Source organism: Lontra canadensis, unplaced genomic scaffold (genome assembly GCF_010015895.1).
Source record: "Lontra canadensis isolate GAN:19392208 unplaced genomic scaffold, GSC_riverotter_1.0 scaffold15, whole genome shotgun sequence".
In the NCBI taxonomy this organism is placed as follows: Eukaryota; Metazoa; Chordata; class Mammalia; order Carnivora; family Mustelidae; genus Lontra; species Lontra canadensis.
In genome coordinates this window covers 18,082,716-18,154,804 of record NW_022631009.1, presented here as the reverse complement: position 1 = coordinate 18,154,804, position 72,089 = coordinate 18,082,716, and the positions used below count along the sequence as shown (strand labels likewise).

At 39.6% G+C, this 72,089-nt stretch overlaps 1 protein-coding gene across 2 annotated transcripts; it reads right to left on the bottom strand.

The window, feature by feature from the left end:
- Nucleotides 1-31,746: 31,746 nt before the first annotated feature.
- On the bottom strand, nucleotides 31,747-67,518 carry RRM2B (ribonucleotide reductase regulatory TP53 inducible subunit M2B). Of its 2 annotated transcripts, none has more exons than XM_032858565.1 (9): nucleotides 67,295-67,518; nucleotides 59,393-59,548; nucleotides 55,504-55,620; nucleotides 54,630-54,763; nucleotides 54,111-54,205; nucleotides 47,195-47,328; nucleotides 42,859-42,963; nucleotides 40,974-41,087; nucleotides 31,747-34,510 (listed from the first exon to the last, which is right to left on the bottom strand). In XM_032858565.1, the coding sequence occupies exons 1-9, from the start codon at nucleotides 67,340-67,342 to the stop codon at nucleotides 34,358-34,360; spliced, it is 1,056 nt and encodes a 351-aa protein (XP_032714456.1). In that variant the 5' UTR covers nucleotides 67,343-67,518; the 3' UTR covers nucleotides 31,747-34,357. The 2 variants fall into 2 exon arrangements, with proteins under 2 accessions (XP_032714456.1, XP_032714457.1); XM_032858566.1 differs by lacking the exon at nucleotides 67,295-67,518 and adding an exon at nucleotides 66,754-66,935.
- Nucleotides 67,519-72,089: the final 4,571 nt, after the last annotated feature.

Sequence of the window (72,089 nt, the reverse complement as noted above, 5' to 3'; positions counted from 1 at the left end):
AGAGGAGAGATCACAACTAACACCAAAGAAATACAGACAATTATAAGAACATACTATGAGCAACTCTACACCAACAAATTTGACAATCTGGAAGAAATGGATGCATTTCTAGAGACATATAAACTACCACAACTGAACCAGGAAGAAATAGAAAACCTGAACAGACCCATAACCAGTAAGGAGATTGAAACAGTCATCAAAAATCTCCAAACAAACAAAAGCCCAGGGCCAGACGGCTTCCCGGGGGAATTCTACCAAACATTTAAAGAAGAACTAATTCCTATTCTCCTGAAACTGTTCCAAAAAATAGAAATGGAAGGAAAACTTCCAAACTCATTTTATGAGGCCAGCATCACCTTGATCCCCAAACCAGACAAGGATCCCATCAAAAAAGAGAACTACAGACCAATATCCTTGATGAACATAGATGCGAAAATTCTCACCAAAATACTAGCCAGTAGGATTCAACAGTACACTAAAAGGATTATTCACCACGACCAAGTGGGATTTATTCCAGGGCTGCAAGTTTGGTTCAACATCCTCAAATCAATCAATGTGATACAATACATTACTAAAAAAAAAAGAACAAGAACCATATGATACTCTCCATAGATGCTGAAAAAGTATTTGACAAAGTACAGCATCCCTTCCTGATCAAAACTCTTCAAAGTGTAGGGATAGAGGGCACATACCTCAATATTATCAAGGCCATCTATGAAAAACCCACCGCAAATATCATTCTCAATGGAGAAAAACTGAAAGCTTTTCCACTAAGGTCAGGAACATGGCAGGGATGTCCATTATCACCACTGCTATTCAACATAGTACTAGAAGTCCTAGCCTCAGCAATCAGACAACAAAAGGAAATTAAAGGCATCCAAATCGGCAAAGAAGAAGTCAAACTATCACTCTTCGCAGATGATATGATACTATATGTGGAAAACCCAAAAGACTCCACTCCAAAACTGCTAGAACTTGTACAGGAATTCAGTAAAGTGTCAGGATATAAAATCAATGCACAGAAATCAGTTGCATTTCTCTACACCAACAAGACAGAAGAAAGAGAAATTAAGGAGTCAATCCATTTACAATTGCACCCAAAACCATAAGATACCTAGGAATAAACCTAACCAAAGAGGCTAAGAATCTATACTCAGAAAACTATAAAGTACTCGTGAAAGAAGTAGACACAAAGAGGAAGACACAAAGAAATGGAAAAATGTTCCATGCTCCTGGATTCGAAGAATAAATATTGTGAAAATGTCTACGCTACCTAAAGCAATCTACACATTTAATGTAATTCCTATCAAAATACCATCCATTTTTTTTCAAAGAAATGGAACAAATAATCCTAAAATTTATATGGAATCAGAAAAGACCTCGAATAGCCAAAGGAATATTGAAAAAGAAAGCCAAAGTTGATGGCATCACAACTCCGGACTTCAAGCTCTATTACAAAGCTGTCATCATCAAGACAGCATGGTACTGGCACAAAAACAGACACATAGATCAATGGAACAGAATAGAGAGCCCAGAAATAGACCCTCAACTCTATGGTCAACTAATCTTCGACAAAGCTGGAAAGAATGTCCACTGGAAAAAAAGACAGCCTCTTCAACAAATGGTTTTGGGAAAATCGGACAGCCACATGCAGAAAGATGAAATCAGACCATTTCCTTACACCACACACGAAAATAGACTCAAAATGGATGAAGGACCTCAATGTCAGAAAGGAATCCATCAAAATCCTTGAGGAGAACACAGGCAGCAACCTCTTCAACCTCAGCCACAGCAACATCTTCCCAGGAACATCACCAAAGGCAAGGGAAGCAAGGGCAAAAATGAACTATTGGGATTTTACCAAGATCAAAAGCTTTTGCACAGCAAAGGAAACAGTTAACAAAACCAAAAGACAACTGACAGAATGGGAGAAGATATTTGCAAACGACATATCAGATAAAGGGCTAGTGTCCAAAATCTATAAAGAACTTAGCAAACTCAACACCTAAAGAACAAATAATCCAATCAAGAAATGGGCAGAAGACATGAACAGACATTTCTGCAAAGAAGACATCCAGATGGCCAACAGACACATGAAAAAGTGCTCCATATCACTCGGCATCAGGGAAATACAAATCAAAACCACAATGAGATATCACCTCACACCAGTCAGAATGGCTAAAATTAACAAGTCAGGAAATGACAGATGCTGGCGAGGATGCGGAGAAAGGGGAACCCTCCTACACTGTTGGTGGGAATGCAAGCTGGTGCAACCACTCTGGAAAACAGCATGGAGGTTCCTCAAAATGTTGAAAATAGAACTACCCTATGACCCAGCAATTGCACTGGGTATTTACCCTAAAGATCAAATGTAGTGATCCGAAGGGACACGTGCACCCTAATGTTTATAGCAGCAATGTCTACAATAGCCAAACTATGGAAAGAACCTAGATGTCCATCAACAGATGAATGAATAAAGAAGATGTGGTATATATACACAATGGAATACTATGCAGCCATCAAAAGAAATGAAATCTTGCCATTTGCGACGACGTGGATGGAACTAGAGGGTATCATGCTTAGCGAAATAAGTCAATCAGAGAAAGACAACTATCATATGATCTCCCTGATATGAGTAAGTGGAGATGCAACATGGGGGGTTAAGGGCGTAGGAGAAGAATAAATGAAACAAGATGGGATTAGGAGGGAGACAAACCATAAGTGACTCTTAATCTCACAAAACAGAGAGTTGCTGGGGGGAGGGGGGTTGGGAGAAGGGGGGTGGGTTTATGGACATTGGGGAGGGTATGTGCTATGGTGAGTGCTGTGAAGTGTGTAAACCTGGCGATTCACAGACCTGTACCCCTGGGGATAAAAATATGTTTATAAAAAATAAAAATAAATTTAAAAATATATATATCAGCTGCTGACAACTTACAGCTGTGCCCCTCACAGAACGTTGTCCTCAGCCACAAGACTATACCTTGCCCAGAGCTATGAGCCTTTCCAGAGGGCAGCCCCCAGCTATGACTGGTTGACTCAGGATTATGAAGACCAGATTCCTTTAGAATGAGCTAAAGCCTCAGTCTCAACCATGTTCCTGGTTAGTTTCTCACTCTGACCCACCCTGCCTTCTTTGTGCCCTTAATAAGTGTATGTCCCAAGAGCACATCCCTTGCCTTCTGCGTATTACTCTCTGTCTCAGAATCTGTTTCCAAGGGAACCCAATATAAGATCTAAAACTTCTATTCACTCTAACAAAGTAAACACAATGGAAAAGAAAACAAGGAATTACTTTAATTTTAGGTTAGTTACTAGGTGCAATTAGACTTCTCTTTTGAAATTAGGAAACCTTTTTTTTAAAAGAAATATTGTGCATAGTGACTGGCATTCTCATAGTCACCCATGGTTTTTTTGGCATGTTAGACACTGATGAATGTCATTCAAGCCACTCCATCTATAGTATTTTGTAATGGCGGCCTAGGCAAACTAATAAAGGCAGCCCAGAAACTAGGGTGGGGTGCTATCAGGAATATCCCATTGTGGAAAAGAAGTCTTATGTCAAGCCAGCAGAGAGAAAAGAAGGTTGAAAATTTTGTAACCCACGTGGGTTTTTTTGTATTAAATTCAGCCTACTATTTATCACTACTAGAAAGTTATTTTGTGACTGCTTCTTCCCTCGAGCGTTTTGCAGTGGCAAACGAGAGTCATGATAGACTAGGTTATACTGTGGCAATAAGTGTCTCTAAACACCTCAGTGGCTTGCAATGACAAAGATTTGTCCCTCCCTTATTCTACTTATCAAGTTAGGGTCAGCTTCTGCTCTGATCCAGTTAATTTCACTTTGGGACTCAAGGTAATGGAGAAGTCTTCTTGTGGAATTGTGGGCCACACATACTGATTTATAGCTTCTACTCAGAAGTGGCCTCTATTTGGCCAAAACAAGTCAGGCAGCCACTTCTGAGTACAACAGGGCAGTGATGGGTAATCTTCCCATAGACAGAGACACCACAGAGAGAAGCACCAAAATTATAGGTAAACAGTAATACAGTCTACCACAGTGAGGTGGTTTTTTTTTTTCTCCTTAAAGAGTGGTCCAGGGGCGCCTGGGTGGCTCAGTGGGTTAAAGCCTCTGCCTTCGGCTCAGGTCATGATTCCAGGGTCCTGGGATCAAGCCCTGCATTAGGCTCTCTGCTCAGCAGGGAGCCTGTTTTCCCCTCTCTCTCTGCCTGCCTCTTTGCCTACTTGTGGTCTCTCTTTCTGTCTGTCAAATAAATAAATAAAATCTTAAAAAAAAAAAAAAGACTGGTCCATATGCATGGAAATCCAATCAAAGTGGACCCATAACTATAGTGGTCTTTGCATTTCTATATTCCTTTGGGGTAAATACCCAGTAGTGCAATTGCAGGGTCATAGGGTAGCTCTATTTTTAATTTTTCAAGGAATCTCCACACTGTTTTCTAAAGTGGCAGCACCAACTTTCATTCCCACTAACAGTATAAGAGGGTTCCCCTTTCTCCACATCTTCTCCAACACTTGTTGTTTCCTGTCCTGTTAATTTTGGCCATTCTAACTGGTGTAAGGTGGTATCTCAATGTAGTTTTGATTTGATTTTCCCTGATGGCTAATGATGATGAATATTTTTTCATGTGTCTGTTAGCCATTTGTATGTCTTCAGAAAGGATGAATACCCAACTTTTTTATCAACATGGATGGGACTGGAGGAGATTATGCTGTGAAATAAGTCAAGCAGAGAGAGTCAATTATCATATGGTTTCACTTACTTATGGAGCATAAGGAATAACATGGAGGACATTAGGAGAAGGAAAGGAAAAGTAAATTGGGGTAAATCAGAGGGAGAGGTGAAGCATGAGAGACTGCAGACTCTGAGAAACAAACTGAGGGTTTTGGAGGGGAGGAAGGTGGGGGGATGGGTGAGCCTGGTGGTGGGTATTATGGAAGGCAGGTATTGCATGGAGCACTGGGTGTGGTGCATAAACAATGAATCTTGGAACACTGAAAAAAATAAAATTAAATTAAGATGTTAAAAAAATAGAGATTAACAACATAAAACATTTAATAAAAAAGATGCCATGTATTTTGAATGTTATCGACATCCTATGAGATTATTCTCATAAAAGATAATTATTTTATTGTTTTAAACTTTATTGTTTAAACATTTTGCTATTTCTATCATCAGAAAATTAGAATCTCTAAATCCATAATGTAAGAGGACAAATTAGACAGGCATATATCTAATTTGTAAATACATGAAGGGAGGGAAGTAAAGAGAGGGAGGGAAAGAAGGAAAAAAGGAGAGTGTGAAAGGCCTCACTAGAAATCCAGCACCATATGTAATACTAGAAAGTCCTAATATGACCTGGGAGTTCAGGAGGGAAAGAAGGAAATAAGGAGGAGAGTGTGAAAGGCCTCACTAGAAATCCAGTACCATATGTAATACTAGAAAGTCCTAATATGACCTGGGAGTTCTGCAAGGAATCACCATGGACAGTTCCCATGGTGTGTGTCTGCTGTGGATAAAGTGACTATACTTCTTACTGCTAAGAGGTGTGGAGTTCTGGAGTAAACAGCCAGGCTTATCACCTTTCCAAATAAGATGACCATTTGAGGCTTGTAAAGTCATCTAATAATCCAAATATGCTTGGGATTAAAAACAGGGTATATTCAAGTCATAAGCATTTTGCTGGGGACATAGACATCTCTGTATCTTCAGATATCAGAGAAATGCCTGAAAGGTGATCCTGATAAGGAAGAAGAAAATAAAAAAATCTTTGTTTGTGATCCTCTCTTGGCTATGTCTCTGGGATCAAGACATGAGAATCAGCCCTTTGAGTTAATCCAAAACTAACCCAACTTTGTGGAGTTGCATAACCCGGTTTAGCGAAGTTAGTGGTCTTTGGGGTCAAACATACCTGAATCAGAATCCTATCTTTGCCTCACAGCAGCCATGTGACCAGAGCAACTTAACCTCTCTGAACCTTGGATTCTTCATCTGTAATATGGGGATAATAATCTGAATTATTTATATGGTTGTGATGAAGATTAAATGAAATACATGTAACACTCCTGGCACATGACAAGTCCTTACTCAGGTGTAGCTATCATTAGTCATCATAATCATTAGCTTTATCATCTTCATCATGATAAGCCAATCTATATAATTAGGGAGGTAGACTTGTACCTCAATCATAAAACATTCCACAGGCTGAGGAGGTAATGTTTGTTCCCACAACTATGTTCATAGTGTAATTACATGCTCTAGATTTCTTATTTCAAAAACATTACAATCTATCTCATTAATAAACTGATTAGTGATTTAATACTTTGTTTTTAATGGTTTTTAAAATCTGATTATTACATCCTAATTGTTTTTCCCATTAAATTTAGCATCAGCCACAGCACCACAAAAATGAGTGCCTTCATAATTGAACGATTTCCATTCTCATTGAGACGTATCTGAAGTTTGTGATTTCATGAACTGAAATGATTTCTTTGTCTTCATTCAGAAAGAGAAAACATCTGCTCTCTAATAATAATGTCATGGGAAATTACTACAGAAATCAGTCATTTTGTACTTCCTCCTTGGGTAAATTTGCAAACTTCATAGCTTTGTAGGGTTATTTCAAGAGAAAAGAGAAAATTAAATCTATCCAAAAATGCTGCCTTCTAAACCTAATTGCTACCAAGCTATTTTCTTCCCATATTCAGACTGTTACTGGGTGAAGCACAATTTGTGGGATGGCATTTTTTGGGAAGGCACAATAAAGAAAATTAATTATAGAGCTCCAGAGCTCATCTGCCCAAGCAGAAGGAAGATATACATTAATAAGCGACTAACTAAAACCCACACAAATCTGAATATTTCCCTTCCTAAGAATGAATTCTTCTTAGGTGCTTTGATAGCCATGGGCTGTATGATTGGAATATAGACAATAAATGGGCAGGCATGTTAGGCTTTAAAGTGCCATTCTGTGTCAGTTCTCTGGCCATTTCACCAAGAGTTTAATTTAATCTGAAATTTATTTTCTGTGCAAAAACATTTTTTATTTTCTTACCTGAGAAGACAAAAGTTGGAGATGCTTTCCTTATGAGCTCATCTCCCTTCCCATAATACCCAAAGAGACTGCTATCTGTAAATGGCTCAAGAAAAAGAGAATAGAACTAGAAAACAAAAATCCTAGAACACAGTGGGGAAAAAAGCACAAATTTTAGAAACTGTGATTTACTTACTTGTGAATTTATCATTTTTAAAACAAATAACCAATACTGGAAAGAAGATTGAGAAATTGGTACCATATTCCACTGTTGGTAAAGCTATGAACTGATACAAACTCCTTGAAAAGTTGGTACCTCATCTCCAAAACCAAGAATGTAAGAATCTTAGACTATGCGCTCTAGAGTTGGAAGCCTGCCTTCTAGTCCTTACCATTACATGCTGTGTGACTCAATAAGTCTCTTGGGTTTCCTGAACTTCATTCTCCTCATCTATAAACACTAGAAGAATAATACTGTCAACCTCTTATGTCTGTCATGAAAGTCAATTGAGACAATAACTGTAAAATATTTATTACAGAGTATATTCATTTTCTATTGCTGCAAAACAATTTACCACAAAATCTGTAGTTTATAACTGTATATATTTCTTATATCACAGTTTTTGTGGGGTGCAAGTCTGCATATGGCTTGCTGGGCCCTCTGCAAGGCTGCAGTCAAAGTGTCTGCTGGAGCTGTATTTTCATCTGAAGGCTTGATGGCAGATGTAATTGGCTCTTGGATGAAAGCCATCCTCATCTCCTAACAGTTGCCCTCAACTCCTTGCTACCTGGGCCTTTAACATGAACACTTTTTCAAATCTAGCAACAGAGAAAATCCCTAGAATGAGTCTTCTGGAGAAACTGAGCCTTACATAATGTAAGATAATCACATCCTATCGCTTTTGTCATGTTCTACCAATTAAAAGTAAGTCAGGTCCTGTTCATATGCAAGGTGAGGAAAATAACCCAAAGCCATGAATACCATGAGTTGGGGATTAGGAATGCCATCTTAGAGTCTATTTCCCACAGAGAGACATATTAAATGTTAGCTATTGCATATAATAAGAAATACGGCACAAAATTATTTATGACATAGAAAAATGTGAAACAACTTAAATGGCCACCATTTATGGAAATGCAAGGTCAATGTGGCTGAAGCATACTGTGTGAAATGCAGGGGGACAATGGAATTACCAAATCAGAAGGAGAAGGTCAAAATTTTCCTGGCTTAGCTACAGAACTCCCTCAACAGAAGAGTACAAGTGAACCCAACACAAGGAGTGGGGATACATAGAATTTTTTAAAGTGATACAAAGTATTTCTTTAGCCATAAACATAATTCAGGGGAGGATGGGATTATTTATAGAATGTTTAAAAATTATATAAGGTATTTCATTAGCCATAAACACAATTTTTATCAGTCATAGCAGAATTTGGGTCTAAATCACTGGTTGTAAACAGAGGAGAAAGTTTATAAAGAGAAACAGTAAAATATAATAAGTTAAGGTTCTGTTAGGTGTCAGGAGGGACAGTCTTCTTAACAATGCTCTGTCCCAAAGGTATTTTATCTTGCCAAAGATGATAGGATCAGTGTCTTGAGAGAGCAAAGAATAAACAGAGCTTGGTCTTGTGTTTTGGCTTTATTTTAACCACAATACAAAGGGAAACAGAGAACTAGTGTTACATACCAGAAATTAAAACATAGTTTTAAGAGTGTTAGAACAAGAAACTTCACTTTTGGCGCTAAAAGAATTTAAACTCTTGAGGGTTTATTTTAAGTTCAGTTATATCTGACCGGACTAATATATATAGTTTATGAACCATTATTACTCTAGTCATGTTTTGTGACTTCTCATAATTTCCTAAAACATACTTCATGATCCTTGAGGGGCACAAACACATAGTAAATTTACATAGTAGATGGGTAATGACAGGTTCTTGTAATAAAATAATTTGACATCAAGCATTTACCATGCCACTTTACAGTGGATAGCAAAGAACTTCACCTAGAGCAGTAAAGTTTGAGAACTTGTCTCCCTTAATTATTCATTCTATAACTAATCCATACTCAATGAATAAATATTTAGTTCCTGAAGGCCAAAAATATACTGAATCCTCTGACCTCTTATCAGCAAATAGAAAAGAAAAAAATTTACAGGCAGTGTTGGAATAAAAATTTCAAATGTTTTCTTCAGAGTTTCCCTATTGAAACTGATTTTCTTCTTAAAGGAAGATTTGTATTTCTGATTCTGCTTCTTCTTTCTCAAAGAGAGAACTTGTGTTACTCTGTTTTCAGAGAAGACCAACATGCCAACAGACTGAGGAGGAAAAGTACCCAGAATAAACTGTAGGAATATGACCAGATGGATGGGAATAAGAACACAGATTTCTAGTCAGAGGTCAGTAGATCTGAGATTCTGCATGTCTAACAAGCTCCCAGGTGATACCTACAGAGTGGGTATGAGAACCCCACTCAGAATAAGAAAGGTATAACTAGTGTGAGGCCAGGTTGAGCTGAGTGACCCAGCATAGCCCACTGTGGTCAGAAATGTAAGCAGGACCAGAAGGAACTAGGAAACCAGTGCAGATGTTAACCTTATAGTCAAGTGAATAAGGCAGGTCTACTAGAGCAGAGCATCCCTACAAGTGTACCCCAAGACACTGACCCTTCAATCTTCCAGGGGCTGGAGCCCTGAGCTCATCACCCTCATACCATGAAGCCTCCACTGGGGCTCCAAGTCTTGACAATTTGTCACAGAGCGTAACAAAAATGTCATTTTTTCAGTGTGTCATAATGGGTAAAAAGCTGGGAAACACTGCTTTGGAGTTCTGAAGTCTGAAGATTTAGCTTTCATGAACTGGTACCTAAGAAAAAGTCTTCAGAGGCCAAAATGTGGAAGAATATGTGAGCAAAAGAAAGCTCAACATGGAAAAACCCAGAGACCAAGAAAAGGCAAGGCCAAATGGTTGCATAAGAATGCAGTGTGAAAAAATGTTCATTTTTTCAACATCACTCATCAGGAAAATACAAATCGAAACTACTATGAGATACCTCACACCTCACATATGTCAGAATGGCTAAAATTAACAAGTCAGGAAAGAATGGATGTGGGTGAGGTGAGGAAGGTTCCTTCCCTTTCTAGGGGAACCTTCTCACTTTGTTGGTAGGAATACAAGCTGGTGCACCCACTCTGGGAAACAGTATGGAGGGTCCTCAAAAAGTCATCTGGGTGATCAGAAGAGACCCCGAATTGCTAAGGAAATATTGAAAAAGAAAAATAAAACTGGGGGCATCACGTTACTTGATTTCAAGCTTCACTACAAAGCTGTGATCACCAAGACAATATGGTACTGGCATAAAAACAGACACATAGACCAGTGGAACAGAGTAGAGAGCCCAGATATGGACCCTCAACTCTATGGTCAAATAATCTTCGACAAAGCAGGAAAAAATATAAAGTGGAAAAAAGACAGTCTCTTCAATAAATGGTGCTGGGAAAATTGGACAGCTATATGTAGAAGAATGAAACTCAACTATTCTCTTACATCGTACACAAAGATAAACTTGAAATGGATAAAAGACCTCAACATGAGACAGGAATCCATCAGAATCCTAGAGGATAACATAGGTAGTAACCTCTTTGATATCAGCCACAGCAACTTCTTTCAAGATATGTCTCCAAAGACAAAGGAAACAAAAGCGAAAATAAAACTTTTGGGACTTCATCAAGATCAAAAGCTTCTGCACAGCAAAGGAAACAGTCAACAAAACAGAGGCAACCCACAGAATGGGAGAAGATATTCACAAATAACAGTACAGACAAAAGGTTGATATTCAGGATCTACAAAGAACTTCTTAAACTCAACACACACAAAACAGATAATCATGTCAAAAAATGGGCAGAAGATACGAACAGACACTTCTCCAATGAAGACATACAAATGGCTATCAGACACATGAAAAAGTGTTCATCATCACTAGCCATCAGGGAGATTCAAATTAAAACCACATTGAGATACCAACTTATACCAGTTAGAATGGCCAAAATTAGCAAGACAGGAAACAACGTGTGTTGGAGAGGATGTGGAGAAAGGGGAACCCTCTTACACTGTTGGTGGGAATGCAAGTTGGTGCAGCCACTTTGGAGAACAGTGTGGAGATTCCTTAAGAAATTAAAAATAGAGCTTCCCTATGACCCTGCAATTGCACTACTGGGTATTTACCCCAAAGATACAGATGTAGTGAAAAGAAGGGCCATCTGTACCCCAATGTTTATAGCAGCAATGGCCGCGGTCGCCAAACTGTAGAAAGAACCAATACCCTTCAATGGACAAATGGATAAGGAAGATGTGGTCCATATACACTATGGAGTATTATGCCTCCATCAGAAAGGATGAATACCCAACTTTTGTATCAACATGGATGGGACTGGAAGAGATTATGTATGCTGAGTGAAATAAGTCAATCAGAGAGAGTCAATTATCATATGGTTTCACTTATTTGTGGAGCATAACAAACAACATGGAGGACATGGGGAGATGGAGAGGAGAAGGGAGTTGAGGGAAATTGGAAGGGGAGGTGAACCATGAGAGACTATGGACTATGAAAAACAATCTGAGGGTTTTGAATGGGCGGGGGGTAGGAGGTTGGGGGAGCCAGGTGGTGGGTATTATGGAGGGCACGTATTGCATGGAGCACTGGGTGTGGTACATAAACAATGAATTCTATTACACTGAAAAGAAATAATAAAAAAAATTCACGTGGGTGGCTCAGTGTGTTAAGTGTCTGCCTTTGGCTCAGGTTGTGATCTCAGGGTCCTGGAATCGAGCCCTGAATCAGCCTCTCTGCTCAGTGGGGATTCTGCCTCTCCCTCTGTGCTCTCTCTCTCTCTTTCAAATAAATAAATAAAATCTTTTTCAAAAACTTAAAAATAGGACTACCCTATGACCCAGCAATTGTCCTACTAGGTATTTATCCAAAGGATACATTGTGATTCAAAGGGGGCACATGCACCCCAATGTTTATAGCAGCAGTGTTCACAATAGCCAAAATATGGAAAGAGCACAGATGTCCATGGACAGATGAATGGATAAAGAAGATGTGGTATATATACAATGAAATACTTCTCAGCCATCCAAAAGAATAAAACCTTGCCATTTGCAATGACATGGATGGAACTAGAGGGTATCACGCTAAGCAAAATAAGACAAAGAAAATTATCGTGATTTCACTCATATGTGGCATTTAAGAAACAAAACAGATGAAGGTATGGTAAAAGAAGGAAAAATAAAATAAGACGAAAATAGAGAGGGAGACAAACCACAAGAGACTCTTAACTATAAGAAACAAAGTGAAGGTTGCTGGAGGGGAAGTAGGTGTAGGGATGGGGTAACTGGGTGATGGGCATTAAGGAGGGCACGTGAGGTAATGAGCCTTGGGTGGGTATTGTATGCAACTGATGACAAACTAAATTCTACCTCTGAAACTAATAAGACAGTACATTTTAATTAAATTGAATTTAAATTTTAAAAAAAGAATGCAGTGTAGCCTGGTGGAAGACACTTGTGATGCCCTGACAGGTACTGACGATATTCAGGAGTCTGAGGGGTAAATAAAGATCAATATGAAATTCTAGCAATGAACACAGGCTGGAACCAGAAGTACAGAGTTCTGAAAAAGTGGACTAGAATCAGATTTGGGAACAGCTACTCATGGCTAGAAGAGTTTGCCAAACTCTTGAGGAAGAATTGGAATTTATGTAAAAAACCTGCAATGTATATTGACATGTATGTGAATGCTCTTTTTTTTTTTAAAGCAACTATGTAACATTCATATAGTTATGTTTTTGTTCTTAGCTCATTCCTTTTGTTGTTTCCAAAGACTGGGGAATCAAGAAATGTCTTCAGATATGTCTTCAGTAGTGAACCCTGGGCATACCTAGCTGAGTACCTTCATTTCTTTTTAGAGAGAGACAGAGAGCAGGTGAGTGGGGGAGGAGCAGACAGAGAGGGAGAAAGAATTCTTTTTTTTTTTTTTTTTTGGGGGGGGAGATTATGATTTTTTTTTTTTTTTTTTTTACACAGATCACAAGTAGGCAGAGAGGCAGGCAGAGAGAGACAGGAGGAGGAGGCAGGCTCCCTGCTGAGCAGAGAGCCCGATGCAGGACTTGATCCCAGGACCCTGAGATCATGACCTGAGCCGAAGGCAGAGGCTTTAACCACTGAGCCACCCAGGCGCCCCAGAGAGAGAGAATCTTAAGCAGACTCCACGCTAGTGCAGAGCCCGACTCAGGGCTCAATCTCAGAACCCTGTGATCATGACCTGAGCCAAAATCAAGAGTCTGAGGCTTAAACAGCTGAGCCACCCAGGCGCCCCTGGGCACATTGATCCTGATGTCTTATGTCAGGACTCTCCTTAACTAGGTAGCTGTGGACCCAGTGATTTGTGTCTGTTTGCCAGCAGCAAAGGAACTATGCAGTCAAGTTCTCCCTTTAGACTTTTCCCCAAAGTCCTATACAAAACAAGTATCAGCCCACCAGTTCCCACATTGAAGATGGCAGCATCACAATTTCATTCCCTAGAGAACCTCAACTTCACTTTCCCAGCAACATCAATGGGGCTCTTACCAGCGGTTCAAGTTCATCTTCCTTCCTTGACTTCTCTGGAACCCTCCGTGATTGCTTATAACTCTTCAACTTAAAAATGTCCCAGTACATAAAATTAAACTTGTTTGCTATTTTTTTCAGTACAGACAATTGTTGAGACCTGTAAGGTAAATCCAGTCAGTTCAATCAGTGAAACTTAACATTTCTGGATCTTTTTGTCCTTCCTCTTTCATGTGTTAAATCAAGTTGTAAACAAAATGTAACTTTATTTTTGTCCTCTAATGACCTTTTAAAATTCATTCAGTGAGCATACTTCTACCCTGCCCTGGATGAAAATTTGGTAAGTACCATGGCTTTTTCTGTTCCTTCTTGGGTTATAGACTCTCCTAGGGTCCATGAATTGCAAATACAGATCAGTCAAGTAATTTGTATCCAGTCCAAGATATTAATCAAAACTTCTAGGAGTAGGAGCAAGATGGTAGAGGAGTAGGGGACCTAAATATCATAGGGTCTCAAGAATTCAGTTAGAAAGTTATCAAACTATTCTGAACACCTACAAACTCAACAGGAGAGCAAAGAGAAGAATAGCAGCAATTTCAGGAGCAGAAAAGCGACAATTTTCTGGAAGGTAGGACATGTGGAGAAGTGAATCCAAGGCAATATAAGGAAAGAGGGACGGCGGGGGGAGGCCAGCTCCCAGCAAATGGCAGAGCAGTGGAGCACAAAATCAGAACTTTGAGAAGTCTGCCCCACTGAGGGACTCATTCCAGAGGTTAAGCCAGGGGTGGAGCTCTCGTGGGACAGTGTGGTCTCAGGACCCTTGGGGTTACAGAAAGATGGAAGTGCCTGAGTGTTGCAGAGCTCCCAGGTATCAAAGCAGGGAAGCTGGCTGCAGAGATGGACCTGAGGAGGGGCATCTCAGCTTGGGATTACTTTAAACTGTGATCCAAGGCACAGTCGGGCCACTACTCTTCAGGCAGTGACCCCACAAGCGGCAAATCCAGAAAGACCCCCTCTTTCCTCCTCCGGGAGGAGCAGCGCAGGAGCACGCTACAGGAATCTGCTGGGTTTGGAGACTCCAAATGGGGCCGTGTGCCAGAGTTAGAAATGCTTGGTCACGGGCTGGGAGAGCACAAATTGCGGCCAGAGGCCAGGGAGATGGGAGGGATTCTGCTTTTCTCTGAGGGTGCACTGAGCAGTGGGGCCCTGAGCTCTCAACTTGTATGGTGCCAGAGATTGGGAGGCTGCTATTTTCACTCCCGTCCTCCAGAGCTCTATGGAAAGCGTTCAGGGAATAAAAGCTACTGAGAACAAAACTTAGCAGATTACTTAGCCTGGCCCCTGGCAAGGGCAATGTAATTCCGCCTCAGGCAAAGACATTTGAGAATCACTGCAACAGGGCCTTCCCCCAGGAAATCAGCAAGAATATCCAGGCAAGACCAAGTTCACCAATCAATGAGAACTGCAGAACTCCAGAGCTAGGGGAAAGCAACACATAGAATTCATGGCTTTTCCCCCATGATCCTTGTCTTTGAAAGTTAATTTTTTTTATTTTTTTCTTATTCTATTTTTTAAAATTTCTCCTCTTTCCTATTTTAACCTTTTTAAACTATTTTATCAATAATTTTTTTCTTTTTTCAACCAACTTATCAATTCCTTTTTAGATCTTTTAAAATTTTTAAATTTTATTTTTACAGTCATCTTACATCGCTTCATCTTGTTTACCCTTATTTTTACATATGTATAAGTTTTTATTTCCTTAAAATTTGGAGAGTCAGTTTCTTCTAATAGACCAAAATACACCCAAAATCAAGTGTGTGGCTCTGTTCTAATCATATATATAAAAAATTAAAGGGAACAAATGAAAATGAAAACACAACTGTTCAAAATCTTCAGGAAACAGCAAAGTCATCCTAAGAGGAAAGTACTCTCAACACAAACCTTTCTCAAGAAACAAGAAAGGTCTCAAGTACACAACCTAACCCTACACCTAAAGGAACTGGAGAAAGAACAGCAAAGAAAGCCTCACCCCAGCAGGAGAAGAGAAATAATAAAGATCAGAACAGACATCAATGAAATAGAAACCAAAAAAAAGTAGAACAGATCAATGAAACTCGGAGCTGTTTTTTTTTTTTTAAAGAATTAATAAGATTGATAAACCCCTAACCAGACTTAGCAAAAAGAAAAGAGAAAGGACGCAAATTAATAAAATCATGAAGGAAAGAGGAGATAACACAACCAACACCAAAGAAAAACAAACAATTATAAGAACATATTATGAGCAACTATATGCCAGCAAATTTGACAATCTGGAAGAAATGGATGCATTCCTGGAGACATATAAACTGCCAAAACTGAACCAGGAAGAAAGAGAAAACCTTAACAGACCCATAACCAGTAAGGAGATTGAAGCAGTCATCAAAAATCTCCCAACCACCAAGAGCCTAGGGCCAGAAGTCTTCCTAGGGAAATTCTACCAAACATTTAAAGAAGATTAATACCTATTCTCCTGAAACTGTTCCAAAAAATAGAAATGGAAGGAAAACTTCCAAACTCGTTTTATAAGGTCAGCATTACCTTGATCCCAAAACCAAACAACAACCCCATCAAAAAGGAGACCTACAGACTTGGACTTACAGACCAATATCCCTGATGAACATGGGTGCAAAAATTCTCATCAAAATAATAGCCAATAGGATACAACAGTACATTAAAAGGATTTTTCACCACGACCAAGTGGGATTTATTCCTGGGCTGCAAGGTTGGTTCAACATCTTCAAAGCAATCAATGTGATACAATACATTAATTAAATAAAGAACAAAAGCCATCTCAATAGATGCTGAAAAAGCATCTGACAAACTACAGCATCCTTTCTTGATCAAAACTCTTCTCAGTGTAGGGGTAGAGGGTTCATACCTCAATACTATAAAAGCCATCTATGAAAAACCCACAGTGAATATCATTCTCAATGGGGAAAAACTGAAAGCTTTTCCCCTGAAGTCAGGAACATGGCAGGGCTGTCCAACAGAGTACTAGAAGTCCTAGCCTCAGCAATCAGCAAACAAAAAGAAATGAAAGATCTGAATCTGCAAAGAAGAAGTCAAACTCTCACTCTTCACAGATGATATGATACTTTATGTGAGAAACCCAAAAGACTCCACTCCAAAACTGCTAGAACTCATACAGGAATTCAGTAAAGTGTCAGGATATAAAATCAATGCACAGGAATCAGCTGCATTTCTATACACCAACAACAAGACAGAAGAAAGAGAAAATAAGGAGTTGATCCCATTCACAATTGCACCCAAAACCATAAGATACCTAGGAATAAACCTAACCAAAGAAGCAAAGAATCTGTACTCAGAAAACTATAAAGTTCTCATGAAAGAAATTGAGGAAGACACAAAGAAATGGAAAAACATTCCATGCTCATGGATTGGAAGAACAAATATTGTGAAAATGTCTATGCTCCCTAGAGCAATCTACACATTTAATGCAATCATTATCAAAGTACCATCAACTTTTTTCAAAGAAATGGAACAAATAATCCTAAAATTTACATGGGACCAGAAAAGACCCCGAATAGCCAGAGGAATGTTGAAAGAGAAAACTAAAGCTGGTAGTATTCACAATTCCATACTTCAAGCTCTATTACAAAGCTGTAATCAAGACAGTGTAGTACTGGCACAAAAACAGGGACATAAGTTAATGGAACAGAATAGAGAACCCAGAAATGGACCCTCAACTCTATGGTCAACTCATCTTTGACAAAGCTGGAAAGAATGTCCAATGGGAAAAAGACCATCTCTTCACCAAATAGTGTTGGGAAAATTGGACAGCCACATGCAGAAGAATTAAAATGGACCATTTCCTTATACCACATACAAAAATAGACTCAAAATGGATGAAGGACCTCAATGTGAGACAGGAATCCATCAAAATCCTTGAGAACACAGGCAGAAACCTCTTTGACCTCAGCCACAGCAACTTCTTCCTAGAAACATCGCCAAAGATAAGAGAAGCAAGGGCAAAAATGAACTATTGGGACTTCATCAAGATCCAAAGCTTTTTTTTGCACAGCAAAGGAAACAGTCCACAAAACCAAGAGACAACTGACAGAATGGGAGAAGATATTTGCAAATGGCATATCAGATAAAGGATTAGTATCCAAAATCTAGAAAGAACTTATCAAACTCAACACCCAAAGAACAAATAATCCAATCAAGAAATGGGCAGAAGACACCAAAAAGAAGACATCTAAATGGCCAACAGACACATGAGAAAATGGTCAGCATTACTTGGCATACACATCACTCAGAAATACAAATCAAAACTACAGTGAGATATCACCTCACACCAGTCAGAATAGCTAAAATTAATAAGTCAGGAAATGACAGATGTTGACAAGGATGTGGAGAAAGGGGAACCCTCCTACACTGTTGATGGGAAGGCAAGCCACCCTGGAAAACAGTATGGAGATTCCTCGAAAAGTTGAAAATAGAGTTACCCTATGACCCAGCAATTGCACTACTGGGTATTTACCCCAACGATATAAATGTAGTGATTCAAAGGGGCACATGCACCCTAATGTTTATAGCAGCAATGTTCACAATAGCCAAACTATGGAAAGAACCTAGATGTCCATCAACAATGAATGGATAAAGAAGATGTATTTATATACAAGGGAATACTATGCAGCCATCAAAAAATGAAATCTTGCCATTTGCAATGACATGGATGGAACTAGAGGTTATTACACTAAGCGAAATGAATCAATCAGAGAAAGACAATTATGTTATGATCTCTCTGATATGAGGAATTTGAGAGGCAGGGTAGGGCTTCATGGGAGGAAGGAAAGGAAACATGAATCAAGATGTGACTGGGGTGAGGAGACAAGCCATAAGAGACTCTTAATCTCAGGAAACAAACTGAGGGCTGCTGTGGGCGGGATTGGTGGGGAGTGATAGGGGTGGCTGGGTGTTGGACATTGGGGAGGGTATGTGCTATGGGGAGTGCTGTGAATTGTGTAAGACTGATGATTCACAGACCTATACCCCTGTAACAAATAATACATTATGTATTAATTTAAAAAAAAGCTTCTAACTTGATTTACTGTTAAATATACCAAATACACTCCCCTCATCCAGTTCAAATCTATTTTCTTGCAGTGGAAAAAAGCAGTGTTTGGTTTTGTCTCACAATCATCACAGTTGTTCACGCTGGGCACTGAGCAACTCTGGGGAAGGGAAGAGTGTCACCACACATAACCATAGATTTTCCCCTGATTTTCACAAAGAAGCTGTTTGGTGGGGGCACTTCTGTCTTCCTCTCTACCTCTCTTCTTGCTCCAGCTTGCCTGTGTCAGAACAGGGGGAAGGAAGTATGGAAAGGGACAGAAAATTTCTTCCCAAAACTGGTACCTCCTTCAGGGAGATTTGTACCTCCTAGTTTGGCAGAGGTTTAAAGCTGGCTCCTTCTTTTTGTGGGCTCTTCTGAAGATTTGGGGAGGAGTACTCCAACAGCCACTCCAGTTGCAATATTATGATGTGGACAATGCCAGCTTTCTTCTCTCTGGCAGCTTTCAATCACTTTTAGCTTTGACTCTCCTGGAGGTCAGCCCCACACCTACTTTCACAGTGAAGAGTGCCCTTCCTTTGCTCTTGGTTAGGATTCAGACAGATCCAGGCCAGCTCTTTCTCTCCTATCTGTGGGAATTCTTGCAAGTCCTGCCCAGCACAACCACCTCAATTTTGCCGCCACAGCTCCAGAGTTCTCTCAGCTGTGAGTACAGATCGCCTGCCACCCCTCCACCTGCCATGTTTCTCAACTGCAGGGGAACATCAAGCTCTCCAAGGGACCCTACAGAAGCTCCCTCACTCGGCCCAAGATGGAAGTAGTCCTCATCCCTCCCTGGAGAACTGTGGAACTCACAACAGAACAACATTTCTCTCCAAAGAAATCCACCCACGTTCTCTCTTTGTTCCACTCCAACCCCTATTCAGAGCCTCAATGTGGCCAAAGGGCCCAAGCACTATGGAATAGTTCTGCACAATGTCATGTGTACATTCTGCATCTGGGGGATTAGTCTCGCATGCATTTTTGTATCTGATGGCCATTGTATTCTGGTCTTTTAAAATTAAGCCGCAGTTGCAGTCCTTCCCCTTCTACTAGTAACAAAAGCAATAAGACTAAGCTGTCAGGGAAAACCACAGTTCTCCTGTCAGATTTAATAGGACTGGCAACAGCAGAGTTCTCTGGGTAACAAACACTGTTCAGATCCCTGCAGGCTCTGCTGGGCAGCTAAGCTGAAGGTCAGCCTGGGACTCCCTCAGACAGCAGCTCCTCGAGAGGCAGGCCACCTTCTGGTCCCGTCTCTGATGCTGTGGTTTTTTTCCATCAAGCTGGCAATTGCCCCGGGGCTAACGAACCAAGTATTAACACATCAAGTTAAAAAAACACCCTGTGAGTGACAGACACAAACCCCAAGGCATTTGGCTTGAGATGAAAGTGGATTTCTTATAATTACATTTTTTTACAATTTTATTTCACATTTCGAGAAGGCCTACTCAGACTCTCCTGCTAGCCAAAGAACTATCTCCAAGAAGTGCCTCTTCTCTGGGAGGTCCAAATGTCAGTGTATTGAGGGCTCCAACGATGCCCTTCATACTCCAAACCCTGTGGCCAACTGTCTGGGAGGAAACTGAGCTTGCAAAGCAAAATTACCCACTGTTCTTGATTATAAGGAGGATGTAGAGGAAGGAAGGAGATCAGTCCATGCCACTGGACAATGGACTAGAAAACTTAAAGTCCAAGTCTTCATCTGCCTGCCCAGAAGGGTTCTAATAAACTTGGGGTCCCAGCATGTATTTAACTGTGCCGTAGTTCAGTCCAGACTGGAATCCGAAGTCTGGCTCCTTGAAGAACTCATGGGCTGTTTGGGGTATTGATTTGCACGAGCTGGTGGACCTGGGGCGTGTGTGTGTATACATGTGCGTGTGCACGTTTGCACAGGCCTACCCAAACCCTAGAGGAACCATTTTCACAAGGGGGTTTGTGAGACGCCAGGCACACCCAGTACTCCTCTCACAGGGCACCACTGAAAGGATCTTGGTGAATGGAGGATGGGGGTGGGAGGAGAGGGTAGAGAGAAGGTGTGGCGGATGCCCATGGGGGCGGATCCTGACAGACTGGTGTGAGAGCCGCAGGAGGCCCTTGTCAGCCTCTCAACCCACCAAGGTCTGGTGTATTTCACCGAGACAGGTGAGGGCAAGAGCTGGGAATTTGGGAGACCGATTATGGTGGGCTTTAGTTGTGCCCACAGCTGATTCAGCCTTGATCTGCCAACACTGAACCAAGAAGGAGCCGTTTACAAGATGGGGGCATTTGCAGTAACAGTCAAGCCTGGATGTAGCAGGACTCGTGTTGCATGGATCTGGGCTTCTTCTGGGGCAAATTGTGGCCTGGAAACAAGTCCGCCTTGGAGTGCACAAGACATACCTCCAGATTCTCTTTAAGCATGCAGAAAATCAGACTGAGTAGATCTGGGGCTTAAGCATCTGCCAGCAGCTCAGCAGCCCTCAGCTGCTTCTGGAGATAGTGAACCAAGCTGCAAGCTTCAACAAACACTGCCTCACAGTAGCAGGCCAACAGGCTTGCACACAGAGCCGAGAGTTGGGGACACTGTCACTTCCACCATGAGACTGAAGGTTGGAAACAAATGAGCACACCGCCACTGCCAGGATTCTCTGTCCTCATGCCTCCCCTTACACAAGTTGCCCTTGGTAGCAGGAATAACCTTTGAAGGCGGTTGTGCTGCTTCGAGGCTCAAAGGTGACAAAAGTGCCATCTGGCTGCCCAGGGAAGAGTTGGCCTTTTAATACAGGAACTTTTCACCCAAGGGCATCTGCCATCCCCCACATAATCACACGTGTTAGAAAGAGAGCAGTAGTGAAAGGACCTTGAACAAATGAATGAGGCAGATAGCGAGGTGCTGTTGTTTTGCTCCGAGGGCTGGAGTAGAGAACATGTGTTGAGCTGCCCAGTAACAGGGAAGATACGAGGAACCATCCCCAGTGATGGAGACTTCAGTGCAATTGTTCCCAAGAGCTTGTGAGAGAGAACTAAATGTTCAAGAAGCCGAGCCTCTGAGATCGCAGAGCCCCGGGACCAAATCTGGGGTGGTATGGGGCAGGGCTATCTAGAAAACGTTGTTACCGCATTAAGAGGCTTGGGATCTGCTTTGGCTTGGGCAGGAGCCCGAGCGCATGAAGAGGCAGGAGGAGGAAGAGGAAGGCAGGCTGATGAGGAGAGAGCCAGGCAGAGCCTAGGGAGCACTCAGGGCTGGGTAGGAGCCAGAGCGATAGTCCAGCAGGCAGGCCTCGCTGAAATCCCACGCTCAGCCAGCAGCTGGCATGTTCTGTGTGCAACATGTCTGAGTGTATTGCCTTTAACTTTCCTGCTGTTACTTGGCTAATACCCCAACATCCTCTGAGAGCAATAAATTACCAGTTTCACTCCATTCCATAGTCTGGTTGTCCTCAAACATGTATTTGTGTCAGAATCACCCAGGGGGTGATGAAAACTCTAATCTATGGGCCCCAACCCAGGGCTTCTGACTCAGTAAACTCGGGGCAGGGCCCAAGAACCTGCATTCTCACAAGCTCCCAGGTGCTGCTGCTGCTGGTGTTGGCACCACTTTAAGAACCACTGATAGAGCCCATCCTTCCCTCTAACAGGTGAAAAGGGGAGGATGGGAGGAAGCTGGGCTGGGAAGAAGGAAGAGGCCTGATAAGAGGCAATATGTGCCCATACAGGTGGGGCAAGTTCATCCATGGATACTGGGATCTCAGCGGCCATGGAAAAGTTAAGAATATATTTTTTTAAAAGTTTGTAACAGGTGATTGATGGCATAAATTTCATATGCAGAATTTACCATGGTGGTTTGAAAGCAAATACCTTGGAGAGGAAAATAATACCCAAAGAAGTTATCAGTCATTTACACTTTACTCTGAACAAGTTCTAAAATTCATATCTTTATATAAAATTATCATCTGCAAAAGAGAGAGCTTTACCTCTTCCCTTCCAGTTTGGATGTCTTTTATTTTTTCTTCTTGCCTAATTATGCTGGCTAGAATTTCCAGTACTACGCTGAATAGCAGTGGTGACAGTGGGCCTCCTTGTCTCATCCCCAAGCTTGGGGGAAGCTTTCTGTTGAATGTGAGGTTAGCTTTGGCAAAGTTCATAGCTGAAAGTCTGGAGGGTGAGGAGGAGTAAAAGGGCACGAAGAGTGAAAACAGCCTGTCTTTTTTTAATTTTTCATTTTTATCTAATTTTGCCCATGGCTGGCCTGAGTCTGGAAGTTTTAAAAGCCAAGTTACCAAGCCGCATTGAAAGTTAAAAGTGAAGACCTAGCTCTGGTTGCAGTGGCTGTTCTACCTTGCAATAGCTGTGGGATCTTAGGTAAGGTTCTTGACTCTTCTGGGCTTTAGTCCCCTTCTCTAGAGAACAAGCCTATTCTAGATGATCACATAGCATTCCAAGAATAACACAGCTTTAAGGAGGGCCTGGCTTGACCACAGGAGAGTCAGTGATCACTTTAAATCATTTAACAGGGAAAGCCCTGTTAAAAGTCAGGACCAGCTTAGCCACATCTGGGACCTGACCCCCTCCCCAGTCTCCCGGAGCTCTCCTCTTTCCACCCTCAGCTCAGATCTGGGTTCCTCTTAATTCTCTGCAGTGAAATGCAATCCCTACTCTGTAACTCCTTTAAACCTTGGATCAATATGCATTCCCATTTCGCAGATAGAAAAACTGAGGTTCGGTGGGGTGTAAGCCATTCACCCAAGGTCACATGGCTAAGAAATGGTAGAGTTGAGACTTCTCCCACCCCATTTTCCTATCTGACTCAAGTATTTCATCTTTTTGCTTTACAGTTCTCTGGGACTCCCAACCCAGCACTGTTTTCAGTGTGCCACACAGAGAGATGTGGTCTCTTGAGTCGTGGTCTCTGTACCTGTCCACTGGAGTTTCTGCCCCTCCTCCCACTCTCTGCTCAGTTATCAAACCCTGAACCAGGCAAGGGGCCTTCCTTACCACTTGCCCTTTCCCCCACAGCTGCTCAGCATGAGCACACACTTCCACACCCACCATGCGCTGTTTGTGAAAGTGTGGGCTACAGGGTGGAAATAGGCCCTGTCATTTATTCCCATTGTAGGAGATTTGTATATTAGCTAAATCACAACAGGAAACCAACCACTCAGGAGTAATGCAATCAAACACTTTGCTCAGTCCTAACCTATCTGCAGAAGGGAAACCGATCCCAGCTGTCTCTAAGTCTGAAGGAATCGCTGAGCCCTTTGTATTCCAGGCATGAACACCTCAGGTACTATTTTCAGGGCAAAAATTCTTGTTTGAACATTAAGCCTTTCTAACTTGGTTTCGGTTAAAATGCACTAATGCAGAGATCCCACTAGCAGTAATCCCTCCTCGGGAAGAGGGTACAGTCCTAAGATGAGGAGCAGGCAGGGCACCCCAGAACAGACCTCTGGAGTGCCTCGGACACTGTCTTCTCCGACCTCACTGCCATGGAGGTGGACGGGTGTGGCTGCAGGGAGAGGCCACAGGGAAGGCGGCTGACTGCTCACAGGTACCCTGTGTCCTCAGCCAAAACGTGGAAGAGCCAGGCTGTACCAGGGCTGGGTGGCCAGAAACGTTTGTGAAGGATACCAGAATTGCTAAGAAATGGATCCGGCTGTCTTACATTCTTATACATTTTGTACAGGATGTAATCACAGATGTAATCACCATTCCTATGGGCAAGGAATACAGGATGAGAGGGAAGAGATAATGCTCTTATTCTGAACGGTTTTAAAGAGGGAAGGTTGTTTCTGATAAGATGCATTTGTTATAAGTAATAGAAGCCATGGGTAAGAATGGCTTAGGGCATCTTGGTTCTTATTGTCTCACAGAACAGAAAATGGGAGGTAGGAGTTACCACAGCTGATCTAAGTGACCATATCATCAAAACCCAGGTATCTTTTTCTTTTTGCCTTTACTATCATCAACATCTTAGCTTTTTTGTTCTTGCTCATGTATGTTGCCTCATGATCACAAAGTGGCTGCCATTGTAGCAAAGGTTACACCCTCACACAACAGTTTGAAGGCAGGACACAAAAGGAGTATTCCTGGCAGAGATTTTCATTTTACAAGCCTCACTTTTGAAGCAGAGAGGAAAAAATATTTCTCTGTAAGACCTAACAGGCTTTACTCTATGTTTCATTAGTCAGACTGGGCCACTTAGCCACTTCTAGCTATAAGGGCATCTGGGAAAGAAAGTATGTAGCTTTCCCAGCTTCTGTTGTTGGAAGTGGGCAAGGGTTGGGTATGGCTTTGGAGTAGACAGCTATGAGTATCTGCCATAGGAAGAAATAGAAGTATGTCCAGAAATAAAAACAAAAAATTTTCACCTAAGTCCAAAGAAAAAGTTTTAGAATGTATCCACCATTTTAGTTATAGAAAAAAAAAAAGTATGTAAATGTCTGTATTATTTAAAAGAAAAAAAGACAGACCTGGCTGTATATGTGTATTTTACTTCCATACACAGTTAAAAGAAAAAAGAAAAGTGAAACAGGCACCTGGGTGGCTTGGTGGGTTGAATATATGACTCTTGGTTTTGGCTCCGGTCATGATCATCATGATCTCATGGGTGGTGAGATTGATGGACACTCAGCAGGGTATCTGCTTGAAGATTCTCTCCCTCTGCCCCTCCCCCACTGTGTTCTCTCTTTTATTTCATAAAAATAAACAAATCTTTAAAAGAAAAGTGAGCCAAGTTCAGAATTCTATATTCCTCTGACCCAATTTATCCTAGAGAAAATCTTGGATATGTATAAAGTTGTATATATACTTGTATATATATAAATATATATAAACTTATATAAATTTATATATATATACACATACATACATATATGGATGTTCACCACCTATTTTTTTTTTAAGATTGTATTTATTTATTTATTTGTCAGAGAGAGAGAGCACAAGCAGGCAGAGGCAGGAGAGAAGCAGGCTCCCTGCTGATCAAGGAGCCCGATGTGGGACCCGATCCCAGGACCCGGGGATCACAACCTGAGACGAAGGCAGTGGCTTAACCAACTGAGCCACCCAGGTGTCCCATTCACCACCTATGTTTATAAGAGCAAGAAGCTGGAACAACCAAGCAACCCTACTTCACACTGCTCTCCACTGGCATTGGCACCAAAGTCAATTACAAATTGGCCTGGAAAGGAGCATGGACCTCTCCCTTTGTGTTCTTCTTTGTGTGGTTCATATCCCAACATGGGCAAGGTTGTGTGAAACCACTCTTTCAAGGTCTGCTTTCCCCCTTGTTCTACCTGATAGGGTTTGTGTAGTGGCTTCTGTGCTATATTCAGAATCTCTGCCCAACCCATCACTTGGGTCAAAACCATCAGATCTGTCCCCTCCTGGCCCCAGAGCCAATTCTCTCCCAGAAGTCCCCATGCTAAGAAACTTCACCCTATGAGCGAGTCATGACCCAACTATGCCTAAGTCCCAGTGGTGGGCCTTAAGGCTCAAACTGAGCTCCCTAGAACCAATGATAACCAGTCTGGCTCCCACCTGATGCAGGGAGGGACTTTTAAGGCAGAAAAGCATCAACTCTCTACCCTGAAGCTCTCACTCTAGTCGGGGGAACAATAGGACCAGATCCACGGGGACTGAAGATTCTCCTTAGAGCAGTGATACATTGTGGCTCTAAAGCTACTGTGACTTTGCTACTTACAGAACCAAATGGGAATCACTCATTCAGAGGGCTTTTGATGTGTTTGTTAGCCTTAAAAGGCTAATGAGAACAACATAGCATGTTAAACCTATACAGATAATTAAGGTGAGCCAAATTTCCCTTATTGCTAATGTTGCAGGAAGGGCAAAACTATCTTATTTGCTAAGGAAACCCAAAAAGTCTATTTCCTCGCCAACTAACATGCTAGATACTAAGACCACTTATAAATTTATGCTAAAAATTCGAATGACCAATCTGTGTGAGAGAACTGAAACCTGTACAGTGATGAAATTTTTCAAGGAGGCACAGCAAGGAGCCAATAGCTCAGCCTTCGAGGAACTACTGACTTTAAGGTCATCTAAGCTAATGGAAATGTTCCGGGCCTACCATTGGAATTTTAATGCCAAACAGAAGCTTTGAGATAATAGCTTTAATTTTGGAGTGCTTACTATGTGCTGGGTGCTATTTTAAGTGTCCCGCATATTTGTACAACAGCAGAAGAAGTCCACACGGCTGTTCTTCCTAGTTGCATATTTAACTTGAGGAAGTCATCCAGCCAGTACATGGTAGAGTCAGGATTTGAACCCAAATCGTTTGGCCCTAAAGCCTGTGCTCTTCCACACCTCAGCATAGCAAAATCCCACATTTTGAGGTACTTCCTGTGGGGTGTAAGTCAATCAACTGAGTCAAGATAGATTTAGTATTCATAGGATGGAGTATCATTTAATGACCCCCTAGCTCTTAAGAAACCTGCTCCCCACATCTAAATTGTGAAAATATTCTGCCTTGAACATAGATATCTCCATCTCCCTCAGCCTGAGGCGGACGGGAGCTTCAGGGATCCAGGGCCAAAGGCGCTAAGGAGCTGGCATGATCCATTCTGGTACAACAGACGAGAGCTAGTACTTTCCCCTCCACCCCTAGATCTTCCCAGAATAGGCCAGAGGGTAAGTATTATCTTTCTGCCATTTCTGACCCTCCCCTCTCTGCCACCCCTACCCCAAACTGATGGATAAGCAAATAACAAAATCACAGGCGAGTCTGTGACAAGTTCAAGGCTCCTGATGCTTCATAAAAATGTGTAGTTTTGTCAGTGGCTTCATGAGTGCTCAACATCTGTCTATGGAAAGAAGCTTTCCCTCTTTCTGTTGGTACCAAAACGCAGGGCTTCCCTATGGGAGTGTCACCTAGACTTTCATTTCTTAACGGTCAGCCAGAAGTGAAATTCCCCAAGGGAGTTTGTGCTGAGCAGGAATTTCTTCTGTGTGTTCAGAGCCACCCTCGCCTCCCAGTCCAGCAGCCCCAGCTCACCCTTAAACAGAACGATTCTTCTTTAAATTCCACCTCCTTAACTCCCACAGTGAAGGAGCAGCCTCGGAGCCAGGAGAGACCAGTGGTTCAAGGGCTCCATCATGAGGAAGTCAGGAAATGAGACCTCTGGCAAAACCACCACCACCTGCAGGAAGTCAAGAACAGGAGGCCAATGGAGCTGCCAGGTCACAGTTGTCTAGCAAGAAAGGGGACTTGGCACCATGTCCCCCACCCCACCTCCCACACAGTCACTTCTTCTTCCCCTGACCTCGGGGAAGGCTGGGGGCCCCTAACAGCCTTCTTTGGCTTTCTCCTGACCCACACAGGACACGTGGGGGCTGGAAACTGAGCTCTACATTGGTAGCAGCTGGCAAGATCCTGAAGCTATTCCTCCCTTGTAGAAAATGAGATGGAATTAGCTTTGCTAACTTCCCATCAGCCCTGCCCGCCCAGTCCCACGCTGATTGCAACAGGGCTGCCTGCCAGCTGCCAGAGGGATGTAAGCGGAGTCTGACCTTCGCCTCCACGGGCTTCTTGCTCCTAGAGCCTGAACAGCACCTGTGGCTGCTGACTCTCAGCTCAGGCCACACAGCCCTTTGAAGTGGTTTGGGGCCCACTAACCCCTGGGACCTGGTACTCTGTGCCCATCAGAGCTGCAGTGATGTCTTGATCAGGAGATTCTAGGGAAAGCATGAACTTTGGTATTCCGCAGAACTGGGACAGAATTCTGGCTTTATCTGTACCACTTTAAGCAAGGAGTCGGTCGGGAATAAGCCCTCTCTGAAAGTCACCTTGAAAATAGAGGAAATAACAGTTTTCTTTGCTTATGATTGCACCCCGCTGTGCTCCATGAGGCAGACGTCGTATCTGTGTTTTCATGGTTTGATCTCCAGCACCTCCAGCAGTGTCTGGCACTTAGGATACACTCATTAAATATTTGTGGAGGGAAGGAGGAAAAAATGCCTTTCCAGCAGGATTCAGAGCATTAAATGACATGGTCTATGTGAAGCATAGGGGGCATGTGTGCTCTGTAAATGATGGTTTCTAGCTAACAGCTTATGCTGATTACAGGAAACCAGGGTTCATGATTCAATGGCTATGACTGCCATTCATTCATTCATTCATTCATTCATTCATTCAGGAAATACTGAGAAACTCCTGTGTGCCATACGGGAGACACAGGTAAAGAGTGCTGGTCTCACCTGAAAGGGGTTCAATTAAATGTTAATACATCGTGCACCAGTTATGGAGAGCTATGAGCACACGGAGAAAGGACGTTCCCAGTGGATGAGCAGGGATGAGCCAGTAAAAAAGGCAGGTGCAGAGGAAAAAATCTGGGAAGGGAAAGATCCTCTGTGTCAAACTCTGTGGCCCATCGATGAAGCTGAGTCTCTGGAGATAAGGACAATTGTAGCACACACAGGAGATGACAGGAGATGTATTTGGAATACATTTTCTCAGAAATGTAAAGGCTGATTGTATCTGGATACTGCCTTCGGTGGGTTCAACTTGCTTTTAGAGAGCCACATGAAGGATGGTGCGAGTCCTCTGAGATCTGGGGTGTTGGGAATTAGAGGCGAGTGCTGCTCTAGTGTCTGAAATTTAAATAAATTGCAGCAAGTGTATCTTTTTTTGTTACCACTTTACAATCTGACTTCTGAGAAGGACTGCTTGGGAAGCTGTCATCTGGTCAGCTCTTAACGTTTTAGACAGTAGAGATATGATTTAAGGTTTCCAAAATTGCACCTCTGATGTCTTCAAACATTATCACCACTCTAGCCAGGCCGCAGCAGGTTAGCTCTCTCCCCACTCCGTGAAGTGTTGCTTAACACAATTCCCAGCAAGCTCTGGGGGATGACACATGAAGCTCTAAATTGACACCTGCTGATGGAGTGTGTCAGGGAGAGAATCGAGGTCTAGGGGATGATATCCCATGAAAAATCTTGAATACCACCAGCAGTAGCAGTAGAAATTTGGGTGCATTCAGTGAAAAGATGAGATTTTAAGTCATAATCCCTGCCTCTTTTACCAGTTGCATGGCCTTGGGCAAGTAACGTGGCTTGTCTGAGCTTTTTGGCCCTTTACCAATATTATGGGGACAGAGCAATTTCTCATAAAACTAGTAGACCAAAGAAGTGGTTAGAATAACAAGTTTGCAAGGTCACCTTATAAGCACTGAAGGATGTACAAATGCTTATTATTTTACTGGGAATTAAATTTTCCTTGCAGAATTTGGACACTCTCATTAATGACAAAAGGATATCAAGAATATACCCCTTGACCCTTACTCAGGCAAACTGAAGAATGCTCGTTTTCTAGGATGTGGTAACACGCTAACCTGGAGAGATGAACAGAGCAGATGCGGCTGTGAGAAAGGTCACAGAAAACAAGGACGGCTGTTTTTCTTATTGCTGGATGACCGTGCAGGCCAGGCACACCCCTTCATGTGCAACAACGCTGCTCTTCTAAGACTCACATCTCAGCCGTACCTCCCTCTCCTACTCTTCACCTTGCCCTCTAAACAGCACTTGAGTTTCACTGAAGACCTCACCTGGCTCTCAGGGTCCGCCCAAGGAGCAAACTCAGGGCTCCCAGCTCTTGATACATGCCTGAACATTGGTTCTTTCTAATCACTGTTTATATCCAGGAGCCAATTTTTGTTTTACACAGGGTCCTTTTGGTTGCAAATCAGGAATACTCTTACTCAAAAAGAACACACACAAAATGATACAGCTATGATATAGTTTATTTCAACACACTAATCCAAAAAAAAAAAAAACCAAAACCCAACTTATTTCTTTGGAAAAAAACCCTGAATCCTAAATAGGCAGGATTGGCTTGATGGACCATAATGTATTTAAGCAAAAAGACTTAGGTACACCACATCTAATGAGGATCTCTATATACACAGTAGATTCTGAGTAATTTTGCTAAACTACCCTACATTTGGAAAAATCAAGACATATTTATAAGAGTCAAATGCACACGTTAACGATCTTGTGAACTTAGGAAGCCTGAATTGTTATATTTTTCTCTGTATGAAAAACAAACAAGCAAAAAACCATCCATTCTCTATCTTTCCATTTTCACCCATCTTTTCCTTAACAGAATTAAGCCCCAAATTTGAAGGCTTAAATCCTTTCTTCCTAAGGCCCTAGGAATATCGAGTTTTCCTGCAAACTTGTAATTGTCTAAAAAGGAGATTATTTAAAGGGTGGGAAAAACAAAAATACACAGATTTCCCTTCTGTGCCACTCATATAGATTCTGCTGAGCAAGAGTTCCTGAGTTGGCTGCCAGTTCACTCAATTTAGTGGAAAAACATAAACCTGATTATAGGACTAAGCTGGCTTTCATGCAGCCCAAGAGCAGATTTCTTTATCACTGAAAATCAGTTAGTGACATTTAGCCCTTAGCTTAATCTGTACAAATGCAATTTGGGGATTCCATGACACTGATGTTAGCATATTTAAAGGTAAAATGCAAAATTCTGAATATCAAATAAAGTATTTCTTAAATACACAAACTGGTATGATTTCTCAATACAGTTGATCCTTGAACAACATGGGTTTGACCTGCATGGGTCCACTTACATGCAGATTTTTTTCAATAGGGGACAGTACTGTAAGTGTATTTTCTCTTCCTTACAACTTTCTTAATTACGTTTTATTCTCTCTAACTTACTTTATTGTAAAATGCAGCATATTATATATATTACACACAAAACACATGTGAATTGACTGTGTTATTGGTAAGGCTTCTGCTCAACAGGAGGGTATTAGTAGTTAAGTTTTGGAGGAATCAAAGGCTACATGTAGATTTTCAACTGTGGGGGGGGGGTTGGTGCCCCTAACTCCCGTGTTGTTCAAGGGTCAACTGTAATCACTTTTTTATGAATAAAAAACAAAATGGCAAAAAGCAGCAGAAAAATCTGATGTTCCAAAATGAGACAATGAAGACAGGACTCGAGTAAGCTTGTATGTAAAAATAATTGTTTATTACTGTATGTAACTGAACAATAGAACGGGCTTATCTGAAAGCACTGGGTCTGTCTTCCAAAGTTTTTCCAAGTCATGATTCTACATACTACAATGAAATATGTTTAATAACTGCAAACTGTCATGAACTACAAGTTTTTATATTCCTAAATAATGAACTTGACTACAGTAACCATGATCTGAATATATGTGCTATTAAAAAAAGAAGTTGTAAACATACTCTGAATTTTTTTCTTTACTTGCAAGATAATATTAAAAAGAGATTCCACAATTGCTTCATTCCTTAAGAACTAAGAGCCAAAGTACTAAACATAATAAATAAATATGTAACCTGGAGGCCTGGAAAAGGATCTAGAACACCGAATATAATAAACCAGTGTATTAAAAATCCAGTATTTCAGTAAGAAAACTTATTCATCTCAATAGAATTACGTTTATTGCTACTATAAATAAGCTTCATATTAAGGCACCTGCCATTACCTATGAGAAAGATCTGGATTCCAAACAAAGGGAATATGCACTGAAAACGTTTTTCTTTCATTCTGATATCACTGCAGATACTGTCAGTTTTAAATGTTCAGTGTTCAGTATAGTAGTAGGCACATCTTTGAACACACTATCTGAATATAGTTAAATAATTTATATAACACCTTAATAAAGTACACGATACTTGAATGAGGAAACAGACAAAATCACATAAAGATGGATGTAAGGGACTAAACACAAAAAAGATGATAATCTCTAAGAAAAAAGAATTCTACTGTAGGACAGTGATACGAGCAGATCTTGGCCAAGTCATTTAACTTCTCTGAGCCTCACTCTCTCCCATTAGTAAAATGTCAACACTAGCTGCTCTTCAAGCTCCCAAGGCTGTTGTGGGATCCCCTGAGAGGACGTAAAAACAGCTGGCCAACTCTGCAACACAGAACAAACTGGAAAACTGAACAAATACATGGCATTGTTACAGGCGGAAATATGTCACGTTTCTGACCTCTCCCTAACGAAGTTATGACCCGCTCCTCTTGCACCTGCTCGAGAGCTCCCAGTTTCACAAAGTCAGTTAGATCACTGCCGAATAAATGAAGCAAACATTTAGGCAAAGTGAAAATCTCTAAATTCCAAGTTGCAGAATTTTATAAAAAGTTGCTGTACGTGGAGAACCACACTGTTTTGGGGGCCCAGGCTACTTCTTGATTCTTCTTAATGATAATGAGGGGTTCCCGGCCTCTCCTCGCTCAGCGTCTGCAGAGACCTTTGTCTCCGTTGCCATCTGCTGCTGTGCAGGAGGCATAGTTCCATTATTTGTACTATACCTTGTAACAGCATAAAAGAGTTTAAAGAGTATTAAAGAAGCACAGCTGAGGTCAGTCTCAGGTGCATTATTCAGTTTAGCACAAATACAAACGGGTCAGTAATCCCCACCAGGTCTCCTGAACTCAGTCCCCAACTCCCTCCCCTAAGTGTAAAATGGTTCAAGGCCAACTTTTTCCAAGCTATGTTCTGAGGAACACCAGTTGGATGAGATGTTAACAGGTGAAAAATTTCTATTTGTATTTGTATTAAGAAAGTCTGCTGGGGGGAATAAGCTTACGTACTTAGAATTTCTCTATCCTTGATGTACTGATGATATGTTCTAAAGAGGAAGGGAAGACAAACATTTCCCAGATTCATCTGACCACAGAATCCGTTTTCTTTCCCCTCAAAATATCTAGAGGGGCTAACAGCTCTTAGAATACTCTTTGGAAAATGCTATTCTACCTAATTCACCTGGGCTTTAAACATTTCAGGACTATGTCTGGCAATAGTGATCATTTTGACTTCCAAAGGAGGAGAATCATTTTACTTACAAGGTCAACTGCCAGGATAACCTCCTGAATTCCACTTCCTAAGTATCCTGCCCAAAACAACTAAGAACTAAATTTCCTTTACCACATGCTGAGGAATCCAAAGAAGTTATTCTCAACTTAATGAGAATTATAATCTCTTAAATGAAATCCTTGTATTCTCCCTCAAACATTGTTTCAAACAAAGATTTAATCTAGATCTTAAGACCCAGAATCACAATTACTTGGAGGACAGGGGAGCATTTTATCACAACACCACCATAATTAACACTATTAGTAAGTCATAATAGTAATAGTGGTGGTGGTAATATTGACTAAGCATTTATTTTGTGGCTTAATCCTCATTTCCATAAATGGAAATTTAGGACCTACTATTACATTCACTTTAAAGATATATACACTGAGATTTAGAGAGATTAACTGACTTGCCAAGAATCACACAAGTAGTAAGGGCAGAATGTCAAACTCGTATCTGACCACTCACCTCATGCTCTTAACCCCCACATAGTACCATCTCATATTTTAGTGACACAACAAAAGCACTTAAGTCACAAGCTGGTTGTTCAACAAGAAAATTAGAGTGTATTTATATAAATCCAACTTGATTTGAAGTTTGGTTTCAGACTTCCTCTTAAGCAAACTTCTATTCCCTAAAGGAGGTACTTTAAGTTTGGTGGGGTTTTCTTTAAGCAAAGAAAAACAGACTGCTATCTACCAGTGATAGGTTTATATATGGGAAGTGTTTTAAAAATCTGCATCCAAGGTGAAGACGTTATCTGTGGTTTCTGCCATGACTGCAAAACGTTGATACTCTGCCACTCGTTTCTCAAAGAAATTTGTTTTCCCTTCCAAAGAAATGTTTTCCATAAAATCAAAGGGATTTTCTGCCTGAAAAACCTAAAAAGAAAAGACATGTTATTAGACATTCTGAAGAAGCCAAATCACATCCACAAGACGAACAGATAACTAACAAGCTCAGGTCTCCTAACACCTGTCTAGTCACCTGTAGGATCCATGTCCTAGAGGGAATCAAGGCTGATTAATCGTAACACAATTGAGATCACCTACTAAGTTTAAGAAACTACATTAGCATCTCTGGTATTTATATATTACTGCACAAATGAAAGATTTAATAACAATCAAACTAAAACGTTTTTGCAGCTTGAAAGATCCAATACACCATCGACATTACAGACCTTATCACAGGTATAACCATTAGGTGGTCACACAGACATGATACTACAAAATACTGAATTACCAAAAATGTACTGTGAACCTTACCATGTTTCTTAGTTCATAACAGATAATTAACCCATTGATGTTAAGGGACCGTGATGAGAAAAGAGAATAAATGCTATCCACAGATGTCTCCAAACTATAAGTGAAATTTATGGGTTTTTTTTAAGGTTTCATTTATTTATTTGACAGAGATCACAAGTAGGCAGAGAGGCAGGCAGAGAGAGAGGAAGGGAAGCAGAATCCCTGCTGAGCAGAGAGCCCCATGTGGGGATCGATCCCAGGACCCTGGGATCATGCATGACCTGAGCCAAAGGCAGAGGCTTTAACCCACTGAGCCACCCAGGCGCCCCCAAAGGTGGAATATATGTTAACAAGAAGCTTTTCCACTACTTCTGAATTCAAGAAGCAGACCTGGCGACACAGCTTGATGAAAAACCATGAAACATTTCAGTGATCCATGAGGGGCAATAAAATAGGATTTTTAAATTTAGGAGTATTCCAGCAGGGATTATGGACACCACAGATAAGAATATTTTCAAATAACCCAATTAAAAATGGGTAAAGGGTCTGAATCGACAGATATTTCTCTAAAGAAGGTATACAAAAGCCAAGAAACACATGGAAAGATGCTCAACATCATTACTCATTAGTGAGAATGCGAATCAAGACTGCAATGAAACGCTACTTCACATCCACTAGGACGGCTATAACAAAAAAGATGCATCAGATGTGTTGACGAAGATGTGCAGAAACAAGCCCTCATACACTACTGGATGTAAAATGGTGCGGTTGCTTTGAAAACCAGTTTGGCAGTTCCTCTTAATAATTAAAAACAGTTACCACAGGACATAGCAATTTCACTTGTAGTTACATATCCCAGAGAAATGAAAACACTGTCCACACAAACACTTATAAGTTAATGTTCCTATTTGCATTATTCTTAATGGCCAAAACTACTGAAATGTCCATCAACTGATAAATGGATAAATAAAATTTGGTTTAGAGTATTATTTGGCTGATGGCTAATGGGTACAGTTTCTTTGTGGGGCGCTAAAAATACTCTGAAACAGATTGTTGTGACAGTTGTACACCTCTGTGAATATACTAAAAACCACTGAACTATACATTTGCTAAAAAGGAAATTGCATGCTCTCTGACTTTTAATGAAGCTTAATAAAAAGTTTAATATAATAAAATATTACATATACATATATATACATACATATATTTTTTTTTCCAACAAAAGATCAAATGTTGTGTGTGGTTGAGTCACAGAATTCAGTGGCATTGCCCGTCAGAAATAATGTGCTAAGAGAGAGTGAAAATTTGAACTAGCAGGATATAGTGAAAAAAGCACTGAACCAATAGTTACAGATTTACTGCATTTTAAAACTGGAGCCTTCCAAAAAACCCGATTTAAATCATCTATGGCAGGGCACCCGGGTGGCTCAGTCATTTAGTGCCTGCCTTTGGCTCAGGTCATGATCCCAGGGTCCTGGGATTGAGCCCCACATCAGCAGGAAGCCTGCTTCTCCCTCCCTCACTCCTTCTGCTTGTGTTCCCTCTCTCACTGTCTCTCTGTCAAATAAATAAAATCTTTTTTCTTATTTTTTTAAAAAAAATCACCCATGGCATGGACAAAGTAACTAAGAGTAAGTTAATTAAGTGCATGTATTTTTCACATAACTTGAATCATCCTAAAAATTGTATGGAACCACAAAAGGCCCTGAATAGCTAAAGCAATCTTGAGAAAGAAAAGCAAAACTGGAAGTATCACAATCTCAGATTTCAAGATATACTAGAAAGCTTTGGTAATCAAAACAATAGGGTGCTAGCACACACAAAAAAAACAGATAATTTGATCAATAGTACAGGAAAGAGTCAAGAAATAAACCCATGTTTATATGCTCAATTAATCTGCGACAAAGTGGGTAAGAATATATAATGAGGAAAAGATAGTCTTTTCAATAAATAGTACTGGGAAAACTGGGCAGCTGCATGCAAAAGAATGAAACTGAACTACTTTCCTTCACCAAACACAAAAATGAACTCAAAATGGATGAAAGATCTAAATGTGAGACCTGAAACCATAAAACTCCTTAAAAAAAAAAAAAGGCAGTAATGTCTTGGAATTTGGCTTTAGCAACATAAATATGAATATATCTCCTTACACAAGAAAAACAAAAGCAAAAATAAACTATTAAGACTACAGCAAAGGAGACCATCAATAAAACAAAAAGGCAACCTACAGAATGGGAAAAAAACATTTGTAAATATTTTATATATTTGATGTATCCAATAAAGGGTTAATATCCAAAACATCTAAAGAATGTACTCAACACCCAAACAACAAATCATCTGATTTTATTTATTTTTATTATTATTATTATTATTTTTTAAAGATTTTATTTATTTATTTGACAGAGATCACAAGTAGGCAGAGAGGCAGGCAGAGAGAGGGAGGAAGCAGGCTCCCTGCAGAGCAGAGAGCCCGATGTGGGGCTCGATCCCAGGACCCCGAGACCACGACCTGAGCTGAAGGCAGAGGCTTAACCCACTGAGCCACCCAGGCGCCCCAAATCATCTGATTTTAAAAATGGCTAGAGAGGGGGATAAATGGGCAGAGAAGCGAGACACTTTTCCAAAGAAGGTATCAGATGGTCAACCAACACTTGAAAAAATGGTCAACATCACTCACTAGTCATCAAGGAAACGTAAAAACAAAACCACAATGAGATATCACCTCACACCTGTCACAATATTTAGTACCAAAAAGGCCAGAAATAGGGGACCTGCGTGGCTCAGTTGGTTAAGCACCTGCCTTTGGCTCAGGTCATAATTCCAGGGTCCTGGGATGGAGCCCCACATCGGGTTCCCTGCTCAGTTGGGAGTCTGCTTCTCCTTCTCCCTCTGTCCCTCCTCAGGGCATCCCTAACCCCTGCTCATGCTCTCTCTCTAATAACTAAATAAAAACATTTTTTAAAAAAAGAAATAACAAGTATTGGTGTGGATGTGGAGAAAAGGGAAACTCTCAGGCATTGTAGCTGGAGAATGTAAACTGTTGCAGCCACTGGTGAAAACCATATGGAGGTTCCACGAAAACTTAAAAACAGAAATACCATATGATCCAGTAATTCCTCTACACAGTATTTACCCAAAGGAAACAAAAACACAAATCTGAAAAGATATATGCATCCCTACGATTACGGCAGCATTATTTACAACAGTAGTAGATGTGTTGAATATATCCCAAGGGTCTTTCAACAGAAGAATGGATAAGGAAGATATAATATGTACGTGTACACACACACACACACAAATATTACTCAGCATAAAAATGAATGAGATCCGGGGTCCTGGGTGGCTCAGTTGGTTAAGTGTCTGCCTTCAGCTCAGATTATGATTCTCAGGTCCGGGGATCGAGTCCCGCCCTTGGGGCTCCCTGCTCAGTGCAGAATCGGCTCCTCCCTCTCCCTCGGCCCTCCCCACCCCCATTCCTGATCTCTTCCTCATGCTCTCTCTCAAATAAATAAAATCTTAAAAAAAAAAATGAATGAGACCCTGCCATCTGTAACAACATGGATGGACCTAGAGGGAATTACCGTAAGTGGAATAAGTCAGAGAAAGAGAAATACAATATGATTTCATTCCTATGTGGAATCTAAGAAAAACAAAACATATAAACAAACAAACAGAAAACCAGAAACAGACTCATAAATACAGAGAACAAACTGGTGACTGCCAGAGAGGGGAAGCAGGGAGGATGGGTGAAATATGTGAAGGGAATTAAAGGTACAAATTTTCAGTTATAAAATAAGTCAGTCCTGGAGATGAAAAGTACAACATAGGGAATATAGTCAACCCTATCATAGTAACCCTATCATCATTTAGTTCACATTTTCTATTACTTTATATTTTCATTTTAATCTCATTTTAAAGGACAGCTTCTTAATTTCTAAGTAGACAGAGTTTTTTGGCAATCTTTCATTGTTAATTTCTACTTTTACTGCATTAAAATCTAAAAGGTCTATATAATTTCTGCTTTTTGGGATTTATTGAGTTTTGTTGAAGGCCTGTGGAAAAACGATGTTTCATACTACGTTTAGGTTTTCTTCTGTAGGCAGGATGTTTTATAGATCTACAGTGAGCCAGGTCCCAAAGGGAAAATTAGACCCAGGAGTCCAGTTTTCTAAAAAGCAGGAGAACATGGATGTAAAAGTGTGAGGATATGGTGGTCAGTTAAAGCACATTGAGTTCTCTTCAAGGCTCAAGTGAGGAAATTAATTTTCCTGTAACAAAAATATTGGTATTACTTAGGAACAAACACAATTTTTAAAAATATATAGTTTATAAATTTAAGAGATCATATTAATGTAGTTATAATCTTGACTTCTCCATTATCAGTCAACACAGAATTTTATAACTAAAATAATAAACTATAGTTCATCTTACAAAAACCTTTGCCTTATTGGGCTCTTTCATGATGGTATTTCTGTGGTTACCAGAATATAAATGCATTACTGAGAAAGGTAATGATTACTCCAGCATCATGGATTTCATAACGCTTCTCATTAAATACAATGTAAACTCACGTTTCCATGCTAAGAAGTTAGAACCTCTAATTTCTAATTACCATCATATATAGTACATAGTCAAGATCTATGAATGTTCCAATTACCGTGAAGACGACATGACCACCTAGTGCGCATTTACTGTACGTCTGATACTATTTGAAATGCTTTAAGTATACCAACTCATCAACAATCTTTTGTGGTAAGTATTATTATTATCATCTCCCTTTCATGGATGAAGAAATGGGGATAAGAGGTTAAGCAACTTGCTTGAGGTCCTATAGCTAGAAAGTGGCAGAACCAGGATTGGAACCCAGGTAGACTGGTGCAGCCTCCATCTGTTATGTGAGAAGCATACCTCTTTATGATATTCAGGTATATTATCTCTGATAAACAAAATGAAAAATAAGTTTTAAGACAACTGAGTTCAAAGGGTCAAATTATGACAGTTAATGTCTTCCTAATAACTACTCATATTTAAAGTTCAGGGGCGTTTGGGTGGCTCAGTTGGTTAAGCATCTGACTCTTAGTTTCAGCTCAGGTTGTGATCTCAGGGTCATGAGATGGAGCCTGTGTGGGGCTCTGCGCTCGGCTTAGAGTCTGCTTGAGATTCTTTCCCTCCCCCTCTGCCCCTCCCCACCAAGCTCACTCGCTAGTTCTCTCTCTCTCTCAAATAAATAAATCTTTTTAAAAATAAAAAAATAAAAGTATTAATTTCTGATGAATTAATCTCACTAAACAAATAAAAGGTAAATAGGCTTTAAAAGAAATACAAATGTGGGGCTCCTGGACGGCTTAGTCGATTAAGAAGCAGATTCTTGGGGTGCCTGGGTGGCTCAGTGGGTTAAGCCTCTGCCTTCGGCTCAGGTCAAGATCCCAGGGTCCTAGGATCGAGCCCTGCATCGGGCTCTCTGCTCAGCAGGGAGACTGCTTCTCCCTCTCTCTCTGCCTGCCTCTCTGCCTACTTCTGATCTCTGTCTGTCAAATAAATAAATACAATCTTTAAAAAAAGAAAAAGAAGCAGACTCTTGACTTCAGCTCAGGTCATGCTTTCAGGGTCCTGGGACTGAGCCCCATGTGGCCTCCACGCTCAATGGGGAGTCTGCTGGGGGATTCTTTCTCTCTCCCTCTTCCTCTGCCCTTTCCCGCAGTTGAGCTCTCTCTCCCACTCCCTAAAATAAATAAATAAATCTTTTAAAAAAATATTAACATAAAAATTACAATATTGACCCATGGGGATTTATGAGGGTAAACATATATACACATAATAAATCCTATTTACTTAAAGATAATCCCATTAAATACCTACAATTATTATAAGTAATTTATTGAGCTCAGTTAATAAGATTTATCAGCCTCCTACTTCTGTTATGAATTCCAAGTTCCAAAGGATTTCACAAGACCAATTTGTTTGTGCAAAACAGGCCTTGTCACACACATTTTAAACGTAGACAGGTATGTTACAAATGCTTTCAATAAAATATAGTATTTTAGTGGCCTTACTTGGTATAACATTTTAGCTTGTAGTAATATATTTTTAAATACCTTACCTTTGAGAATCCAAGTTCCACAAGTAATCTGTCAGCTACAAACTCAATATACTGTTTCATCAAAACACAATTCATCCCAATGAGGCCAACTGGTAGGGCTTCTGTTAAAAACTCCTAAGATATTAACAAAAACAGAATAAAATACAGAGATAGAACAATAAATATTTTCCAAATAAAAATAGGGTTTTCATTTTTTAATCATCTAAGTCCCTGAGGGAAGTATACTAGGGTAAATTCTTTCAACATGGCAATGTTCATTTGTTTAAAAATGTTTGGGGTATTACTATTCACAGTATTTCATATTCTTAAATAGCCTAAGTAAATTGAAACTATCAAATTACTGGTATTTTACAGAGTAGCATTATAGAACCTTAATTCACAGGCTTTCTCCATTGAAAAAATGAGATATTTTTCTCTGAAATATCTGGAAAAAGATTCACCAAAGATGATCACTGTTGGGCACATGGTTATGGAAGGGAATTGGGAAAGATAGAAACACACTTAGCAAAGAAAATGAGAAAAAAATAAAAATGGATATGGGGGTTGGGAGATAAATTGAACTCCAACTATATTGAAAGACAGTGGTTAAATGTTAATAGGGAAAAAATAAGCACATTAGGGTGCCTGGGTGGTTTTATCAGTCAAGCATCTGCCTTCAACTCAGGTCATGATCCCAGGATCGTGGGATGGAGTCCCAAATCGAGTCCCGCATCAGGCTCCCTCCTCATTGGGGAGTCTGCTTCTCCCACTGTCCCACTTCCCCACTTGTGTGCTCTTTCTTACTTTCTCTCAAAAATTAATAAATAAAATCTTTTTAAAAATTAAAAAAAAATTAACCATTTGAATTTAATTTTCAAAATGATTAAAAATACCAAAATGCATTTCATGCATTTTCTCCTTCCTTCCCAATGTGAAAACCACAGCTATTGAACTATACAGTATTTTTTTAAGAGCTTAAAAATTTTATTTTACTAAATAAGTCAAGCAACAAAAGACAATTATCATATGGTTTCATTCATATGTGGAACATAAGGAATAGCATGGAGGACCACAGGGGAAGGGAGGGAAAACTGGGAAGAAATCAGAGAGGGAGACAAGCCATGAGAGACTCTGGACTCCAGGAAACAAACTGAGGGTTATAGAAGGGAGGTGGGTGGGGGGGGGATGAGCTAACTGGGTGATGGGTATTAAGGAGGACATGTGTTGTAGTGAGCACTGGGTGCTGTACACAACTAAGAAATTATTGAACATATCAAAAACTAACAATGCATTATTGTATGGTGCCTAACCAAACATAATAACAAATTTTTTTAATTTACTTTACTTTTAAACTAGTTCATTCAAATGATATTAAAAAAAAGAAAAAAAGTCCTAAGTGGAACATCTACATCTTCGTAGTTAGAGATTTTTACATTCTATTTATTAAGTTTTACCATTCACTAATTCATTGATTTGCTAATCCTATAAACATTTAGTGAAAACTTCAAGCTAGATACCATGCTCAGTTTTGGAAATACAAAACAAACAAGAAACCGTCATTACCCTTTAGTAGCTGAAAATCTAAAAAAAAAAAAAAAAAATTAAAGCTAAAATAATTCAAATAGTTTGCTATGGCATAAAATGTGACAGATCAATTAGATAGAAAAAAACAATTCCAAAACAGATTTTAGTATACATAAAAGCTTAACATATAACATTTACTTACAAACCAAATTATAAACTGACATGATAATTGCAATGCATTATCTGTTGGTACTGTCAGGTTGAAAATTACTGATATTTGCTTTGACCTACAAGTGGCAATTTCCTGAGTCAATCCAATAGAATAATGGTACAAACATCAGAGAAAAAGAGATGTGCTAATCATACAAGCTTCCTTGTTTACCTGTTCAATTTCAACAGCATTAACAATGATCTCCCTGACCCTTTCTTCTGAAGGCTTATTTACTAAGTACTGAAACATCAGGCAAGCAAAGTCACAGTGAAGCCCCTAAAATAGAAGAAAAATACCATTGTTAAAGAATGTTTAATCACCTATTTTCACACTGTCATGTGTCAGGTATCATATAAATTAGGTTCTAGGAATGCAACACAGAATTTCTGGAAGCTAGAAGAAGGATTCATAGTACCAGGAATTACTTTCCTTCAAATCTCATTAAAATGCCAATTACAATAACCTATCATGAAAATTTTTCAGTGACAGCAAATCTTAATTCATCAATATGAAAGATGAATTAATTAACAACAACAACAACAAATCTGTAACCAAAATCATCTTGGAAAGGAAAACAAAGCAACGGCTGAAATGAAAATTCATTGATTTCTAATGTCTCAAAAAAATTAAGAAATGATTGAAAACAGGAAGTGTTTAAAGTAAAGATGAAACTTAAAGAGGTGTCCAAAAGGCAACATTTATATTCAATAAGAATGGCTCAAGAAAAAAACAAATTCAGTGCAATGAAAATAAAAAGAATTAAGAATGCCATTTGAAGCTGTACAAAGCAGAAATGACACTGCAGATAACCATAGAAGAAAATAAACTTGTGAAATACCTTGAGAACAGAATGGTTATGCAAATGGAAGAAATGGGATAGAGCTTTAAATAATTAGAGAACAGAGCAAGGAGATCCAATGTATAATAATCAGGATTCCAAAACACAGAACAGATGGTATAAAGCTGAAAACAACAGAAGTAATTGCAAAAAGTCAAAACAAAAAAAGAAAGAGGCCAGAGACAGAGAAAGATGATGCAGTACCAAACAAAATTAAGCTAGCGATTATAAAATTAAGCAAGGCAGAGTCAGTGAACATTTCTAAACTACAAAGAAAAAGAAACAATTTTGTAAGCCACCAAGGGGCTAGGAGGATGAAGGAATGTACACCTTAAAGGATTACAAATCAGAATATGCTTGTGTTTTTCTAAATAAATCAACAAAAACCAAAGGCAAATGAAAGATTCTAATCAAAAGGATTATTTTCCTATTTATCATTCCCAGAAGAAACCATCAGAAAAAAAAAACAAAAAACCAAAACTCTTTGAACAGTTAATCTTAGAAGATTTGTTAGGCAAACAATTTTCCCCAACTGGACTCAAAAGGATACTTCAAATTACCTAAGGCTGAATTTCAAATAAACTGTGAAGGCTGTTAAAGAAAGTGTTGATTAGAACTGACAGCTAGCTACCTATTACAGATATGAGTAAATCAAAGGTAGGCACTCATATGTTAAATCAGGAAGTGAATAAAATTAATTTTGAGGTTTAGAGCAATTCCAATCAAAATCTCAACAGAATTGTTTTTAGTTAAAAGAATCTGAGACTAGAACTTATTTATTTGAACTAAAAAAAAAAAGGTAATTAAGTAATGTGATAGAGGGGCCAATTATCACTACAATGGCAATCATATCACAATATATAAATGTACAAAATTAACATGTCATAGATCTTTAATTTGCATGATATTATATGTCAAATGTATTTCAATTAAAAATTAATCTGGAAGATTAAATGGGCAGAATCTTATAATAACAGTTTTAATAGGAAAGTTATGAAATTTATCTTATTAGTTATCAAAACATAAAAAAAACTACAATAATTAAAAGTGTTTAGGAGCACCTAGGTGGCTCACTTGGTTAAGCGTCCCACTCTTGATATCGACTCAAGTCATGATCTCAGGGTTGTGAGATCAAGGCCCAAGTCAGGCTCTGTGCAGGGCATGGAGCCTGCTTGAGATTCTCTTTCTCCCTCTCCCTCTGCCCCTCCCCCTCAAAAAAAAAAAGTTTTTTTGGCATGAAATTTGACAGGTGGATGAAAAGAAAAAATTAGCCCCCAAACAGATTTTAGTACACTTAAAACCCTTAATATACAATAAAGAATATATCACAAGTCAATGGAGAAGGATGGATTACTTAACAAAGAGAACTAGAAAAACTGCCTGAGTGTATGAAATAAAATTAAGTTAAATTCTAACTTATCCTATACTACATTTATACCAAATTCTGTACTTAGTACTAAACAGAGCCCAACAGTATTACAGAGTAAGATGTTATAAAGTCAAGAGAAAATATATGTGATTATTTAACTACTCTCTGGAAGTGGATCATATCAATTTCAAGTTTTTGTATGTTACAAGAAAAAACAAAATTAGAAAGCAAAGGACAAACTGGGAAAATATTAGCAAAAATATGACAAAAATAATATTTTATATTATATTCATACAATAAATATAACAAACTCAATAAACAACACTATTGAGAGAGCCCTAGCAGTCGCTATGCACTGGGAATATATGCCAACAGAAATAGAGGCAAGAGACAAGAATAGGTAAATGCAGGGTGCCTGGGTGGCTCAGTCGATTAAGTGACTGGCTCTGCCTGCTGCTCTCTCTCTCTCTGTCAAATAAATAAATACAGGTAAATGCAGACAAAAAAAAATGACTAATGTCATTATGGAAAAAAAAAGTTCACTCTAGGTAGTAATCAAATAAATGCAAATAAAACCAATAACGAGGAACCATTATCCCTATCAACTTTGTCAACTATTTAAAACACAAATCCAAATTCTGGTGAGGTTATGGTAAGAAAAGACATGTTCATTATGTTGCTAGGTAGGGTTTTCTATAAAACTTCTGGGAAGGAGTCTGGAAATTAGTATGGGTAACCTTCAAAATGATTATACATTATAACGCAGTAACTGTATTTCTAGGCAATTTAGCTTAGGAAAACAATATGAAATTGGGATAAAGCTTATACACAAAACATATTCATTTTACATTATAGCAAAAGAAATAAGCAAAAAACTGGAAATAACCTAAATTTCCAAGTATAGAATAGTCAAGTGATACACTGTTTCATTAAAATATTATATATCTAACCAAACTACTCTTTTTTAAAAACTACTCTTTCGAAAAAATGCTTGATTTAATTAAAAAATGCTCACAATTTCTGCTAAAAAAACTCAGCTCATAAAAATATGAAAAAAACAGAATATTTCAAATTATAAAATGCTGTTCATATATATCTACATAGGTTTAACTACAGAAAATTCTCTGAAAAGAAATACAATGAAATACTAATAGTGGTTATCTCTGTTAAGATTGAGTGATTTTATTCTCTTAATTCTCTATAATTACCACATATGACATTCATGATAAAAATTATTAGAAACTGAAAGACATGAAACAACAAAAATTATAGAAAGTATTTTCTGGCACTTACTTATAAAGTATTTTCACACATACTGGCTCCTTTTAACAAAACCCTGTCAAGATTTATAGTTGAAGCAACTGGGGCTTAGAGAAGTTGATAACTTGACAAGGTCACTTAGAAATAAGCTGAGGGGCCAGGATTAGGGTAGCCAATACCTGTGAGCTGATGGCTGTGATGGGCTAAACCCTGAGAAGAGGAATAAAAAGTAAGACAAGGTGCCTGCACACAGGTAGCCTTGAGTCCAGCAGAGGAGAGAGGCAGGAAGTATAGTACATGTTACTGACTCTAAAACAGGGACAGATTCCCCTTTCAAAGGGATACATAGAGGAAAAGCGGTCAGTTCTATCTAACTGAGTCAGGGAAGTTTTGAGTTGCAACTTGTAAGAAGGTAATCAACAGATGGGGAAAAATGGCAGGAAGATGGAAAGGGTATCACCGGCAAAGGGAGACAAGATATAGTTACTGGCTGGGTGTGGCTGAGAAAGGGAAAAAGCAATCCAAAATGAATTTCAGATTTCAAATCTGGATGACTGGATAGAAGGTAGCGCCACCAAATGAGACAGGGAAAACAGAACGAATCTGGGAAGAAAGATGATGAGTTTGATTTCTGAAATACTAGGTTTGAGTTATCTGTGGAGCCTTCCAGGAGAAACTAAAATGCACTTGACCACCTGGGTTTGAAGCTCAGGAAAGAAAGCGCTCAAGTTTGGGTTGTTTAAGAGCATCTAAATGGTTCCTGATCCCATGGAAATAGATAAAATCAGCCAGGAGGAGGTCATGTACAGTGAAGGAGAGAGGCCAAGTCGGAACCCAGGATTTGATGTATTTAAGGATGAGCAGGGAGACTGACGAACAGTAAGAAGCAAGAGAAAAATACAATTCTTAAAAACCAAGGAAGAAATTACTTTGTGTTTTCTTTTAATTACCAGGGTATCATCATTTTCCAGGGGAAAGAAAAATAAATGAACACCAAATACAAATACGAATATTAACTAGAAGAATATTTCATTCCTTACTTCATCTCTGCTGATGAGTTCATTGGAAAACGTGAGTCCAGGCATGAGACCTCTTTTCTTTAGCCAAAATATAGCAGCAAAAGATCCCGAGAAGAAAATCCCTTCTACAGCAGCAAAAGCTACCACTCTTTCCCCTGGGAGACATAAAATAGTTTTATTTTCTGAAATATCACATCCTGTAAACATTTTTAAGCTCACATCTATAATAAATACACATATTTTTACATATATATTTATATCACAACTATTTTGCCAAAAATCAAAATTAACAAATTAGTGCCATGGCCTAGGGTCTTCAGAGGAGGAAATATGCCACTTCTACCTACTACAGAAGAAAGGTATAAAGGTATGTCTACTTTAAATCTATGTCAGGGATGCCTGGGTGGCTCAGTAGGCTAAAGCCTCTGCCTTTGACTTAGGTCATGATCCCAGGATTCTGGGATTGAGCCTCGCATTGGGATCTCTGCTCAGCGGAGAGCCTGCTTCCTCCTCTCTCTGCCTGCCTCTTTGCCTACTTGTGATCTCTGTCTGCCAAATAAATAAATAAAATCATTTTTAAAAAATCTTATGTCAGACATTGGACTCTAGCGGTCTTAGTCTCTGGACAAAGGAGATCTTTCCTACTCAAAAAAAAAAAAAAGTCATTTAGCTGTGTACCACACATGCCTATGAGTGTAGTATCTCCATATTAAGTGTTTGCATGTATTGGAATAGAGAGTAGAAGTTAAGATTTTATGACAAAGGTCTCCCTCTTTATGTTTGAGGGAGGGGACGTTGCTGAGTTTTCATTTTTAAATCCTAAGATATCTTATGGATCAGCAGCAAACATTTCATTTCAAAAAACATTGCCACGCATCTTCAATGAAAAAAAATATGAATCCAGCTAAAGAGAATAAGTATATCTGTTGGATAAAATATCCAATCACATAAGCAAAAATACTATTTCTGCTAAATATATAAGACCTAATTTCAAAGGTTACTCACTGTTAGGCAAGGACTTTGCAGAAGACCATCTCCTAAAAGGTCTATAATGGAACCACATCCACTGTCTCTAGAGGTTGATCAGATGTCTAACCCAAACAAATCTCACCACACTGCATATGTTCAAGAGACATATTTTTATACATGTCTGTCTAGGGAGAAAGGTTTGGTCTATAAGACTATGGGATAAAGGCAGCTGAGGGCTTGACCCAACTACAGGTCTGTTTCATCAATAACATCATAGCTTGTATCCCAGTACTGTCACAGGACCAAACACAGAGCATGTGCTTAATAAATGTGTTCTGAGCTGAATAAATGAAAAATATCTAAGCATTAGATGATAAAAGACATTATTTATTCTATGAAAAATATAACTTCCAGAACAAGGGTAATTATAATATTTAAATTTCAAAAAGAAAGATGACTTAAATTTAAATATTTCTTAAATATTTCTGGCAGTCTCTAAATAGTGCTCTGATTTATCTTCATTCTTTCCCCTGATTATCTTAAATAAATAAAATCAGATCAGTTATATGAAATACTTATCTATTAGTAGTCCAAAACATCAGAAAAAGTTCTATAGCATTTTATTTTTACAATTTTAAAAGTCACCTTGAAAAAAATAACAGAAGAAATATAAATTAAATAAGTACTTACTGAATATATACTGTGTAGAAGGAATTATTAAGAGAAGAATCTTTAGTATACTACACTAAATACAAAATATAGTAATAATCACTATGGTCTTGGCAACAAAAATGGCTCTTTAGGCTAGCTATATTTGTTCGGATGAAGAATTGTCCTTATTTTAACATATAGATTACTATATTTTCATCTTGCTATTAGTAAGATAATGGATAGTTACAACTGATGCATTCTTCATTGTCACTAAGGTAATGTCATGTGCACATTTAAATGTAAAAGAACTAGATTATAATACATACATTGTGAGTAAGAGGAAATTTTTATTTTAACTATTCTATTAATTCATGTGAATGCTAAAGAATGAAAGTCATGACAGAAATTGTTATAGAAGGCTATTTTTTTTGGTAAAGGATTAAGAGAGGTAAACGTAACAAATTTCAAGAGTAGATGTAAATTAAAAAGAGACTTCCAGGCACCTGGGTGGCTGTCATTATGTGTCTGCCTTCAGCTCAGGTCATGATCCCGGGGTCCTGGGATTGAGCCCCACATTAGGCTTCCTGCTCGGCAGAAAGCCTGCTTCTCCCTTTCCTCTCCCCTGGCTTGTGTTCCCTCTCTCGCTGTGTCTCTGTCATAAATAAAAAAAAATAAAAACTAAAAAGAGACTTCCAAAATATTTCTTCTAAAAGCTATAATGAAAGTGAAGGCCTCATCATCTGTCTTAGCTATGGGAAAGTAGGGTATAGTTGTTTGTTTTTTTTCTTTAGGAGATAACTTTATTTCTGCCATATTTCCTCTACCTTTGCCTTTCAATAATTTCACTCAGAATGTATAGTTCTTTATTATGTAGGTCCTATATAATGAAGGATTCTTTTGATGTATAAATTTATGTCTTCATTTCAGGAAACTGTTTTTTATTATATTCTTTGAGTTGGTACAAAGCTTATTCTTTAATTTTTTTAAAAGATGTATTTATTTATTTTAGAGAGTGAGAGAGAGAACACGAGGGGGGCAGAGGGAGAGGGAGAGACTCTCCAGGAGACTCCCCGCTGAGTGTGGAGCCTGACGTGGGGCTCAATCTCATGATCCTGAGATCATGACCTGGGTCAAAACCAATGGTCTGATGCTTAACTGACTGAGCCACTCAGGCACTCCCAAAACCTATTCTTTCAAATGATACTCTCAATTATTTGTTCTTAGGATCTTCTACAAAATATGTGAAATTCTAGATTTTTTTTTTTTTTTGCATGTACAGTTGATCCTTGAACAACATGGAGGTTAGGGATGCTCAGCTCCTGTGCAGTTAGAAATCCATTTACAATTTTTGACTCCCCCCCAAACCTAGCTACTAATAACATACTGTTGACTAGAAGCCTTACAGATAAGTAAACACATATTTTTTGTGTTATATGTATTATATACTGTATTCTCACAATAAAACGAAAGAAAATTTTATTAAGAAGTTTATAAGAAAGAGAAAATACATTTACAGTACTGTACTGTATTTATCAAAAAAAAAATCTGCATATAAGTGGTCCCACATAGGTCAACCCATGTTGTTCAAGAGTCGACTGTAATGCGAAATGTTTATTCTTTTTTTTTCTGTAAGTTTACTCATTAGCCTATTTGTTTTGCTGATTACTAATATTAGTCCAAGTAAGCCATACAGACTCTCTTTTAACTTTCTGACTCCTTTCACTAATTTCTTCTGACCCCTACCCCTCACCTCTTACAACCACAATCTATTGTATCCATGAGCTTAGATTTTAGTTTTTAGTTTTGTTCTTATATAAGAGAGATCAGACAGTATTTGTCTTTCTTCGTCTGCTTTATTTCACTTAGCATAATGCCCTCATGGTCCATCCATGTTGTTGCAAATGGTGACATTTCATTGTGTTTTTATGGCTAATATGACATTATTACACACACACACACACACACACACACACACACACCCCACATTTTCTTTATCTATTCATCCATTGATGGGCACTTAGGTTGTTTCCATATCTTGGCTATTATTAAATAATGCTGCAGTGAACATGGGAGTGCATATATCTTTCTGAGTTCATGTTTTAATTTTCTTCAGATAAATACCCAGAAGAGGAACTGCTGGATCATATGGTAGTTCTATTTTTAATTTTTTTGAAGAACTTCCATACTGGTTTCACCAGTGACTCTACTAATGTACGTTCCCACCAACAGTGCACAAGGGTTCCCTTTTGTCCACATTCTCATGGATGCTTGTTATCTTTTGATAACAGGCATTCTAACAGGTGGTTTTGATTTACAGATCCCTGTGGTTTAATGATGTTCAGCATCTTTTCATGTGTCTGTTGGCCATCCGTATATATTTTTTTGGAAAATGTCCAGTCAGATCTTCTCATTTTAATTTAATTTTTTTTTGCTATTGGATAATATATGTTCTTTATATATTTTGGATATTAGCCCCTTATCAGATACCAGTAGATTGCTTTTTCATTTTGTTGATGGTTTCCTTTGCTTTGCAAAAGGTTTTAGTTTGATGTAGTCACACTTGCTTATTTTTGCTTCTGTTGTTTTGTTGTTGGTATTGAATTCAAAATATCATTGCCAAGACCTGTTTCAAAGATTTTACCACTTGTGTTTTCTTCCGGAAGCTTAATGGTTTTGGGTCATACATTCAAATCTTTAATCTGTTTTGAGTTAATTTTCGTGTATGGTGTAAGTTGTAATTTAGTTTCACTCTTTTGCTTTTAGTTGTCCACTTTTCTCAATACTATTTATCAAAGGGACTGTCTTTTCCCCACTGCACATTCTTGGCTCTTTTGTCATAAATTAATTGACCATATATGCATGGGTTTTATTTCTGGGCTATTCTGTTCCATTGATTTATGTGTCTGTTTTTTACACCAATACAATACTGGTTTGATTACTGTAGCTTTGTAAGATAGTTTGAAATCAGGGATTTTGATGATGTTTTGTTCTTTCTCAAGATTGTTTGCCTATTTGGGATTTTTTTGTGGTTTCATATAAATTTTAGAATTATTTTTTCTATTTCTTTGAAAAAATGCTATTGGGATTTTGATAGAGATTGCATCTAATCTAGATTGTTTTGAGTATTATGGATATTTTAGCCATATTGATTCTTTCAATCTCTGAGCATGGAATATCAATTTATTTGTGTCTTCAATTTCTTTCATTAATGTCTTAGAGTTTTCAATACACAGGTTTCCATTTTCTTGGTTAAATGTATTCCTAGGTATTTTATTCTTGTTGGTGCAATTGTAAATGGGTTTAAGTTCTCTTTCTGATAGTTATTATCATATAGAAACACAACAGATTTCTGCATACTAATTTTGCATCCTGTAACTTCAATGAATAGTTTTTTTCATGGAGTCTTTAGGGTTTTCTATATGTGTCATGTCATCTGCAAACAGTGAGTTTTACTTCTTCCTCTCCAATTTAGATGTCTTTTTCCCCCCTTGCCTCTATTGCTCCAGCTAGGACTTCTAATACTGTGTTGAATGAAAGTGGTGAGAGTGGGCATCTTGTCTTGCTCCGGATCTTGAGGAAAGGCTCTCAGCTTTTCACAATGGAGTATAATGTTAGCTCTGAGTTTGTTATATGGCCTTAACATGTTAAGGTATATTTCCTCTATACTTGCTTTTTTGGGAGTTTTTAATCATAAATGGATACCAAATTTTGTCCACTGCTTTTTCTGCATCTGCAGCATGGTCTGCCTTGAGAGCGAGCAATATGGAGAATTTACCTGGAGCCCTGCTGTTGTCACACGGTGACTGCTACCCTCCTCTTCTTTCTCTCTGGGAAGTTATGAAATACATGCCAACTGCAAGACTGTTCATCGTTTTCCATTGGTACCTATCCATACTATTTTCAATGCATATTGAACACCTTAATATTTCTCTCCTTCTTTCTTTAAAGCCAGTGTTTCTTAAACCATTTATGAGAAAATCAGCTGGGTATAAAATGCAGATTCCTCAGTCCTACCTGGGCCTCCTAAATCACTCTCTGGTGAGGACTAGGATTCTGAAGGGTTTTCTGCAAACTCTCGCATAATTTTTATGCACACTAAGAACCATCACTTTTCTTATTCTCGAAGTGAACTGAAGGTAATGCAAATATATTTGTTTCTTCCTGATATATAACAGGCTTGCCCCATACCTTACTCTACATTACTGGTTCTCAATGTGTGGTCCTGGGGGTCCCTGGAAATCCACAGACTGAGGAGGTCTATGGGGTCAAAACTATTTTCATTAAAAATGCTAAGTCACTATTTATTTTTTTTACTACCTTTCTTGAATGAGTGTACAGTGGTTATTTCCAGAGGCTACATGACATATCCACAATAATCTGAGAAGCCTACTAAAATAATCTTCCCATTTCTAATTACTTATCTGAGTAATACTGGATTTTCTTCATAACTATAAAGGAAACTACAACAATATTCTGCAACAAATTAAATGTGGAAGCAGATACAATCCAGTTGTCTTCTATTAAGTCAGACATTTAAAAGGTTTGCAAAATCCGGGGGAGAGGGGAAGTAGTGTTTTTTTCATAAATACATGTTATTTATAATAAAATATAATGGTTTTTTCTATTGCTTTTAAATGCATTAATAAATAATTTTTTAAGTTGCTCTGTTTTATATCTAATATGGAAATATCAATAATCCACACCAATAGGAGAGTCCTATTTTTTAAGAGTCCTTATTTTTAAGAGTACAAAGAAGTCCCAAGACCAAAAATTTTGAGACTTGCTTCCCCCATAATGAATAACACCAGAAAATAAAGACCACTATTTGTGAAATAGATAAGTATGAGACAGGTACTCAGAGCTATTCAAATGAAGGATCTGAATATTTTAATTAAATTAAGTAAATACTTATTGAGCAACTATTATGTGATAGTTTTTCAGAAATTACATATTTGTTCCCTGAAAAAAATGTGACTTTGACTTGCTTTTACTCCCTTAAACATTCATGAAATCAGAGACAAACTGTGATTGCTATAATATTCTTGTCAGATTCCATGTGACTTTTATTTACCTATAATTATGTACTGACATCTTAACCTTTCAACTTTCAACTTACTAAACAAAACAGGTAACAGTTTTAGATTATTTTACTACTGGTTTCTAATCATTAGGAGTAATGATTTTACTAAAGGTGTACGTGGAGACATTTGCACTCCTTTTCCATTCTGGGACTTCAATTGTACCTGATAATCACGCCACATAAAAGTGTTATGTCAACTGAGGCAAATGTGATCATTTTTAAATTAAAACTACTTACCAAAAGTAGATTTTCTATCTTCTATCCATCGTAAGGCCCAGTCTGCTTTTTTCTTAACATATGGCATTGTTTCAATTGCATTAAATAAAAATTCTCTGTAAAAACAAAAGAATGGAAAAGTTATTCATCTGTCTTTCTTAATCAGAAAAAAATTTCATTAGTTTAATCATCTATAAAAATTGCAACCACATCTGCTGTTTTTCTGTATTTTTGCATGTCTACAAAGTATAGAAATAAAACTAAAAATTCAAATTAGTGATTTGGCTCTGGTTTTATATAAAACTGACTAAAGTCAATACTTAATTTCTAAAGAGCATGCATTATTTTAAGCAGTTTTTAAAGATATAATACCCAAAGATGAACTGGTTCTATACAAGTGTTTTTTAACCCAACACATTATTAAGCAATAGAAAACATCTGAATAATCTTTCCCTAACATTTGCTTTTGGAGTAAATTCTTCTCTTAACATAAGCAACAGCATAAACCTTTGCAAATAAAATAAAAATAAAATGTAATACCTTTTCTTGGGATCTCTGATGTAAGTGTCTATTAGCAAACTGTACATCTCTGAGTGAACATTCTCAATGAGAATCTGAAAGCCATAGAAACAGCGAGCCTCTGGAACCTGTACCTCCTGACTAAAGCGCTCCACCTACAAAAATAAGGGAAACTTATCCAATTCTGTGACCTCTCATAAACATTGCAAATCAGAACCTGGACATTATCACTTAAAAATTACCTGTCATGCCACAAACAGGTTAGACAGAATTTATGGATTATTTTAAGCAGTATTATCCACCAATCCTCCCCAATAAATTAGTTGCATAATGTACCCTTAAGCAATTATATGAATTGACCTAATAGGTAGAGATACTTCCTACAAAGCCAAGTAAATTTCAAAGAACAGCTATCAAAAATTGACCCTAAGTCTTTATTTTCCTCAACAGAAGACCAACAGATTGAAGCTCCTTCTAATTCATGGTCAAAGTTTGTATCTTTCTAATTCTCTTTAATAAGAAAGCAGGCCTCCTGGCCAACCATAATACAGCTTAAAAATGGGGAGCCAGAATGCAATGCTTTAAGATAGAGCTCCAGAAAGGTTATTAAGGTACAGGCTCTCCATTAAGATTACTATCAAAGGGTAAAATGGAACTCATGTCTATGCATTGTAAGTAGTTTTGATGGGCACGAGATGCTTGATTTCATATTTTGCTGGTCAAATGGGAGAAATGCATTCTTTTCTCTGATACTTCATCAGAAAAATATCTTTGAAAGTTAAGCTATATCTAGTTCATTTCCTAGAAGTCATTTTTCAGCCTTAGTCTAATTGTCTTACTGCCATTATCATCATTTAGCTGCTGAATGGGAACAGAAATACAACAAAAATCTTACCAAATTTTCATTCACAATTCCATCGCTGGCTGCAAAAAAGGCTAATATGTGAGAGATAAAATACTTCTCCTCTGATTTAAGCCTGTTCCAGTGAGGGAGATCCTTTGATAAGTCAACCTGAAATAAAAAGATTTTCAAAATGTTTACCTCAGTGTTTAATTCCTCTCAAAGTGTTTGGATAACTAACTTCCATCTCAAAGTTAGGGAGGGACAAGTCATTAGCAGTAAAAAGTGAAAGAGGAAAAGATGTTAATATTGCTACTTTAAGGATAAGGATATAGACTGAATGTTCACGTCCCCCACCCCCCCGAACCAAATTCATGTATTTGAAACTAATGCCCAGTGTGATGGTACTTGGAGGTGGATGGAATCTTTGGCAGGTGATTGGATCATGCGGGTGGAGCCCTCGTGAGTGGGATTAGTACCCTTATCAAAGAGTCCTCAGAGAACTTCCTCAACCTTTCTGCCATACGAAAACACAGAAAGTTAACAGCTATCTCTGAACCAGGAACCGACCGGGACCTCACCAGACACCAAATCTGCCAGAGACTTATCTTGGAATTCCCAGCTTCTAGAACTGTGAGAAATAAAATTCTCCTGTTTGTAAACCATCCAGTCTATGGTATCATAGCAACCCAAACTAAGACTATTACAAAGGAACACAATAAAATAAAGCATTTTGAAGGACTCTATACTCTGGCTAACTGAGGCGGAATAAATTAATAACTTTCAGCAGCCATTGCTTTAACATGATATGTAATACTTAGTGTAGTGTTGGATTAGCTACCTATTCAGCAATAGTAGCTACTACTTTACTGCCAGCTAATCTAGTTTTATACCCAGAAAATAATATCAGGCATGTAACAACTCAGGTTTTAAAGCAATTTACTGGCATGGCTTCCTCTGGGAATAGAAATATTTTGAAAATATTTTTGAAATAGAAATATTTTAGAAATATTTTTGAAAAATATTTCCTCTGGATGGCTCAGTTGGGCATCTGACTTCAGCTGTGGTCATGATCTCAGGGTTCTGGGATGGATGGTATTTAAATGTATCTTATAGATATTATTTTGTCTTAAGAAGATCTCTGAAGTATTTTTCACAATAACTTCACAAACATTTAAAATATATAGCTGTCCTTTGTCCTTTTATTTATTCTAACAAAGCCCTAATCTCTTTAACCACTCCAAAAAGGATTAATGTTTCATTATTTGTGTTCTTTTTTGAAATTCTTTTTCCTGTTACTTTATCCTTTAAACGTTTACTGACTACCTACTACATTCCAGACACTGTAATAAGTGTTGGAGAGGAACGTGGGTGGTTCAATTGGCTAAGCGTCTGACTCTTGATTTTGGCTCAGGTCATGATCTCAGGGTGGTGAGATCGAGCCCCACACTGGCCTCCATGCTCAGTTGGGGAGTCTGCTTGAGATTATCCCTCTCCCTCTGTCCCCCACTGACCTCCCGCTCTCCCCCTTTCAAATAAATAAATAAATAAATCTTTAGAAAAAATAAGTGTTGGAGATACAATGGGTTTGGGCGGTATATAGTTGTATGTATCTTTTAAAACACGCAAGCTAAATATCAGGTCCTAATCTTTTAAGAGTTCAACTCAGGATTAACTGAAAAACCTTCCTAGTTTTTATGTGTTTTACTCTTGATATTAAATTTTATATTGTAATATGCTCCCTCTTAAATATTAAACTTACCTCTTTGAACACTCAACTTCAAAATATTTCATTTATACTACACTGGTCATCTCCCATTCTTAAAACGTAAACCATCCTTCCCAGTTTTATCTCCTTGGACAAATTCTCAATTTCACTTTCTATTTTTTTTTTTTCAATTTCACTTTCTAAATATTGATTCCAAACTGCTGGTTATTAGAATTGCCTGGTAGCTTTAAAAGAAAAAGTCCAAAACCCTAGACTTTTTTCTTCTGAATCAAGGTTTCTGATGATCAGCCATATTTAGGAATAAAGCTAAACCACAGATAAAACAATGAAGTCCAAAGTTGACATAATTTGTTTAGAGGAAAAATATGTGGCACTATATGTGTTTGACTTCCTTTTAAAATGCATATTTAAATAAACAAAATATGTACCAACCTGTGTATTTTAATTTAATTAGTATTTCTTAGTCATAATACAACACGTGTTACATTTGCTAAAAGATTCAAGTAATTCTCAAATGAATTTTAAGAAACCCAAGTATCACAGTAGCTTTTTAACATTATGAATGAAAAAGCCACCTGTGTGCTCCATTTTTTCTCTTAACCAAATCTAAAAAAAACATCCTAGAAAACCACAGTTAGGAACAGTCAGGTGTGCCAAGCAGTATGACCCAATTTGAAAATACTGGGTTTTTATTTTGTTTGGGGTTTTTTGCTCTGTATGTTAACTACAGTATGACAAAGAGTTTTAACAATATAACCCAAGTGGATAAATGGGTAAAATTAGTGTCATCAAAGCTTCAACAATTGGTGGCTTCTGATTTCTAACGTCACTCTCCCTCATTCTGTGTAAAATAGCTTACATTTATTTAGTGCTTGCTAAGTGCCATGTGGCATTCTAGACATCTCACTGATCTCATTCATGAGACTCCTCTCATTAATCCTCATAATAACCCAATGAACCAGGTACCGTCAGCTCAGTTTTCCAATAAGGATACACAGAGAGGTTAAGCAATTTTCCCAGTTCCACAGCTAGTAGGTAGCAGAGTCAGAATATGTACCTGGGGCGCCTGGGTGGCTCAGTGGGTTAAGCCTCTGCCTTCAGCTCAGGGCATGATCTCAGGGTCCGGGATCGAGCCCCGCTTCAGGCTCTCTGCTCAGCAGAGAGCTTCCTTCCCCTTTTTTCTCTCTGCCTATCACTCTGCCTACTTGTGACCTCCCTCTCTGTCAATAAAGAAATAAAAATCTTAAAAAAAAAAAAAAAGAATATGTACCTAGGCAATCTGGTCCTGAGCCAAAGGCAGAGGCTCAACCCACTGAGCCACCCAGGCACCCCAAGAGCCTGCTTTCTAACACTGCATGTTTACGTGTACAAAAATAATCTTCTGAAAAATAGGTCCGAATATATCTATCTACATAGATATATCCATTTATCTGTTTATATAGATAAATAAATACACAAACAGAGGAAGTATGCAATGCAGGTATCATCCATCATATTCAAAGAGGAAGACAAGGACTGTTTCTGGGTTCACTTAGACAACAGGGCAGCCACTTACATGACCAACTGTCCTTGCCAAACCAGCAAGTATTTTCGAATTTACTGTGTTCAACTCATTTTCTTGGTGGAAAATGCCCCTCTAACACACAGCATTCTAGAACTTTCCTGGCTGCTGGGGCAGCAGTGCCAGGTTTGATGGGACTGAGGGTGGGGCCAGACTGGGAGGCACTCTGGCGGGCAGCTCAGGAGCTCACTGTCAGAGCAGGCAAATTCTCCACAACAGCTCTTTCTGCACAGTCAGCTAAGTCTCTCAATGGAAGCATCCCTTAGGGTCCCACTCTCTCATTTTCACTCTCATTTTTCGGCCTAACACAATTTTATTCATTCTGCCAGCCACAGGTAAAGACTAGTCTTATTTGGCCACAGCAAATTAAAAGTCTATTTAAAAGTAGAAAATGTTCTAAAATATATTGGAAGTAAAAACCCAGAAGACTGAAAGGCCATTTTTATGTCAGGAAACGTGTTTATAGACAGCAGTCTAAATGGAAAACATTGGCGAACAGTGTCTTGAGTTTCAGTAATTTCAAGCATTATGCTATACAACTGATCTTCTTCAATGTATCTAACAATATAAGTTAACATTTTCCAATGTCCCACGACAGAAGATATGACACTGCATTACAGAACACGCCTGCTGGCAAAGGTGAGGCCACTTACCTCTTCTGCTGTCCAGAAGGATGCCTGTGCCTGTTTATACATTTTCCAAATGTCAGGGTATTGGATTGGAAAGATGACGAATCGGCGAGAACTCTTACGTAGAAGTGGCTCTTCGTCTGACTTTACTTCATTTTCGTTGGTATCTGAAGATAATCTCTTTGGAAAACAAATTACAAACACCCATTCTATGCAGACATTCCCTCTCTATTCATATCTAAACACACACTGGGGGAAGCCAGAGACACAGCACAGACTGAGGAGCCCGTCCACCTGGGTTGAATCCTTTACTGTTACCCATTCCTGGTTAACAGTGTTTGGTTAGTTGTGCGACCACAGAAAGTGGCTCAACTTCTTTGAGTCTTGGTTTTTCCTTATCAGTAAAAATAACACTTACCTCATTTAGGTTAATCTTAATAATTGAAAGTGCTTTAAACAGAGCCTGGCGCATAATAAGCATGGAACAAAAGTGTCATTATTGCTACTTTAAGGATAAGCACAAAAATAGATCCATAAATGTCATGGTGTTTGAATTTCTTAGTCTGTGCACAAAATGTCCCTTCAGTGCCTTTCTCAGAGATAGGATGCTGGCATGAAGAGGATACTATTATAAACTACTTTCTTATTTTATTTTTAAATATTTTTTTATTTATTCATTTAAGAGAGAAAGAATGCACGTGAGAGCACAAGCAGCGGTAGGGTCAGAGGGACAGGGAGAAGCAGAGTCCCCCCTGAGCAGGGTGCTTGACCCCAGGACCCTGGGATCATGACCTGAGCCAAAGGTAGACACTTAATTGACTAAGCCACCCAGGCGCCCCTACCTTCTTCTCCGCCCCCCCATACTTTGTTATTTTAATGTTTTCTTTCCAAATCTGAACTATCATCATACTCATCTGAAAACTCCTAACCAACAATTTATCAACCTTCGTTCATCTGAACCTTCCCTCATCTGAACCTTCCCATATACCAATTTTTATTACTATTTATTTGTTAGCTTTACTACAGATGATCTCAGTGTGGGCTGGCTCAAAGCTTCGTGGAATCAAGTGAGAAGCACATACCTGTATACATATGACTTGGAAATGATGGCATGCCAACAAGGGACAGTGACAATATATATTTTAATAGTTAGCAAAAGCATCAAAAGAGTTGTACTTTCCATGCGAATGAATATATACCAAGTATATACAATTAGGCTTAAAATGTATAAATCAAATTATTGGGATACATTTAAATTCTGGACTCCTAACTCAAACTGTCTCTCTCTCTCCAGGGCCAGGTCAATCATGTTCCTTCATCTTCATCATTGCTTCCATCAGCTACACCTCTCTGAAGCAAATGTGCTAAGACAAGACAAGATGCACAAAGTCAAAGCCGGAGGCCACACAAATACAGTGGGGCTTGCCCACTGCACACATGCTGTCATTATAGAAGAGACTATCTTATTTTGTAACTATTTATTTGAAGGTGTAGGCCTCCCCAGATAAAGCACTTGAGCCCTGGAGAGCAGAAAGAAGAGTAGAAACCACTTCTTATTTATTACGGTGCTCCCAAAATACTGTGTCAAGCATAACATCAATAAATGTTAGCTAAGTAAGTGAATGGGCTGCTAATTTCTCTTTATCTTGTGATTGAGTTACTGGATAACTTTTGAATTTAATTTAACATAAGACCACAATACATCAATGAGATAACCTGATAACCACTCGAATCAAGCCTTTTCTGAGTGTTCCATATCTCCCTTTCCCCCACCATTCCAAAGGCCTGGATTAGGTCCCTAATATAGCACAGAGCTCACTACAATTTAATTCCTTGTTATTTGTCTATAGTCCCCTCTAGACTATGCTTCTTGAGAGTAAAGACCAACTTCACTCTTGTGGAATCCCTAGAACCAGCATAGTACCTGGCATTTAGTTGATATTCATTCTCCAAATACTCAAGCAAATTTTTAAAATGGAAGCTGTCAAGTTTTTTGTTTGTGTTGCCTTTATATATTTTTGTCCCTCGGATACAGGTATGGATACAGAGCTGGAATTCCCTACCTTCACTGTATTTGCTATGTGAACCATCATAAGCAATAACTCTTTGGTACCAAGCACCCTGGTCCTGAGGGAGTTTTTAATGCTGATGAAACAAATGATCAATGTCAGAATCTATGAAAACAAAGACTAGCACCTTTCCATTAGAATAAAAGTCACTTTTGTACCTATATTCTTCCTGTTCCATTCTGATAACATGAGCGTTGTTAAGAGAAGTTGTGGGATTAGGAGAGCATCACGAAAGAGTTTCTTAACCAACATAAACTTCTGAATTGAGCTGAAGATGATACATTGCTTATTTTCATGATGCTTAAAAAAAATCAACATACATTTTAATACAATGTAAGGAGGGTCATACATCTCAAAGCTCTAGGATCTCTAGACTATCCTGTACGGACCTGGGGTAAGAACTCATATTTTAGAGGAGAAAACAATGTGAAAAAAGGCATGATGGCATGTGACTTTTTAAAATTTTTATTTATTTGATTGGACTCTCAAGTTTCAAGTCTTTCTGACATAAACATGATACAATGTATCACTTACACTTTCTAATTTCTAGTTTTAACATACTTAAGATAGAATAGTCTGAGTGCAGAGTCCTTCTCTCTCATAGGATTCTCTCCCAATCTTATTATACTTGTCTTGCTTACTCTTAATTCTACAGAATTTTTTAAAGAATTTATTTATTTATTTGAGAGAGAGAGAACATGAGCAGGGGGAGGGGTAGAGGGAGAAGCAGGCTCCCTGGTAGCAGGGAGCCCAATATGGGGCTTGATCCCATATCATGATCATGGCCTGAGCTGATGGCAGATGCTTAACTGATTGGTTGAGCATCAGACTCTGGGTTTCAGCTCAGGTCAATGATCTCATGGGTGTTGGGAGGGAGCCCCACATGGGGCTTTGCACTTAGTGGTGAGTCTGCTTGAAGATTCTCTCCCTCCGCCTCCCTCCCGATAAATGAATAAATATTTTAAAAACTCACTTATCCAGAAATATGGTCAGATTAGAAGAGAAACTGCAGGGGGAGAGAACAATTAAAAAATCATGACCCTACCCAAATCTTGCCTGAACTAGGGTACCAGCAGTAGAAACACAAAAGAAGGCTGCTTTAAGAGATTCAGAAGTAGAATTAAACATTCTTGCTAAAAACTTGGATTTTGGAGACCAGGATAAGGAAGAGTTGAAGATGCCCTTGAGGTGTCCAGCAACTGGATGATCATATCAAGAAATAAGAGACACAAAGAAAGTGCTCAGCATCTGGAGAATAAGTGAATAAATCAGACAAATCCCTTGCTTCTCCCATTAGATGTTTAACAAAAGTTTAATTTGAATGAACTCCCCCACCAACCCAAGCCACAACAATAGTGACAAACACAAAAGTCTTTAAAAAGTCAACTTGGTTAGGGGCGCCTGGGTGGCTCAGTAGGTTAAAGCCTCTGCCTTCGGCTCGGGTCATGATCCCGAGGGATCCTGGGATCGAGCCCCGCATCGGACTCTCTGCTCGGCGGGGAGCCTGCTTCTCCCTCTCTCTCTCTTTGCCTGCCTCTCTGCCTACTTGTGATCTGTCCAAAAAAAAAAAAAAAAAAAAAAGTCAACTTGGTTAATAAAAAATGTAATTTGTTCAGTTTGAAGATATCCTGTAGGCAGCTAAAAATATAATACTGTGGCAGAGGAGTGGTGGTGATCCGTCCCATTGGTAGTCACCAAAAGGATTATCCAGGGAGATAATTTAGAGAGGCAGCACAGATAAGGATACAGCCAAGAAAATGCTGACATTGGAAGGACCGATGGAAGAAAAGGAGCCAGCTGGGATTAAAAGTGGCTGAACTAGGGGCATCTGGGTGGCTCAGCTGGTTAAGCATCTGCCTTTGGCTGAGGCCATGATCCTAGGGTCCTGGGATTGAGCCCTGTGTCAGGCTCCCTGTTCAACGGGGAGCCTGCTTCTCCCTCTCCCTCTGCTTCTGCCTGCCACTCCTCCTGCTTGTGCTCTCTTGCTTGCTCACTCTCTGTCAAATAAATAAACAAAATCATTAAAAAAAAAAAAGTGGCTGAAATGAATGTAGGATAGTCAAAAGCAAAGACAGAAGTGATCTGATTTGGCTAAAGCCATCTCTGTCAACAGATGAAACAGAGAACTCTGTAAAGGATCCACACTCTGGATATCAATCAGGGTAAGAGGTTAGGAAGTAATTCTGTGCGCCAAAGATTTTTAAACATCTGAAAGATTGAGAGGTTCATACTCCAACTCTTACCATTTGCCCCCAACCCCCAAGTACTGGCATTCACTGTAGGGCAGTTTGAACATCATTCCCGTGGATAAGTCATGGAGAGTTTCTAAATATGAATTAACAGGAATAGGGGTAGCATCAGGAAGATTCATTGGATATCAATCCAGGATGAACTGGAAAAAGAAAAAAAGCCCTAGATTTTGGTAGCAACCATGGTATTGATATCAGAGGTACAAATGGCAGCCTGAATTATTTTTGGTTTTTTCAAGCTTTTATTTAAATTCTAGTTAGTTAATATATAGTGTAATATTGCTTTCAGAAGTAGAATTTAGTGATTCATCACTTACCTACAGCACCCAGTGCTCATCACATGCAAGTACCCTCCTTAATACATTATCCATTTAGCCCACCTCCCCTTCATCAACCCTTAATTTGTTCTCTATAGTTAAGCGTCTCTTAAGGTTTGCCTTCCCCTCTTGCTTCCCCCCTCCCCTATGTTCATTTTATTTCTTAAATTCCGTATGAGTAAAATCATATGGTATCTGCCTTTCTCTGACTTATCTTACTTAGTATAATATACTCTAGTTCCATCCATGTCATTGTAAAGGCAAGATTTCAACCTTTGGAATGGCTGAGTAATATTCTACTATATATGTGTGTATATTTATCCATTCACTAGTTGGTGGACATTTGGGATCTTTCCATAATTTGGCTGTGACTGGTAATGCTGCTATAAACATCATGGGGCATGTGTCCCTCTGAATCAGTATGTTTGTATCCTTTGGGCAAATAACAAGTAGTGCAATTGCTGGGTTATATGGTAGCTCTATTTTTAACTTTTTGAGGAACCCCCATACTGTCTTCCAGAGTGACTGCACCAGTTTGCATCTCACCAACAGTGTAAGAGGGTTCCCCTTTCTCCACATCCTCTCCAACATCTTGTTTCCTGTGTTAATTTTAGCCATTCTGACAGGTGTGAGGTGATATGTCATTGTAGTTTTGATTTGCATTTCCCTGATGATGAGTGATGTTGAGCATCTTTTCAGGTGTCTGTTGGCCATCTGGATGTCTTCTTTGGGAAAATGTCAGGGCAGCCTGAATTAAGATGTGGTGGTTAGCATGAAAAAGCTGCTTCAACAGGGCCTGGCCAGTTTACAGAATTGGGTCTTTTTGGTGAGAACTGAGACCATCTCAAGAGTTTTTATTTGGGAGGAGTGACATAAAGGCCCTGGTTTAGTGAAGGATTAATTTAGGAATGGTAAAAAGGATTAAACAGTGGGTGAGACTGGAGGTAGAGGGACAAGTTGTTGTAGCTGCACAGGTGTAAAGTGATGAGACCCTGAAATAAAGTCCAGAACACACAAGCATTCCTTGGCAACATTCCACTGTGTCTTTCAGAATGGTGCCTCTAGTTCCTGCCTGCCTTAATTTCTGGTAACCCAAGAGGATACACCCGGGCAGATTCCCCAGCTAGCACTCACCATTCCCTGGTCCAGGCTGGCATGCTACAAGGCTCCTTCCTCTCAATCCAGCCCCAATTCCACCACTTTCATTTGTTTGCCTTGGCCCCTCTTCTCAGGTGAAGAAGGCTTTCTGGATGCGGTTACATTCCTACTCTATTTGTATTTGCCCAGGTTGTCACTTTCATTTTCATTTTTCTATTCTCACCAAATCTGACTAAACAGAATACTGGCCCACAAGCAAGAACTTGGTTTTAAACCCAGCTCTGCTATTGAATCATGTGGTCCTGGGCACGTCATTTTCTCTTTTCTGGCCTAAACTTTCTTACCTTGAAAATAAGGACTATTGATTAGATTAATGATAGTAACTTCGAGAAACTGATGAAAGCTAAGGACCCCTTTCTCAGGAGATTCACATGCACACGCAAAATCTATAAACTTCAGGAGATTCATAAAAACCTTACGGGGCACCTGGGTGGCTCGGTGGGTTGAGCCTCTGCCTTCAGCTCAGGTCGTGATCTCAGGGTCCTAGGATCGAGCCCCGCATCGGGCTCTCTGCTCGGCAGGGAGCCTGCTTCCTCCTCTCTCTCTGCCTGCCTCTCTGCCTACTTGTGATCTCTGTCTGTCAAATAAATAAATAAAATTAAAAAAAAAAAAAAACCTTTCAAGCCCATCTATGTATGCTTTAAGACAGTGTTCCTTAAAATATGTGAATGAGAATCACCTGAAGTCCTTGTTAAAAATGCAGTCCCAGACCCTCCCAAGAGATTTTGATTTACCATGTCTGGAATGGAGGCCCAGTAATTTACATTTTTTACAACTCCTGGTGATTCTAATGCAGGTGGCCTACGCTGCAGCATCAGATCTAGAGAAACAAAGTGCTTGAAGCATCCTTGCAACTCAAGTTAAAAAATTTCGGACCAGATGCTCACTAGAATTCATTCTACAGCTAAAATTCTGCCTCTGTCTTTGTGGGCCTATGTCATTGAGAAGGGGATAATAAATAAAAGTTAACTTCCAGGTCTTAAGTCTGAATGGTTGTAGCACAAAAAGAAAAATCCGAATTGTCCTTTTCCAGTGAGGAAACTGGTACTCAGTGTATTTGTTTCAAAAGGGGAAGAAAAAGTTTGAGGGATATTTACAGCTTATTAATTACTTGTTACTAAGCGTTTACAAAATCAAAATCAAATATTATAAAACCCCAAGTCTGGACCCTACAACTTTCTAAAGAAATGTAGGACTCAGTCTCTGTAAGTTGAAACTATTAAAAAAAAAAAGTATCACACACAGCCAACAGGTTCAAGATAAATACAAAAAGTATTTCTCCTGTACACAAATGGTTTAGAAGTATTTGTAAAATAACAGGGTATGAAAATTACAGAACAATCTGAACTACCCTACAACAATTTAATAAATTGATTTACTGTTATTATGTACTTCCATTATAGAAACAGAAGATAAACATGTTAATTTGGGTTTTAGGAGGCACCCACAACTTCCGTGGCACTTTGCATAAAGTCTTTGACTTACTCCTCTGTGAAGGAAGTATCACTTACACTGTATAAATGAAGACAGTAAAATCCCAGAGAGTCACAGCTAGTTAAGTGGCTCAGTCTGAGCAAATCTGGCCTCCTAACCTGATGTTTTTCATTGTTGTGAGGACTTCCCGTCGCCGTCTACCTATCATCACCACCTCATCCACCTGTGTCAGTTTCCACACACGGTCTCCAACTCCTTTTAACCATCTTAGAGAAGGGGTGCATTTCTCCAGTAAATCCACCCGTCCTCATTCCTTGCCTGGGTTTCCCCAGCCAGAGGGCTCCGGACGTGCAAAGATGAGAGGAGAGTATGGGTCGGACTATTTGGGGGAGGGGGAATGGCGCTGCTTCTCGGCCGGGCCTGAAATCTCAGAGCGTCGCCCTTGGCTGGCCCCGGAGCAGAGAGCATCGGAGCAGAAACCCGGCTCCTTCGTCACCCCTACCTGCGGACGGCCTCCCCGGCACTCACAACCACGAAACCACGCTGCGGCGAAGGCTCGCGCCTGGGCCTGCACTGGGTTGCCCACCACAACGTGTAAAATTTTCTACAGCAGTCCTGCACCTCGCAGGTCCCGGCTGCAACCTGCAACCTAAGGGCCAGGCATGGCTAAGGGGCGGGACAGGGAACAGCAGCATTTACCTTATCCAGCTCGGGCCTGGCCGCTTCCGGCCTTTCCGGGTCACCCATCGCGCAGACTCCGCCAGAGCTACGAGGGCTGAAGGAACTGAGAGGCTCGAGCCACCTCCAACTACGACGGGACCCAGGTGGCCCGAGGGTCCACTGAGTACGCCCCGCCTCCAGCTGCACAGACCCCTCCTACTCCCGCGGTCCCCGCTTTCTCGCCCGCCGACTGAGCAATAACCCCTGAGCCGGCTGGCCCCGCCTACCCCTGCCGGACCCGCCTCCCGCCTGCGGCTTGAGGACATCTCTCGGCCTCGGCCAACCCCGCACCAACCTTCGGGCGGACCCCGCCTCCCGCGTGTCCAGTGAGGGACTCCCTGAGCCTTCTGGCCCCGCCTCCCAGGTCTCAGGGTCCCGCCCACTTCAGGAGGCCCCGCCTACTCCGCTACCGGACCCCAACCCCGCCTCCCGCCGGCCCCTAGAAGAACTCGCCCGGAACCCCCGGGCCTCGCTTCCCCGCTCGCGGTGTGAGACATTCGGCCCGCGGCTTTTGGCCCTGCCCGCTTGGCTGGCTCCCGGCTCTACTTACTGGTACGTGAGGTGCCCGGCCACGCCTGGTCACCTCTTCGGGTCGAGGCTCCCCAGCCAGCTCTCGCCGTGCCTCAGGAACACGGTATGTCGCGCTAACTCGGCGTGTCCTGAGAGACTGCCCCGGGTTGGGGGGCGGGGAGGAGACGCTGGAGGAGATGAAGAGAGGGCTTTCTCTGCGTGTGAAGCGGTGGTGGGAAAAGCCACATATTGGTGAAAAAAGAAAACGGCACTGTTAAAAATTAATGAGGAGAAAAGGCCGCCTCCTTTTGTATTTCAGCAGCCGAAAAGAAGTGGTTGAGGGGAAAGTGGGTGTGGGAATGGGTAGGTGGGGCTCCCAGAGTGAGGGGGGGTAAAGAAAGGACTAAATTCAGGACAGTGTTGTGGAAGCTCTGTGGAAATGTACAAACACACTAAGTTTTTGGAAGTAGCTGCTGAGCGCCTCTGTGAGCGAGGGATTTCATCTTCAGGACACTCGTGTGAGGTGGGTACAGAGGTGCCCCTCCTCTCACGGGTGCAGACACGCCGCCCAAGGAAAGATCACTAACGGGTAATTCACTAGGAAGCAACAGAGATCCCGCCCCCCCCCACCCCCCCGTGTCGTGGCAGCACTCGGTGCCCAGAGTCGCAGTAATGTGATTGAATGCCTGCTACCCATATCTCAAGGGGGACTGATCTAAAGATAACTGCGACAGAAAAAAAAAAAAAAGTTTAGCAAATAAAAATGAGGTGAACGAGACTCAGTAGCTTGAAGCTGAAATATTGGGAGAACCTTGTCATGCCTTGAACAACAGGCACCTGTTCTGTGGATAGCCCAGTGAAGTGGGGTAGAATAGGATGGAAAATAAAGCTTTGAAAATGCCCATCAGCTCTCTCTAAAACCTACTCTGGAGTCAGGGTTGAGAGTTACCTTTCTTAAGGCAATTACCAGGGGTCAAGTGCTGAGGAAAATGTTTTACCTATTTTGACTTTAAATAATAGCTAAATTCTGTGAGGAAACCGAGTCTTAAAGAAATCAGATAATTTATTGGCCATATGGCCAATAGACTAAGAGCAAGGATTATACCATTTAAAGTCATCAAACAATATGTCTGCTGTATGTCAGGCATTGTGTTTGCTATTGAAGAAACAAAAATGAATGAACTTAGTGAAAGAGAGCGTGGATCCTGGAGCCCTGTCATCGTGGGCATGAATTCTAGCTCCCTCCGTTATTAGCTGTGCTACCTTGGACAAGTTACTTAGCTTCTGCAGGATTCAGTTTCCTTGCCTGTAGGATAAGGATAATAAAGCCTTCCTAAAAAGATTGTTATGTAGATTTAGTAATATGTTACTTGCAAAGCACTTATTGGGGTGGGAAATTACAATGGTAGCTTCCAAGTGTACTTGTGCTACTAATCAGGCCATCCTACAGGTCATGGAACAGAAAGGTTCAGATCATGCTTCAATTATACAGTTTACTAGGTTAATTTAAAACCTACATCAAGGGGAAAGAGTTGGGGAGGGGGAGGGACTAGAAGGAAGGACCCTACTATCCAAATCTCAGTGTTACTCAGTGTTCATATATACTGCCCTTGCTGCATCAGGTTTCCAGACTGGCAGTATAGTTATAAAAAACAGAATTAAGGGGCACATGAGTGTCTCAGTCAGTTAAGCATATGACTCTGGGTCTGGTCATGATCTCAGGGTCGTGGGATGGAGTCCCTTACAGGGCTCTTCAACTTAGCGGGAGTCTACTTCTCCCTTGCCACACATCCCCCCAACTTGTGCTCTCTCTCTCAGATAAAATCTTAAGGGAAAAAAAAAAGCTAAGGATTAACAAGGGGTCTCAATAGACAAAACATGAGGCCAGCACACACTGGCTATTTTGGAGATGCAGGATCAAGGAGACCTGCTCACAGGTGTAACTTGACATAAATTAACCTGAACAGCTATGAGTTGTATCTGTATTTCCTGGGAAGAGAAGATGTGGGGCCAAAATGAATGTCACCAATTGGTGACTGATTTAGGTATAACATAGTTGTTAGTCTGGAAGTGACATGAGCTTTACCTTGTGAATATTTAAGATCTACTTATTCCTTTCCAGCCATTTCTGTCTGTGACCTTCATTTATCCCATTATTTTTATCTGTGTTCAACATAATTATGTTCCACTTATTTTAACATGCCTCATAGGTTAATAACTTATTTACTATTTATACTTAACATATCTCCTTAGGTCTTATAATCAGTTGCTCCCACACTTTCAATTTTTACAGTAGAATTGAATAATCTTAATATAGCAAAAACACAGTAGTGTGCTTTTTTTTTTCCCTAAAGATTTTATTTATTCATTTGACAGACAGAGATCACAAGTAGGCAGAGAGGCAGACAGAACAGTACAGTGCTTTTAACAGTGCCTGGTCCATAGTATGTATTAGTTTCCATCCAAGATGTTTGAAGTTAATAGGGCAGATATAAAATGTGTAACTGAAAGATCTCTGGGAGTAAGAGGATTGTACATCTTCATATAGCCTCTGTAGCATATTTTCCAAGAATACCCTCAACATTTTTGATCCCACATGCTGTTCCAGAAACTTGATACCCCTTCCATCAAAAAGTGGAGTCTTGGCACATCTGGGTGGCTGAGTCTGTTAAGCATCTGCCTTTGGCTTTGGTCAAGATCTCAGAGTCCTGGGTACGAGCCCCTCCCCTGGATCCCTGCTCAGTGCTGAGCTTGCTTCTCCCTCTCTCTCCCTCTCCCTACCCCCCTCCCTGTTCACACTTGCTTGTGCTCTCTCTGTCTCAAATAAATAAATAAAATAAAATAAAAATAAAAGGTGGAGTCTAATTCCTCTTCTACTGTAGTCTATATCTTTGTGTCTTCCAAAATCTGTATGTTGAAAACCTAATGCCCAAGGTAATGGTTTTAGGAGATGATTAATTAGATCAAGAGGGTTGAACCTTCATGAATGGAATTAGTGCCCTTAGATTGTTATGGGGGTTTTTTTGTTTGTTTGTTGCTGTGTTTTGTTTTTCTTTATTATTAACATATAATGTATTATTTGTTTCAGGGGTACAGGTCTGTGATTCATCAGTCTTATACAATTCACAGCACTCACCACAGCACATGCCCTCTCCAGTGTCCATCACCCAGTCACCCCATCCCACTTAGCCACCTCATCCCTCCCACTCCCCTCCACTCCAACAACCCTCAGTTTGTTTCCTGAGATTGAGAGTCTCTAATGGTTTGTCTCCCTCTCATTTCGCCTTCTTCCATTTTGCCTTCCCTTCCCCTATGATCCTCTCTTGTTTCTCAAATTCCTCGTATTAGTGAGATAATACTATAATTGTCTTTCTCTGACTTCTTTTGCTTAGCATAATACACTCTAGTTCCATCCACGTAATTGCAAATGGCAAGATTTGGGGGTTTTGATGGCTATATAATATCACACACACACACACACACACACACACACACACACACGGAGACATACATACCACATCTTTATCCATTCATCTGTTGATGGACATCTAGGTTCTTTCCATAGTTTGGCTATTGTGGACATTGCTGTTATAAACATTTGGATACATGTCCCCTTTGGATCCCTACATTTGTATCTTTGGGGTAAATACCCAGTAGTGCAATTGCTGGGTCATAGGATAGCTCTGTTTTCAACTTTTTGAGGAATCTATGCACTGTTGTCCAGAGGGGCTGCACCAGTTGCATTCCCACCAACAATGTAGGAGGGTTCCCCTTTCTCTGCATTGTGGCCAACATGTGTCTTTTCCTGACTTGTTAATTTTAGCCATTCTGACTGGTTTGAGGTGGTATCTCACTGTGGTTTTGATTTGTATTTCCCTGATGCCGAGTGATGTTGAGCACTTTCTCATGTGTCTTTAGGCCATCTGGATGTCTTCTTTGCAGAAATGTCTGTTCATGTCCTCTGCCCATTTCTTGATTGGATTATTTGTTCTTTAGGTGTTGAGTTTGATAAGTTCTTTCTGGATTTTGCATACTAGCCCTTTATCTGATATGTCATTTGTGAATATCTTCTCCCATCCTGTCAGTTGTCTGTTGGTTTTGTGGACTGTTTCCTTTGCTGTGCAAAAGCTTTGGATCTTGATGAAGACCCAATAGTTCATTTTTGCCCTTGCTTCCTTTGCCTTTGGCAATGTTAGTAGGAAGAAGTTGCTGTGGCTGAGGTCAAAGAGGTTGCTGCCTGTGTTCTCCTCAAGGATTTTGCTGG

Coding starts and splice junctions, on each gene's coding strand:
- RRM2B (XM_032858565.1), bottom strand. CDS start 67,342: ATGGGTGACCCGGAAAGGCCGGAAGCGGCCAGGCCCGAGCTGGATAAG. Junction 42,964..47,194: donor AACTCATCAGCAGAGATGAA/GTAAGGAATGAA, acceptor CTTCTATTTTAG/GGGCTTCACTGTGACTTTGC. Junction 41,088..42,858: donor ATGCTGTTGAAATTGAACAG/GTAAACAAGGAA, acceptor TTAATATCTTAG/GAGTTTTTAACAGAAGCCCT.